The sequence below is a fragment of the Mytilus edulis genome, chromosome 9 (assembly GCF_963676685.1).
Source record: "Mytilus edulis chromosome 9, xbMytEdul2.2, whole genome shotgun sequence".
NCBI classification, from domain to species: Eukaryota; Metazoa; Mollusca; class Bivalvia; order Mytilida; family Mytilidae; genus Mytilus; species Mytilus edulis.
Genome location: NC_092352.1, coordinates 49,262,541 through 49,334,629, shown reverse-complemented (window position 1 = coordinate 49,334,629; position 72,089 = coordinate 49,262,541). Strand labels below are relative to the sequence as shown.

The 72,089-nt window shown below is 31.1% G+C and overlaps 1 protein-coding gene across 1 annotated transcript; it reads right to left on the bottom strand.

The window, feature by feature from the left end:
* Positions 1–16,588: 16,588 nt before the first annotated feature.
* Positions 16,589–58,445, bottom strand: LOC139490347 (neuropeptide SIFamide receptor-like). The gene is made up of 3 exons (XM_071277164.1): positions 58,017–58,445; positions 20,356–20,455; positions 16,589–17,514 (listed from the first exon to the last, which is right to left on the bottom strand). Exons 1-3 carry the CDS (start codon positions 58,360–58,362, stop codon positions 16,710–16,712), a joined length of 1,251 nt encoding a protein of 416 aa, XP_071133265.1. The 5' UTR covers positions 58,363–58,445; the 3' UTR covers positions 16,589–16,709.
* Positions 58,446–72,089: the final 13,644 nt, after the last annotated feature.

Sequence of the window (72,089 nt, the reverse complement as noted above, 5' to 3'; positions counted from 1 at the left end):
GACGGTTTCCGTCTAAAATGAAAGTGGCCGCATTCGTGTTCATTCATAATATTGAAATGTAAGTTGTATTTGATGATAATACAAAACATATATAAAGGCTGAGGATGAACACGGATGCGGTCACTTTCATTTTTGACTAAAATCATCTGAAATGTGACGTTTTATGGCATATTTATTAGATTTTTCATATTTAAGCTTTAATCAGAGCGTTTTTAATGACTAAATCAGCTAAAATCTTAAACATAAACTAATCGAATCAATTGAAATAGACACTTGAGTGTTTAAAAAGTGTCCAAATACTTTCGTTAGATGAACCTGAAATTTGAGGCCAAAATAGGCCCTTACCGGACCTACTCCTTTGAAAAGTGTTTAAGAATCTAAATCAAAACTACAACTCGATGAATCATAGTTGACCTTAAGCTGTATGACTGTTCTGTTTTGGCACTTTTGCGGTATACATTCAAAACTCGCATTGAATTCAGTTACTTATCTATCAACCTCTGAGGGTGTAACACATGCTGCCTGTTCTGAAAATACAAGCCACTGGACGCTGAAATCGATTTCCAAAAAATACTTTACAATTGTATATAATAAAATCATTAATATTGCCCATTAGGGAATATCCTTCCATGTACATGTGTGTATACCAGGACATTTTGGTTGTTATGTTAAAACCATGATAGTGAAAATAGAATCTACAATCTACAAACTCAATTGAAAAACGGAAATAAAACAAACTAAACACTCTTATCTTAATGAAAAGAACGACAATTATACTTTACGTCTTTAGTTAAAACTTGATACCATTTAAATCACCGTTTAGACTAATTGTACGAAGATATATTTCTATAGAACAAAAGCTTTCCACACCAGTGTATTTTGGCAAACTGTTATAATGTATTATGCAAACAACTGTCTGACTTATATTTGACAAATGAATAATTTGAAAGTCTTTTATCGACAAATATAATGTCATTATCAGGGTCAACTTGTTTACCTTCTAATGTAGCATGAAAGCGTATCAAATCTAGTGGATAACTTGGCCTTTACTTATTAGATTTCCGTCGCAACCTATATTTTAGAGAAATTTTTATTGTTGTTTTATGGGTTTTCTGAATTCAATTTCAGTGAAAGTATTATCTTAATCAAATGAATTCTCTTATTGCGTTCCAGATGAAAAAGGGGGAAATGTATTTGGAGATTAGTCTATTGTGAATTTAATTTGATTTTCCGTTTATTTAAATTTCGTCTTTGTCGCTACGGTGGAGCATTTCTGAATGAAATAACAACTAAATAAAGAATGAATTATAAAACCTTTTCCAACTGTCGGAATCTTGCATAACAGAAAAAATGAAATGACGTGTCGTTCATTGTGGTGTCAATACAACTGTTGACGCTAAGAGTTGTCTTGAACTATGGTTTATTTTAATTTAAATAAGTAGACAAGGTTTTAAAGTTTAAATATGCTATCACAATGAAATGTATTAATAATTTTCAAAGCATAACGCCATATTTTTTTGATTTTTCGAAGAAATAAAAACTGTCCAAATATATCAGAGTGTTTTCAATAACAGGTCGTATGTAAATATAGAAATTCATTTTATATTTGTCGTATTCTTTGTTGTAGATAGAACTATTTGAAGTAGATTTTACACATAAAATAGAACAATCAACATCTATTTTAGATTGACACAGATTGCAAAAAAAGAAAAACTCAGTCATCTTAGGAAATTAAGATGCTCACTTTTTGTCTAAAAAGCGATAATCCAATACAACGAGCTTCCTGTAACCAAATCTATGTAATAACCATATCTCAAACATGAAGTCTTGCGTCAAGATTCCCGTTATGGATACTTTTAATGAAGACAGTGTTCATTTAATGATTGAAAAAAAAACGGATTAAGAATTGTAAATGATTAGAACATTTCTCAGTTATCACTGTCAATCCCCACTATGTACACAATCAAGTAAGTAGTAATTCCTTTTGCATACAACTTTAATTTTATTTGTGTCAAAATTTCAATCGTTTATTTTTTGGATGTAATTTTACTTCTCGTCGTTTATTTTGAATCCATGTCACCTCGTATGACAACAATAACGCAAGATAGAGATTGATATGAATTCAGATAGGTTCATTTCAGTTCGAACGATTATATTTTTTTGAGAGAAAACAATTTGAGTTCAGACGCTTATTTGATTCAGTTTATAACACTTCAACATTATACTATAATCAATTTCGAAGTATTTTTTTTCCACTTCGTAACATAATTACAGTGTTAAAGATGTTAAGTGGAATGGCTTACAGATTCCTTTCACATCCCAATTACGCCGTTGATAGAATTTATCAACAGTTTTGACCGGTCATTACAAATTAAATATCAGCTACACTATTTTTTTATCACTTGTTTTGTATTTCAAGGCCTTTCATATTCATCGAGACAGTCAAAAGTTCATCCTATAACTACACTTTGTCTCATTTCACTGGAAAAGGTTGTCTAGATCATTTCTACTAAACATTATTTTAAATTTTATATGATTAGCATTTCGAATTCAAATAACTGCGTTATAATCATTCTGGTATTATTTAAAAGCAACTGCGCGGAATCCAGTATCTCGTAAGCTATTGGTGTAATCTCTGTAGAAGTCACAAATTGATTTCTTATAACTCCATTGATCACTAAAATACTAAAATAAAACATTTCCACATTTTTTCGGACGCTATTGTTGGATCCTGATGAAGCATGATGTATAAATGCAAATGTCCACTTATCAGTAAGATATGGTAAACTGAAAAATGTGTTTTCATAATTTGGATTGTGACATTATATCTTAATCATGAGAATGCTTCTGCAATCATGAGAATGCTTCTGCAATCATGAGAATGCTTCTGCAATCATGAGAATGCTTCTGCAATCATGAAAATGCTTCTGCTTATAGATTTATAATGTTCTATAAATGTTTAGCAAAGTAATAGATGTGTTAAAAACTTTTACCACAAAATGTATCATAAGATCTGAATTACAAAATACAACATCATACTTTTACTCATAAAATAAGGAGAACAAAATTTTCTAACTTTTTCGGTGTATACTTTCTGTACAGTTGATCAAAGTCAAGCTTCTTCCCTAATTCGTAAAATTCCATGAAGGTTTGGCATAGTTATTGATGTCCGAAAAAAGTTTAAAAACAAATTAAACCTTAATATTTCAGACAAGGACGACATACTCATGATTGTTTTGCTTTCCTTATGTGACAAATATTACAGGCTCGTAAAAAACACCTCAAATGGATTCGAATGAACTACAAACGTAGCAAGTACTATTGCGACGAAACAGATATCGTTTTCTATACACTAGTACTATATACATTTCTCACCAATGATGCGAATCCAAATTCAAATGTGAAATTAGTTAAATGAAAACTCAATACATAATTCGTACATTCAGGTCTATTTACATTTAATGTTGTTGATGCAATTAGAAAACCTTTACGGCTTAATTCGTCTTAAATAAACCAAGCAGAAAACAATGTTAAATAGTCTTAACTATCAAAAACGTTAAGCTTCGAATAAAAGGATTACATAAAAAAAGAAACATTGCCAAGCCTTGATTACATGTAGTACTTGTAGCGTCAGAAGAGAGAATTTTCTTTTTTTTGTTTTAAACAAATCTAGAATCAAATTCATATTCATTTGGTTAACTAGTGTTTATGCACTATGGTATTTCGAAGCATATGCAATAATCTGTTTTCTATTTTCAAGGTATTCTAGTCAATTTGCTTTGTGAGCTGAATTTCGAAAAACTTTTCATACATTAGTTTCACATAAACTCTTCAATGTTTTACGCTTCGCTTATTTGATTTGAGCTTCACTAGCGAGTCTTAAGAAGACGACGTGCGAATCTGGCGTACACAATTTTAACCCTGTATATGTCTTTGGTGAGTTGGCTTTTTTTAATCTAAAATATGTTCCTATCCTTCAATTTGTAAACGCTTTGGTTTAAATAAATGACCGCACAAGTTAATTTATTTCTGAGCTTTTCAAAGTGGAATATAGGATTATAAATTAGTCTTAACTTTACCATATCATATTGAAGATCGGAATATCAATAACTCTAATTTATCTGGACGTTGGAAATCCTTGCAAACAATAATTTTAATCAATGTTAAAAATTAAAATGGTTAAACGTGGATTGAAGGAAATTTTATATAATTGCTATTGAAGAAAACATTATGAAGTAGACATAACATTTCAAAGACTAAAGAAATACTCTTGTTAAAATATGTAATTTCAAAAGCCAGCAACAAATTGAATATCATTTAGGGAATATATTACCGCAAGACACTAGTAAATTTGTTTTATAAAGGCAGCTCATCAATATTCATTACACGTGACAGAAATCCATGAATCATTCACACAAGCTCATGGTAAGCGCAGCATAACAGAGGCCACTAGAACATGTAGCAGATTTTTTGTGAAAAGAAAAAAACAATTGGATACTACCTTCTTCACGACTTCTATATGTATCAACAAATCATTAAATGTGTTGTGACCAAATATTGTGCTAAACATCACATCAAATATGTTTCGATCTAAAAAATAAATGGCATGTATCTTTAACCGATCTGAAATGACTCTTTTGGGAGCTTGATCAGCTACTTCTTGTTATCAATGACTAGAAACGCTATTTAAAGATTGGTCTAAAAGATATTTTAATCCATGAATATATAGACTATCATAGACGATCGATTATATTGCTCTTAACCACAGGTCATGGTTATATATTCAAACACTGGTTACAGGAATAAATGCATCAGTACAATTTACTGGAGAACAACTCTATATCAAAGACATTAGAATAGGAAATCCAAGTCTTTGAGTATCATATTTACGAAAACATTCACTATTGCACACAATACAGGCAACAGTAGTATGCCACTGATTAATAATCATCAATCAATTTACTGAAAAAAGTACGGATCAAATACAAAATCAAAGGAAACAAAATTGAATTCATCAACCAAACATCACTGTCTTGGTCCAGGTGTTAGTCATCTAAGGTATCACATATGTTATCAATGAAAATAAAAATCTTGATGAAGGCCGTTCAGAAACTTTGAGAATTCATTAAACACAGCATGATTTTGCCCCGTCATAAAATTTGCATTTATTTGAGACTAAATTTGGAATTGCTTTTTAAACGAAAATTGAATATCAGAAGGTTGACCACTAGTTTGAATTTTGACGAATCAGATTTGTTTTAAACTTTTGCAAGGAAAATATATGTTATATTGTGTTTATTGATTATTTGGAATGTAAAGAGAAAACATCGCATTTGATTTTGTTTGCGTATTTGAGGTAATATGGCCAGCGTCGTCAAGTATAATTTGCTGTGATTCGTTCATTTGATTTTTACTATTTCATTATCATCTTTATTCTAATCACCGATATGTGTTACAATATAAAAACATCTTGCGAGAAGACGCTTTACTTAACTTGAAAGTAGGTCACAATATAGGAAGAGGTCTACGTCATTACATTACGTGATACATGAGTTATGCTATCAAACCAAACATTAACAAAGCCTTATAATTTCAATCCTATGAATTATTTTGAACGAAATTATCCAAAAAGCATCATAATAAGGACATGTCGATTTTAGAAACGACAGATGTACTTACAAGGATTCTCTTAAATATTCATAAAAGTTTAATTTGTCGTTCAAGGGAATCAGTTCGAATTTATCTCTTAATTTACAATTTTAACAATAATTAAATTGCATTTAGATTAATGTCAATATTAGATGTTATTGTACATTGGCAAATCAATATTCAATCTTAAACATAAACTTGCCATCGTAATCCTTGACTTAAATTTATACAATTGTAAATCTTCATCTAGCATAATTAGATTTAAAAGTGCATGAAACTAAGTCACACCATGTTTACTGTAATTCTAGGTTTGGACATTAGGTTAAAGGGTGCTGCTCAGATTTTATAAAATATACAAGAATGCGGTTATAAATAATAGGGAGCTCGAATGTATTAATCAATCACTCTTTATTCATTCATTCTATGTAATGCAAGTTTACGCAGTTTTTGGTGGAGTTTTATGCAGTATGAAACGGCCTTAAAATTATGTCGGACTATCGATGAAGCTGGATGTGGAAAGCCCGTACCTTTTTTGTGAAATTAACTGATTCACTTTTAAACCAATATCCTTCATACTTCATACATCATGACATTGTCAATTTGTGTTCGATCTATGAGTTTTACGGTCCCTCTGGTATCTTTCGTCCCTCTTTCATAGACAAACGAAAAAAGATCGAAAAAATAATCCCTTGAATTTGACGGATGTATAAAATCAATCCTATATTTCATTGCAGTAAAAAAAAAAATGCGGGTCATAAATATACATCTTGCTTTTATAGAATATTTTGGAAACTTGAAGTTACATGGTTACAAAAGCTATAGTTCTTGCCTTAATTGATTGTTATTTTCTAAAATTCAATGAAATTATTTGAGAGATTTTCTTTAAAGTACTGGACTTGATAAAACGTATTTCATACAAACATTTTCTTTAATTGAAACAAAGGTACATTCTTAACCACTGTTTGAAAAGTACAAATTAAACAAAGACTATTAGGGGAAAATCAATTTTGGTATTACACCAAATATTAGTGGCTGCACATGCATCTTTGACCTTGTTAGTGCTCTCATCATTACTCTCATAAGAACGTTCATGCTGATTAAGTGAAATATTGCATATTAAATAAATTGTATTGTGTGAAATAAGACTCTACCATGAATATAAATGAGTGTTTTGGGGAGCTTTTTCTGACTTTTTCTCCTTATTGCATATATTAGAAAACTTTTGCCTGAGTAATACTTAAATGTATAATTATAAATTATATGGGGACGAAGTCTCCTATTACAGTAGAAAATTCAAAAAAAAAAAAAAAAAATCGGGAAAATTTCCCGAATTTTTCATTGTACTAATGAACTCAAAATCGTTCAATTTTTTTTGTCGTGTTTTTTAATTTCCGGATCTGCGCAGAACACATAACTCTACTTCCTTCTTCCGGTCTTGTTGTCATGAGACTTTGATAAGTCTAGTAAAATATAAGAACTCAAGGAACACAATACCAATATTTAATTTTTAATCATTCATTGTCTTTGGTATGAATAAACGTTAGGCCTACCTGATGCATTGCATTTCTTTGTTTACATTGAACATGACGTCATAACTTAAATAACGTCACAAGTGAAATCCCTAACAACAGAACCAAAATCGGAAACGTTACGGTAATTCCGTATCTTTTTTTTAACAAATATTTAAAATACAAAAAAAATAATTTAAACAAACTTCGTACCCCATTCACAGGTAATGCCTGCCTCATATTAAATAAAACATCTTTAAATGCATGTATCAACAAATTATTCACTAAATGGGAAGCTTTTTTTTATGTCTGTCTCTTGAACGCGTCGTAAATGTCTTCGTAAGGACTTATTGAAACCTCCTTTGAGTCAGTATACCTTTATATTGATTTATCATACAGCTTGAATTCTTCAATTACTTATTTGTTATATTATTTTTTGTCAAGATTCTTTACCAATTTTATGATATTCTCAAACGGTCGGGACTCAACTTACAATTTGTTTTTTTTTTGTGTTGTCGTCTGGATCATTTTCTATTTTCCATATCTGACACGTGATTTGTTTAGTTTTTAGGAAAACCAATGTTAATTACTGACAAAAGTATCTTTTTCACTTCCTGTTCTCAAATTATAACAAATCATTACAGCAAAAGCGCTGATTGTGAACAATCAATTTTTTTAAAGCAACATTCCAACAGCGCCTCAATAAAAAGTATAAATTTCGTATTTAAAACATTATAGATATTGCAGAGGATTATCCTATCATGATTCTCGCCATTAAAGGGGCACTAGATGTCAAATTAATGGTCACCAATTTGACTCAAATTCTCATATTTGATTTATAACAATATAAAACATTTATCCAAACTATCAAAAGTCTTAAATAAACAGTTTACAAAGCATGGGGTAGATAATATATAGGTTCGTTTCGTGTGTATTTTAGTCCAGAAGTTTTAGAACAAAAAAAATCAAACTTTACAATTTTTATATATCTCATAGCAAGTGTCCCTTTAAGAGTTGAAGTGTACAACGAAACTGTTGGTGCAAAGTTACAAAAACATGAAGATTGTAAACCAGGTGCTCCCCGTCGTGAATTAAAAGTAATTAAAAAATTACAGATGCCATAACTAGTTGGTTTTCCGGAAAAAGTAAAATAAAAAAAAAAGTACTGAACTCCGAGAAAAATTCAAAACGGAAAGTCCCTAATCAAATGGCAAAATCAAATGACAAAACACATCAAACGAATGGACAAAAACTATAATATTTCTGACTTGGGCGGCTATATGTTTTTGTAATAGTAACACTGAACGCTTTCGCAAAGCACCGCACATATGTTACAGTAGATGATTTGGCTATTTGTTTAGGTCCATTTTGGTTATACAAGGGGGATCGGAGGGGTCCTGATCCCAAAATCCCGGGCTAACACACATGAAATCCCGAGGTCCCGAAATTAAAAAAAATTTAAATCCCGTCATCCAGAAATTCGTTAAAAGAAATACCGAATCCCGAAAAGATCTATTTCGAAATCCCGAGCTTAAAAACCACCCGATCCCGACGTCCGGTAAAAGGTCGTGTCCACCTTATATAGATCTTCAACAGTTAATGTTATTATACATCCTTGGCTTTCAAATATACGGCTCCGAGCGTTGCTGTTGAAGATAACGAAGAAAAAAGCTTCGGACTTGTTGTTCATTAGAGTAATGTCATTGAAAACTCTGGCATACAGGAGGATGGTTCACTTATGCATAAACAAGTAAAACAGTAAAAACATTTTACTCCGTGTCTATTTCGGCTTCCACCACCAAAACAAACTGCCCGCCATGGTATAGCCAAGATGATAGTAACATTAAATAGTAAACTAAATAAACAGCTTTTCTCGCTTTGAAACAACGTTTAAATGTAATATGATGGACAGATCTTACTGTAATCAATCATTTAATGTATAGAAAACAGATAGATCTTAAGAAAAAATGTTAATGTTCTTATGCTGCAATGTCTTTTGATATGAACTATAGTTTTTGTTGCGCCAAATTAAAAAAAATCACCTTTATCGTGAAACTGAATAAGCCAAAGTTGATTTCCTTTACAGGGCTTAACTTTTCATAAATGTTGACGCATGCGTAGATTTTATACATTTGAATGTTGTACACAATCTGTATCAATAAAACCATTAAAATTTTTCGAAATTCAGTGTTTATTGCAGATATTCGATTGTTTAATTTAAAAACTAATGAGAAGTTATTGAATTATGAAGAATATGGTATATTTTGTTCAGATGGACGGCTAACAAAACGAGACTATCTGCAAACAGTAATTTAACTTCTGTACATCTGGTCGACATAATAACTCAATTATTAACATAAATAGCACCTATTCTAAGTCAGGGATCTGATGTTCAGTTGTTGATGTGGTTTATAAGTTTTTCTTGTTTCTCGTTTTTATAGATAAGACCGTTGCTTTTCCTGTTTGGATGGTTTAACACTAGTCATATTCGGAGCCCTTCATAGCTTGTTGTTCCGTGTGATACAACACTCCGTGTTGTAGGCCTTTAATGGTTTACTTTTTAAAATTGATATTTGGACTTCTTATATCGACATCCATAGGAGCGATTGACAAGTAAAACAATGTTTAGTATTTCCTTCTTTGGATGGGAAAAATAGAAGATTAAAGATGTTCAATTCCCATAAATCAGTTGAGAATATAGACTCAAGGATAAAGATGAGTCTATTTTTTCTAAATCAAACATTAAAATACTTTTATTCCTGTTAACTGTAGGATACACATCAAAAGTAAAACTGTTAATTTTATCAATGCATTGTCCTATTACCATTTAAAAACTGATGAGTCTTTGATAAACTAAACATAATTTTAAACCAACTGGTAATTTTTGATGACTTCATTTACATCTTTGTGTTTCGGTTTAAAATTAAAAGTGTTTTCACTGCCAATAAAATATTTACATTATGGGAACAAGATGGCACGTGTCACATCATTAAATTTTTCATAAAATTTACACACCACTAGACGGGAGACTTCGACCTAGACACCGAATCAATGTCAAATGTTGCGGTTTGGATTCCCATTTTCACTTACCAGCAGTTACATATTTTATACTCTACCAAAGATTATATGTTGACTATCTCGATTGAATCGTTATGCGCTTTTTTGTGCACGTGCGTCACTCATTACTGAAGAATAATTGTGAGTAAGGACTGAAATATACATTACCCATGCTATACGTTCCCTTGTATGAATTGTTTCAACGAGTTCGTTGATTTGAGTGCACTAAAACCACTTCTTTTTGTTGTTTAAGGTCATATATTTACATATTAAGTAATATTGCATGTAAATGATTTGTCTTTATACCAGGCTTTACATTGTGTACATCAAACGCGTGTTTCCTCTACAAAAGAACAACCTTATGATCAATGGGTGTACTTAAACGAGCATAATTTAAAAATATGAGATTCCAGATTCCTTGGAATACTATTTAGCATATATTTACATCGGATGCAACACTCTCTTGTTGCATTACTATTGTTAATAATAAGAAATGCACTATATCATACACCATACAGTGAGTTATTACAAAACATGACGTATACACGGTGATAAATATAAGTTTAATATATGACTGTAGAATATGACCGGAACAAGTCATAGTTAATTATGACTGTTATCAATTGTTTTGTACTAAACATTTAGCAAAGACAGAAAAAATGATGTTGTTGTACACAAATGTCATATTAATGATTCATATCAATATTGTTCAATGATTTATTATTTAAACTAATGCATTCTGTGCCATGTAAGTGTACTTTTATTTCCTCTTACATAACAATTATGGTGGTAAATTATTCTGCTGAATGTCTGATAGACAAATAAGAATCAAAGAAAATCGTTGTCTGTTATATAATCAAATATAAACAGATAAATAAATGAGATTTGTAATCAGGGTAGACTGTTCTTTATATTTATGCACTACGATGCTCAGAGGTGAACGATTCTTACACAGTTTAAAAAGACTTGTTTCAATTGTTAAGTAGAGCTAGTTTTAAACCTCTTTAAATCAATGCGTTCTAATGTATTTGAATGGTGTTAATGTTTTGTTTAAGATATTGAATTGAATTTAGTAAATGTAATTTATTCCAAACAAAATAATACAATCAGTGTGCCCGACATGTACTATGGAATGTGAATGTGTTTATAAAATGAATTTATAATTTCTTTGAACCAATTTATAGCCTTAAAAACGAATCAAATACATTTTTTTTATATGCTGGCTAGAAACACAATGACATTCGATCGGTGTCATATAACTGACTCTAAAAAAAGTCACCCTACAAACATATATCATATATATTGTAATAATATGTATTTCTTGGGTATATACGTGTTACAATATAATCAACCATTTATTCATTCATAAAATTGAGAATGGAATAGAATACAAAACTATTTATATCTAAGATTACAAATCTGTGTACGAACTAACCTTACTATTACCAGGCTATGAAGTAAATATATTGAGCTTGCTTCTTCACTCACTGTGAATTTGTTTTATGCTGTATAATATTGGTCGTGATTTTCTTCTTAATTTGTAATTGTGTTATACAGTAATTATGTCGTTATTTGTTTGTTCATTAATAGAAGAGAGCAAGGATGTGTCCATAGATCACGAATGCCCCACTCCCACGACAATTTTCTATGTTCAATGGACCATGAAATAGGGTTGAAAACTCTACTTTGGCATTCAAATTAGAAAGCACATATCATAGGTAACATGTGTACCAAGTGTTAAGTTGACTGGACTTCAACTACATCACAAACTACCTTGACCAAGCACATTAACACGACGGAGACACACAGACGAGAAGACATACGGACAGACGCAGAAACTTAATGACCATAAATGGGACTTAGAAAAGCATGAGTAAATAAAGATCGCAATGAACTAAATATTAATGTTACTCAACCACGTAGCCATTTTCAAGTAACCTCCAAGAAGCCTCGGCAGGGGCCATATTACGTTATTTTTTCATTGAGTTTTGTTTTCTCATTTTGGGATTGGTGTTTGTGGCAGTTTTTAATTTTTTTTTACCTTCTTTCTAAATTCGGGATGTTTTGTTAATTTACATGTACACACAACAGCCTTTTTAAGAATTCGTGAGGTTTATTTTTCAAGTGCACTAACACAACTTTTGTTATTTCTAAAAGAAAGAAGGTTTTAAACTACAAATGTATTCTCCATATGTACACTAACTATAAAACCAAGTTTTATCAATAATTGTATTCACAAGGAGATGACTGTACCAAGTCTGGAATATAACAGTTGTTATCAAATCGTTTGGTGTGTTTGAGCTTTTTATTTTGCCATTTATTAGGGATTTTCGTTTTTGAATTTTCCTCGGAGTTCAGTATTTTTGTAGATTTTACTTATTTTTTCCACACCACATCGGTGACACTGGTTCCATTTTATTGTTATGAGATTGGCATATATATCACGTCAATCAAGCATCTCTAAGTCTACAGAAGGTATATGTGCATCTTGAAGTCCTCTAAATGTATGGAATAGTAGGTATAAAAAGTTTAAATATAGGAAAATGTTCTGAGGGTTGACATTCATTTGTAAAATATACCTAATGATTATTGTGGTATCAAAAGGACCAATGGTGGTACAAATTCAGAAAAACAACCAAGAAACGATACGTCACAGCTGGTTTGTTATATTTTGCTTTCTCGAGTATAATTAATAAAGGCAATAGTAGTATACCGATGTTCAAAACTCATAAATCGATAGAAAAAAAACAAATCCGGGTCACAAACCAAAAACCGAGGGAAAAGCATTAAATATAATGAAGGGATTGACGACACAACATTAAAATGTAACATACACAGAAAAGAACTAAGGATTAGACAAAAATCAGATGAGAATAACAAATATGACATCAAAACAAAATACATGAATTTGGGATAGAAAATATTCCTGACTTGGTACATGACATTTTTTAAAGAAAAACAATGATGGGTTAAACCTGGTTTTGTGGCATGTCAAACCTCCCTCTTTAACGGTCATGTTAAATAAAGATATTTAGATAAAATAAAATAAAATAAAATAAAATAAGATAAAAGTTTATTATTATTTGACTCCTTTGAGGTTTGAATAAGTCCGTACGCTAAACTTAAATTTCCACCGCGTTCAAGAAACGGACATAGCAAGAATCTTCCCGCTTAGTGATTTTTTTTTAGTTACATGCATTTAAAAATTTTTTCATTTATTTATAATTATAAATTTAACATGTTTAAGTATTACTCAAGGAAATTTTTTCTGATATACGAAATAAGGAGATTTTCAATGAAGTTTGAGGGATCTTGTCATAAAATTGAATCTGATTCAGGTGAACACAAAAAAAAGTCCGGGCTTTCCAGCTTCTTTTATAGTCCGACATAACTTTGAGGCCGTTTCAAACTGTATACAACCCGACCAAAATCTGCGTAGACCTGTATAACATAGAATGTATGAAAATAGAGTGATCGCTTGACACACCCGAGCTCACTAATAACAGTCACCACACTCCTGTATATTTCATCAGATTTGAGCAGCACCCTTTAACTTTATGTCAAAACCTAGAATTACAATAAACAGGGTGTGACTGTGACAACAAACGCGAGTAATCTCTTTTTGAAAAGATGTTAAAGTCTTTAGAATAGCTTTTATACCGAACTCAGAATTGGTTCATTTGCAGCATTATTAGCTCTGTAGTTGACTTATTTGATTTGTCAGGAGTGTTTACAATTGTTTGATTATAATCATATCTTGTTTCAGTTGAGATTCTACATTTCCTGAGATTCGTGCACTTTTAAATCTAATAATGCTAGATAAAGATGTACAATTGTATTCATTAAAATCATGGATTACAATTGCAAGTTCATGTTTAAGATTGAATATGCATTTGCCATTATATAATAACATATTATCTTGACATTTATCTAACTGGAATTTCATTATTGGTAAAATTGTAAATTAAGGGATGAATTCGTACTGATTCTTTGACATTACATTTTATGAATATTTAAGTAAATCCTTGTAAGTACATCTGTCGTTTCCTTAATTGACATGTCCATATAATAATGATTTTTGCATAATTTCTTTCAAAATAATTCGTACAATTGAAATTTAAAGACTTTGTAAATGTTTGGCTTGATAGCATAACTTACTTGTCATGTAACTAAATATCGTAGACCGCTTCCTTTATTGTGACCTACTTTCAAGTTACGTAAAGGGTCTTATCACACGATGTTTTCATACGAATATCGGTGATTAGAACAAAAATTATAATGACATAGAAAATATAAAACTGAATCACATCAAATTACACTTAACGTCATAGACTGCATTACTTCGAATATGGAACTAATATTAAATGTGATGTTTTCTCATTATATTCAGTAAAATTTCTTTTTTGCTCACAAAAGTGTGAAACAAATCAGATGCGTCTTAATTCTAGTGGTCCACTTTCGGACATTATATTTTGGGTTAAAATGCAAGGCCAAATTTAGTCTCATATAAAAACAGAGAGTACACATGTACATACTACCGATAATGGAAATGAATTCTGTACCCATATTTTGACTATTTTATTTATTCTGTCTGTTAAGTTCACGCATCATTGTAAATAAAACGAAATTTAATGAGACTGCCAACAAAGTGAGAGGTTTATCGCTATAAAACCAGGTTTAACTTACCATTTTTTACGTATGAAAATGCCTGTACCAAGTCAGGAATATGACAGTTCTTGTCCATTCGTTTTTGATGTGTTTTGTCATTTGATTTTGCCATGTGATATGGGACTTTCCGAATTGATTTTCCTCTGAGTTCAGTATTTTTGTGATTTCACTTTTTATGAAGGGGGAAAATCATACTGTGTAACATGAATTTTTGAGACGTTTCTGAACGGCCTTCATCAAATATTTTATTTTTATTGATAAAATATGTGCTTCCTTAGATGAACTTGTTCTGCTTGATACATATTAAACAATTATTATATAATTCAAAGTTTGACGTTTATGCTGATCGATTTATTCCATCAACCATGAGATAAAGAATATCAATACTAAATCAATTGTAATATTAGCTTCATATCTTGACTTACACCTGGACCAAGGTAGATTGAGAAAATGAAATAGTTAAAATGATGAAAAGTTAAAGTAAACACTACATACATTTAAATAAGTTATTTATGTTGCAGATTATCTTAAACATAATTTTAATGTGGTTTAAAAAAAAAAGAGTGACCAAGGGGTCAATGAAATCTCATTAGTTGAATAAACAAACAAAACCATAGCAAAAAAATATCGACGACATACAAACATCGTTACCTTCAAAGCCCAAACAACACAAACAATTTACTGTGTTAGTATGTCTTTATGGATTATAAGTCCAATATTTATTGAAAAAAACAAATAATTTAATTTAGATTTAAATTTTTCAATACAACTATTCATTTTTTCCCTTTACTATAAACAAGTTACTATTACCGACATGTATATTACAACTTATAGAGAGAACCTTAAGAAGGATAAGAATAAATTTGAGTTTCCAAATACAATTATCAATTTTTATCGATAAATTCAAACAATGTACGCTTCATTAAATTCCCATCACTAAATGTTCATCTATGCTATTTGTTTAATTTATCAGATATAGAACGTTTGTGGAAAAGAAAATTCCTGATTGTCAGGAATAATCTAATTTTGATGTTTATTGCATTTAAATCTTTGGAAAATATATTAGACAAATAGGCAAAGAAAGTTGGTGATTTCAAATAATTTCCATCTTGTTGATATTCCGTTTATTCTACAACAGTATTTTTTCTAAGTGTATACCATTTGCCTAGTTGCCTAGAGAAAGAAAAAAATACTAACTGTAATATTCTTTTTAGCAGGTAATTAATATTAGAAAAAAATAAACTAATAAATTCCAAGGTGAGCGATACATCGTGTATATCGTCCTTCAGCCTGAAATTGATTGTGTGTTCTTTTTTTTCTTTATTGTTGTTGTAACTACTGCATATTTTGTCATTTCATTCGATTTTTGTCGTTTTCCCGTTCATTATCCGATTAAGAGGGGCTAGTTGTAAGACAGTGCATATTTAGATTTCTTTAAAAAAAATTAACTGTGCTAATTACAGAACAACTGGACAACTCGCAAAAATAAGACACTATAGTCGTAGACCTCAAGTGTACAAGAACAGTAAAGAACTATCGCAACGGTTTTCCTTTGTAATATACAAAAATTTCACAACACACATGTTTGAGTTTATAATCTAATTAATTACAAAACAATAAAAAATTCCATAAGGCATTACAAACTGAAAACATATTCATATACACAATATTTTAACTAAACAATATATACATATGGCATAAACATGAAACACATTAATCAGTCTTAATAGTAGGTAAGGTGTTATTACATACTACATCATTTTTAGAATGATCTATGTTCCGAATAATTACACCGATATGACAGGAAAGTAGAAGATAATCTTCCGTCTAGAAAGAAGAAAATGTATCTTCTCTTTCATCTTTCCTGAATGTAAGTGTCATTTGTCCATTTTCAAACTGCACAGACATAAATCTTGCGGGATTATATTGTCTCCTTGGTCGTTTTGAATCTCCATGTGATGTTGTTGACATATTCGTCAAACATCGTGAGGTTACAGTGTGGTGTTTTATACTACGGAGAGAGTTGTTATCACGACAATTGCGGCATTGTACCAATGTTTTAAAACCATGTCTGTACTTTCTACTGAAAAAGCAGTATATGATTGGATTGACACAACAGTTTGACAAACCTAACCATTGGCAAACAGGTATGATATATAAAGATATAAAGTTGATATATTCTACGTCTGTAGGAGGATGGAAGTACAGCTGAAAATATACTGCATACAATGGAAGACGTGAAAATGCAAACAGACTAACAATGATCGCAAACATTTTGATAACTTTCACTTTCGACTTATTGATTGTCGCAAAATTGTTTGCTATTCCTGGCGCACGTCGTGTCCACACTTTGTATACGATTGAAAAATAGCATACTATAATAAACGAAAGCGGAAGAGCATAACACATAATAAAAAGTCCGATTACGTAATAACTTCGCTGGAGGTCATAATCTGGCCAAATCTGATGACACATTGGTATTGTTTGTTGATCAAATTCTTCGTCAAACTTTTCATAGAAGAAAACAATAGGTAATGCGAGTACAACAGCCATCAACCATATAAACGATATCATGGCACGTGAAGTACAAGTGTTGATTTTAGATCTCCATGTATTGCAAATTGCAGAGTACCTAAAATACATAATTTAAAACTAGATATCCACAAAATATAATAACATTGCATGTACGGTTCCTTATATTACGTCATTTTGATTGGCTAAGAGCAATCTCTTGTCCTTTTGAAATTGATATTCGTTACACCATGAAATTTATCATTCATGATGACACGAGGTCAAACAATAAAGTGCACAGGTAAATTAGATAAAAACTTGATAGAAATCGTGTTTTCATGATCATAGCTAAAATATGTAATTATAAGTATTGAATGCTTCTTTTTGTAATTTCATAAAGTTTAACCGCGCTTCATACAAAATGTACCTCGGTCAACGCTTTGACACAACAATGAATTTACAAAAGAAACATTCAATTCTTAAACAAAGATCACTTATTCACGGTTTGAAAAATCTTAAACCTGACGACTATCCCGTTTAAAGAAGAGTCACTGGAGAATCAAAACCACTGTTTGGTTGAGTTATTCGGTTTAATCTTTTTATTCTCTCTATATATCATATTTATTATTGTTGTCGTATGTCCCTTTTTATGCCACGGCTTTGTCAGTTTTTTTGTTTCAGTGTTTTAATGTTACTTGCAATTGAGTACATTTCACCTTGTTCTTAAGTCAGCCATATTTCATTATTGCTTATTGTTGTCTATGTCAAAACAAATCTACTCTACCATGACAGTGATCTTTGTTAGTTTATAAATGGAAAAATACTTTTTAAGTTTTCCTTTACAATTAAAAATATCAAACTACATATAAGTTTTATCGACAAGTTGATTTTTTTCACTTGATGACCGTGCTGATATATGTCACGTTTTCAAGTTCATGTTATTAAAATAAAAATATGCATTGCAAGTTTTTATGATACTTTTATGTTCCCTTGTACAAATGAAGATATTAGTTTTATTGCAAGAAATATTTTATTCAGGTTTTTTTATTGCAATACAATAGATTTAATTATATTCAGACAAATATAGTTTTACTCAAACATAAAAATCAATCCCAAGACATTACATTCTTTAATTAAGATGATTTAGTTGCATACTAATTGTATCATTATTTTATTTCAGTTGTCGGAGAATCATACCACCTAAAGAATAGAAAATCTATGGAGTTAACAATACATATATTCATAAAAGCGTATTGGAGTCTATTATTTATCGCATTCATGAAAAGTATCAATCTCGTGTTAAAGCTGCTTGCAAATAGTGAATGAAAGATGTTTTACATTATAATTGATGTACTGTGGTTGTTTAATACGAGGAAATAAATGTACCAAAAAAGCGTGGGTAAATTCTTGGAAGTATAGGACCAAGGGCAAAGGACAAAAGTTAAAAATCTAGACAAACCTATAGCTATAACGTAATGATTCCAAATGGTTTTTAAAGGTTTTATTAATTAGAAAAAATAAATCACACCAACGAAAGACAACGATGCATATACTAATTAACAAATCATTCAATAGGAAATGGAACATAATCTGAAAACAACAACCGTAGAATTATTTATGGCTTTGATAATGTGCATATACGTGATTATGTAGCGAGTATATGTAGCAGCCAGTTGTAAAAGAGGGACGAAAGATACCAGAGAAACAATCAAACTCATTAAACTGACACCGGTATGGCTAAAAAGGAAAAAGACAAATAGACAAATGTACTCAAGAAACAACATAGAAAACTAAAGACTAAGCAACAAGAACCACACTTAAAAATGGGGGTGATCTTAGGTCCTCCGGAAGGGATTTATTACTTTTATACCGTTACATTTGATTATTAGTCGGACAACTGATTAAAAGACTAAAACATTACTTGATAGAAAATTATAAACTAGCCGTAGTTGAATAAATACATACAAAACGTAGTATTGTTCAGAGTTTTGGCTTGTATGAATTCAGTAACATTTTCAGCAGCTTTTCAGACATTTGGTGTTTTGTTAAGTTCCAAAAAATGAACTAAATATTCCACACGATCATGTTTCAGCAGGAGACACTAACTTAGTTAAGGCAACCGATTTTGCTAGTTTTGGAGTTCATGCGATTCCCGAAGTATTTTCTATTAATCTTGATTTGTTACTCGAATTGACTTATGCAAACAAACGATATTTATTGATGTTGGAAAATTTCTTACATTTACAACCACCAATCATTACAAGAATAACTGTTTGTGTAAAGCACACAGTGCAAAGTATCGAAAACAAAATGTATTTGTCCAACTGACTCTGTTCTATCGGACATGAAAAATGTGGGTCGAAAAGTGTACTTACGAAAAAAGTAAAATAACAAAAATACGAACTACGAAGAAAATTTAAAACGGAGAGTCCGTTTTCAAATAGTAAAATCAAAAGCTCAAACACATCAAACAAATGGATAACTACTGTCCTATTCTTCAAACATGAAAGCAAAGAAAAACAGGGTGTAGTGACTTACTAAGCCTAAAAGTTACCATACGCTTATTATTATTACTGTAAATATGCCGATTAAGTTTACATGTACCTCATTAACTCCTAGGAAAAGTTTGATGAAATAATGTATTGGACGAACGAACGGAAAGGATGAATGCACTACATGTTCTAATCCCATTGTTGGTGCAGTACAACTACTACGGTTGCAACTTTTTCATGCAAAATTTACCTTGTTTTTTTTCAATTTGTTTTCATTTTATTTCCCTATTTTTTGTAATACAAATTTCAATGACTAAACATGTTTAACTTTTAATGAAGGCTACTTTCAAATTTACATCACAAGCAATTGAGGAAGTAACTTCAGAACAGTTTTCTTTCGATATCCAATGCATTTATAATCAAATTTTCATTGAACCATAGAACAATATTTAAACCAATCAACAACTAACCTGTCAATTGCAATTGCTGCTAGGGTGTTGACCGAAGCACACACAGAAACATGATGAATATATGGCGTCGTTTTACAGGTAAAAGCTCCAAATCGCCAACCTAAAATATAACAATGAGTAAAAAGTTAGTGTACATGTTGCATCCAAACATACTTTAAACTAATAAAAATAAAAAATGTAAACCAGACCAATCCTTATTAATATATAAAGACCGCAAAGACTATAACACCTTTTTTAATAAGCGTTTCTTTCGATTTTTATTCCGTAGGTTGTCATCAATCTATCACGTTTAATAACAAGCTAAGGATGTTTAAATATAAATACTTGAAAAGCTGTAAACATATAAAAAAAATGTGTAATGATTGTCAATGAGACAACTCTCCACAAGACACCAAACTGACACAGAAATTAACAACTATAGGTCACCGTACGGCCTTCAACAATGAGCAAAGCCCAGATCTCATAGTCAGCTTTAAAAGGCCCCGAAATGACAATGCTAAACAATTGAAACGAGAAAACTAACGGCCTAATTTATGTACATGTTATCAAAAAGAACATTAAAGTAAAAAACATTCAAGGGAAACGTTTTAATTGATTAAGTAGAAATATATAAAAGCAAGCTTGTTTATTCATTGTAATAACGACTATAGACCCTGTAGTTTGAATCATGAAGGGGAACATAACAAGATTTTTATTGAGATCTAAAAGTAGATGAAAAACTTCTTGCGAAATTAGTTTGAAGGAAATAAACCAATTTCGACAATTGCTGGCACATTTAAATAATATTTCCCTGTTCACATTTACGAAAAGAACGCAATATCATTCCATGTCTAATTCTATCTGACAGCGTTTGCTATATACAGCGTCAAATTAAATAATTCCATTAACTTTGTTTTCGAAAATAGAAAGCATCGTATGACATTTGAATATATAATTTAAATATATGAAATGGCTCAAACAGTAAGTATGAGCAATGTTATCAACAATTTACTGGATTTTGTATTTATTTTTCATTCATTTTGAAAATTGATCAGAATTTTTGACTTACCAACAGCTATGGTTGGGATGCCAGATTTGTTTAGCCAACTTGAGTGAAATAAAATCTTTAGGGGTTGTAAATGTGCTATTTAATCAAAGTATTGAAACGTTTGTTTATTCAGTGAACATATTTGATTACAAGTTTTACTAGTGGGGTAATGTTTTGAACACAGCTGGACTCATCGACCATATTAAAAAAAATACTATAAAATTGAGAATTGAAATAATAAAAATTAAGTACAAAATTCGATCTTTCACTTTTTTATTGCAAATTCGTTCAATAATCTATTATTTATTTAAATGATTATTTCTCAAATGTTCGATATTTATAAAACAAGATGGTCATGTGTATATTTTATTGTGCTCATCGATCAGCCATTGAGAGAATATCAATGCATGATTCGTAATAAGTTAGGTACAAAGGTACAAATGTAGCAGTCGGTCCTGAACAATACAATTCACATTTTCTTAATTTGTGTATTACGTATCCCAATAGTAAATAAATAAAACCGTAGTAGTATACCGCTGTTTGAAATTCATAAATCCCACTGCTACGTCCGTGCTTGTTAATAAATTTGAAGCAATCAATAGGTTTATTCAAAGTTGATTTCATTAGTTTATCATCAAATTATTTCTTATGAGTTTCAAAACAAATAAGTATCATGGATACTTCAGTTCTGTCAATATAGTACTTTTAGTAGCTTTCAGACAATTGTTTTGTTCGTACAGGTAAATAATAAATCCTGAAATGTCTGAACATATTCAAAACAGATCTTAATTGGCTGAAAACGAATTGTCTGAAAAAATTGTAAACACAGGGAAATTAATAATCATTTCATGATGAAGCGTGCTTTTGTCGTGCATATGTCGTACGATAAATATACCGTTTAGTTATGCTTCCTCCATAGTTGTTCCCTATTTAGTATTTTTTCTAGATGGAATAAATGCGTAGAAAATCTCGCCCCGGATTTACTGATCAAGTATTTGTAAAAATCTATTTTTCATTACGTTCTATTTCCTCAAGATACTGAAGTAAAGGGACTTCAATATCGTGATCACATGATCATCAATTGACTTATGGTATATAAAAAAAAACTATGACAAGGATTGACATGACGTCCACATAATAATTTTTTTTCTAAAATGGCTAGCATATTTTACTGTGTTGATTTCTTTTTGTTCAAAAATACCCCCACCCCTATAAATATCATTGCCATTTGTATGTTAATGTAAATGATCCATTATACCATCACAACGATAAATGATGTACTTGAACAATCTGCAAGATATTATGTTGTAGAATAATTGTAGGACTTTAAACCTTTCAATGCTGTTTGTCCAAACATTTCGATGATTATTTTTAATTTATAGGGTTCTTGGATTGGTTTTGTTTATAATTTAAAAATATGAGAAGATGTGGTATGATTGCCAATGAGGCAACTCTTCACCATGGAGTTAATGACAAAGACGTTAAAAACTATAGTTCAACATTGTATTGAGTAAAAACCATACCGAGTTGTAAAAGGCATCGAAGTAATAACATGAACAAATGTTAAACATTTCAAACGGCTTGATTCATGTGGAAAAAAACATTGATCGAAATACAAATGAGTTTTTTTTCAAATAAGAAAGTAGAGACTTTAAGATATATGTGTAATTATCTTCATCTCTCACCAAGAGACTGAACGCAGAAAAGTGTCTAGTCTATGTCCAATACGTTGTATTATTTCTCTTAGATTCCAATCCCTTTATATGGTAAACATCGACTATTAGTTCAGAAAGATGATCGGAGTAGGTTTAGCATAGCCATAAAACATTAATAATTTGATACTGTTATGTCTTAGAACATGAGATGTTTTATACTGAAGACACACCTGAATTCTTAGAAGACCAAATTACAATATAATGAATACAAAATAATTGACAATCCAAACATATTTTGTCTATATGAAGATGCTCTTTGATAGTTCCGAGTGATCAAATTCCATATCTCTTGTACAGGAAACCCATTACGTGTTAAACGTGGTTTATTTGATGTGATTGAAAAATAAATAGATCTGGAAATGGCAATGATTATATGTTAACCGATTAATAGTCGACCAGTTTGATAATGGAACACTGTCAATTATTAGGTAATGCATCAACTTATCTTCACAAACAAATATATAGTTTTATCTTTTAGAGCACGACTCTGATCGTTTTAGATTATCAACAAAGAAAATATCAATGATGTCAATCTTTGGTAACCGATTTGTTTTTCTTTTATACATTTGCTTGCTGCTTTATTATTCTGAAACGCCGACAAAAAGACATGGCAAATTGAAGAATTCATCTAAACACTATCCTCAACTTGGGAAATGTTGATGTATTTTCAATGTTATTCTCTTTATAAGACCAATCTTGAAATGGATAGAGCATAGAAAAATAATATGTACATATATCATGTATATACAGATTATAAAGAAAATCAAATACAGCTACCTGTTCATTTTTAACAAACCGTATTAAGAAGTTTTGTCGTATATGATTTTAAGTATATGTATAAGTTAATAACTATTATGTTATGTCGTCATTTATATCTGTATTCAATGAAAATATTTAATATCTAAATTGAAAAAAGCATACGTAAATTCGGGTACTGAAGTCTCTAGGTGGTTATGCTGTTCTACTTTAAATTCCTGAACCCGTCAATAAGTAAATAAACATTTTAATTTAATGAAATTGTTATGGACAGATGGTACAATGATTTTTTCATAAATAAAGAACACGTGCCAATTTTCTTAAAAATACTGACAATTAATTCATGGATTGAAATTCAATTAGGCCTTTCATTTATGATTAGAAATGTCAAGTTGTTGCTATTTTCGGGAGGTAAATTATCTTTCTAATAATAAGAAATTTCTAAATTTTATAACAATATGAATTAATGCCACCTTTTGTCGATGTCTTAAATGGTTTCATTGTCTCAACTATTGCTTTAGTTTTAAGTCGGTTCATAACATATTTTGTGCAACTGCATGATAAATTCTCGTTAATTAATCATATATTTCAACTTTCAAAGTCAATAAATTTAGAAGAATAATAGATCGATTGTCTGCTTTTTCAGTAATACATAAATTACTTTTGGAGTGTCAAGAACTCGTTGGAAGTACTTGATAAATTGCATGCTTATATTGGTGATTTTCAATCTGTTCAAAGTTTAGATTTTCTACCCTGTATACCGCATTGCCTCACATTCTCATTAAGAAAAAATTCACACACCTAATTAAATGGTCATTTAAAAAGTCAGAATGTGAGTATATATGTTCAAACTCTTTTAGGTCATTTTTTAGTAGCGATAAACAAAAAAACTATGTCAATTGGACATGCTTTAATACTATATATGCCCTTGAATTTTTACTAAATAACATTTTTGTTCGCTTTGGGGATTCGGTATATCGTCAGATTATCGGGATTCCGATGGGGACTAACTGTGCACCACTTATTGCGGACCTGTTTTTGTATTGCTATGAGTTACAATTTATGACAAAAATAAGCAACGCCCCATCGAAACAACATCTGATAAACAAATTTAATAACCCTTTTAGATATTTGGATGATATTTTGGCTCTCAATAATGACGACTTCAGTATGTATATTGAAGAAATTTATCCTGTTGAACTTACTTTAAATAAAGCTAATATTAACAATGACCACTGCCCTTTCCTCGATCTTGATATCTATATCACTAATGGAAAGCTGAATACTAAAATTTATGATAAAAGAGATGATTTTTCATTTCCTATCGTTAATTATCCATTTTTAGATGGTGACGTTCCCTTGTCACCATCTTACGGTGTTTACATATCTCAACTTGTACGATTCGCTCGTGTATGTAACAATGTTTTAGATTTTAACGAGAGAAATTTATGTATTACTGAAAAATTATTACACCAGGGTTTTCGATATCACAAACTAGTCAAAACATTTACTAAATTTTATCATCGGTATAAGGACTTCATTCGTAAATATAGCTCAACATGCAGACTTCTTATACGTTCAGGTATTTCATATCCAATTTGTTATGGAAATATTCTTTATAAAGCACAAAGGTGTCAGTATTCACCTCAAAAACTAACAAAACCTTTGAATAGACTTATTAAGAAGGGATATAGTTACGATACTGTTGTCAGGTCATTAAAGATTGCATATTTTGGCGTTAATATTGATTCACTTATAGGGTCTTTGCATCGGAACTAAACACACTTATTCAAAAACCAGTTGTTGGCATGACACGGGTTATGTTCTTTTCATATATGTTATGATGGTATGATACTAAACCCCTAACGGGAAGGATTGTGCCTGATGTTCATATGATGAAATCATAATCTTTCAGTCAGTTTAATTGAAGTCTGGAGCTGGCATGTCAGTTAACTGCTAGTAGTCTGTTGTTATTTATGTATTATTGTCATTTTGTTTATTTTCTTTGGTTACATCTTCTGACATCAGACTCGGACTTCTCTTGAACTGAATGTTAATGTGCGTATTGTTATGCGTTTACTTTTATACATTGGCTAGAGGTATAGGGGGGAGTTGAGATCTCACATGTTTAACCCCGCTGCATTTTTGCGCCTGTCCCAAGTCAGGAGCCTCTTGCCTTTGTTAGTCTTGCATTATTTTAATTTTAGTTTCTTGTGTACAATTTGGAAATTAGTATGGCGTTCATTATCACTGAACTAGTATATATTTGTTTAGGGGCCAGTTGAATGACGCCTCCGGATGCGGGAATTTCTCGCTACATTGAAGACCTGTTGGTGACCTTCTGCTGTTGTTTTTTTCTATGGTCGGGTTGTTGTCTCTTTGGCACATTCCCCATTTCCATTCTCAATTGTATTTAAAGACATGATAAACGTTAATGCTGAAGACAATTAACCGTATTACTTTAAAAAATGATTTTTCAACATACATAATAGCACGAGTACAATGTACCTGTGTATTTTAAAGCTGTATCCCGATAGAGTCAGCTGAAGGTATTAATGTCTTGTTTTGTTTTGTCGTTTGAATAAAAATAGGTATCACATGAGCTACACACATACACTATGAACTGACTTTGAATTTATAAGGAATAAAAAAAAAAATACTGTTATTCTTTTGCATATTCTAATTGTAGGTCAATGTATTGTACTTAATCCTTGGTTTATTTCATAATTTAACACAAGTGATTATAATTATTACTGGTCTTTCTCGTACTTCAAGGTATCTTTTGAAAGGCATAACAGTAACTCTCAAAGTGTTTATTTGTGAATGCTTTTATATGCACTTCAGATTACAACATGCAACCAAACAGTAGAATATCCTGATATCCAGCGACATCACAAATGTCCATTCTGGAACTTATTATTAAGAATGAAAATATACTGAGCAAGATGAAGAGAAATTAACACGAAGCAATAAAAAAACATAAATTTGAAGAAAAAAAAAACAATATATAACAAATCTAAAATTGAAAAACGACAAAAACACAAACATATTAAAATGTATACAAAAACTTAAGATAATCGGAAGTGAAAAAGAGTGCAGCAGAAGGATAAGAAAGCAATTCCTTATCGAAGGAGACGTTCATCAATAACTAAATATATATTTTATATACTGTAAATTCAGAAATTATTGCGTGCATTTATTATTGCGATTTTGTCATTTTACACTTGAATGCGATTTTAATTTTTACGATTTTGAGAAAAAGTCATGCTTAATTCAGTTAAAATATTACAAAATGCGAGTTTTAATTATTGCGTTTACAACTCAGTCGCATTATTCGCAATAATAAAAACCTCGCAATAATTTCTGAATTTACAGTAATAAATATCCTTTTCGTTGAGATGAATATTAGTTATGCTCATGGATTACCGAACACACTCAACATGCTCAAATTATTAATCAAAACCTGGCAAATGTTTGATGGGTTAAAAAGCATTTGAGCTATATACTTCATCATACGCATGTCAATTTGTTTTCTGTCTTTTGAAGATTAATGGACTTCTAAATGAAAGGGAAATGTTAAAATGTTATTACAACTATGATTTTATTAATGATTTTTTAAATGGTTAAAATTATCATCTTCCGTTATTGGCAGAAAACTCAAGTGTAATAAAGTGTTTCCGATAGAGATGCTTTATTGTCAATAAACTATTCACTCAGTTTTGTACGCCAGTTTATAACATATTGTTGTTTAGAAATCTTTCTATCGAGTGCAAATTTATAAACTGTGCGAGGTCAAATGTTCAATTATTTACTTTTACTACACGACACGTACGTGTCACCATAGTGTATCCAAAATTATAATTTAAATTTTTATTTGTGATCATACGATCTTCGCTGAAGATATATTCCGATAAAGTCATCAGAAGATATTGAATTACATGTTTCGTTCAATTGTCCAAATAATAACAAAAATCAACAGTTATTTACGATGTTTACACTCATGAATACACAAACCACGAGACAATAATCCAGAAATGGCACGAATTACATAGTTCATATATCAATCGGCTTTAAAAGTCAAAAGGAAAAGAAAAAATGTAAAACCCTGTTGATATTTTCTATGCTAAAATTCAACTTAACGTAAGTCAGAGGTTTCGTTTGTCGAGTGGTTCTTAGTAGTCGACTAAGTGTATCACTTGCCTGTCTAGTACTCGATTTGTTGTGCGAGAGTATTCGGAAACAAGTTGCAATCCTTGCTTTCAACATGTTCAACGTGATTATTCGAAAACGCATTACTATTGCAATAATGTATCAAAATACAACACAGAAAAAATAAGATTGTGCATATCAAAGCCCACCCAATCTTATTCTAAAAGGACTGCTTCATACCTTAATTGTCCCCGAAAAATTGATACAGATGGACGACTTCATACTTAAATCTATTATAAACAGGACGTTTTCAACTTTTGAATTATCTATTTTCCACTTCCCGGCAGTAATATACTCCCTGCCTCATCGTATAGTTTTTACAAATCTCAGTTAATACGTAATGTCCATTTGGGTTCACACTAAATATACTTCATATACAGGATTTTTGCTTGTTATGCAGAAAGTGCTCTAGTAGAGTAATGCTTAGGAAAGATTAAAATGACGAATTGGTTGATCTATACGATGTGCATGTGTCAAAATAAACTAACGACATGTACACCGCGTCGTTGATTTGTGGTTTACCATCGTCTGTTTTGCTAAGTAGCAACCGTTACCGATTCCGGGCTTTGACCGTTTTGCAGATTATAAATTCTCATTACTTTAAACATATTTTATTTTAAAATCATGTACATGACATTTACATATAAATACAGTAATACATACATACATTTGTACAAAGGGATTCGGAAACATTGCTATTAGACGTGTCTCGGTATTTATATAAACAGGATTTATGTGTTTAGTCTTGTTTTGGTATGATTAGATATTGTGATATGTCTTACCGTTTTTAGTTGGTGTGATATCTATATTTTTTATATAAATATAGGGTTACAGATAATTCATCAGCTAGATCATTTATATCAACTATATACACTAGATTAAATTGTTTTTACAGAGTGCTTTTCAATAAAAGCGGACACGGTTAGAAAAATACAAACAATTACACCCTAAAAACACAATTCTATATTGATATTCTTGTAATGGTTAGGAAATATTCAATCCCAGTATCATGATATAGTTTTTTTTTAATTAACCTGTGATAAAATATACGTCACACAAAATAAAATACAGGAATGGTGTTGATACATTCGTGTGACGCATACATGTAGTTCACAATTCTATTGTGGTCTACGGGTGTACAGTCGTAGATTCATTGAAGGTTCCCTTTGTTATTCTGTGGTTTACATGTTGTAATGTTTTATTATACAATTCCTGTCACGTAATGTTGTCATTGTAGCGGTATTTTTACCATGGCAATATAAAATGGAGGTTTTGCTTGCGCAAAACCAGGACCAGCCCGCATTTTTTCTTAGAATGTGCTGTTTTAAGTCAAGATTATACCAGTTGTTATCAAAAAGTCTGTTTTTTATTTTATTGGCGTTCGTTTTGTTGCAATTCGGTGTTTCTGTTATTCTGTTGGTTTTCTCCTGATAAGTGTCGCTCAGTTATGGTTGGTGGCTCGGATTTGTTTTTCGCTGAATAAAAGCGATAAATAACAGTTGCCTTTATTTAGAATGATATCATTGCAAATCTTATACAATCACATAACCTATTATTGTATCATAGCTTTTGAAGGAAAAACGATACCAATGTTAAATGTATGAAAGTTCAAGAGATGATCCTTTCCCTACAAATTAAATGTGCATTTTTCTCTAAAACAAACACGCGGATCCAAGATGTTGTTATTTGTTCCTTTATTTATGAACATATTACTTGTTAACATAAACTTTAGAACTGAAAGGCCGAATTTGTTAAGGAGACAAAAAAGAGTCTTTTAACATGCTTTTTTTGTAACAGAAAAGCGAACATCCTTGACGATAATATATGATGGAACTGGTATTATGTCGGTTCACATGCACTTGTGAAAATGTAGACCTTAGTTTATGTCTTTATGCATTTCATACATTTGTAAGTTTCCAAAGTGTAGAGATTCTCGTGATTTGGAACGCGTGCTTATCAATTAACAATTGATATTCTTATGGAACCTAACTGTGCTCCTTCTCTTACCGACTTGTAAATATATTCATATGAGATAGATTGTCATGCAATTTTTTTCTCAACATCGAGGTTAAAACTTTGATAACAACTGCAGTCTTTGTGAAAATGACTTTGGTCTTTCTATATCAAATATGTTCTTATCTGTGTAACACTCTAGTTTAAATAACATTTACCGGATTTTAAATGAAAATAAGGCAAAAATAATGAAAAATAGCAAATGTCTAACCAACATCTCCTTTTATTCATATAAAAGAAATAAGACTGTTTTACAATGAAAAGGATCACGAATAATTACTAAAGAACATCATTGTATCTCTTAGTTTTCCGGAAGCTGCTTAATTTCAATGCTATACGAGAAAGCTAATTTCTCAGAAAGATGGTGTCAATTCCTTAGGGCTGTGGCAGAGACAAAAACTGATGAGCTAATTAACCTTTATCAGAAAATGGGGCAATCAGATGGTGTGTTTTTTAAAAGAATTCCTTAGTTATTAGTTTTTTTTCAAATTAAAACTGCATGCAGAGAGGTCCTACACAAGGAAGTAATTTGAGAAATTATATAAACGCTACAAATGGAAATGAATTGGACTTCTAGATTTTTTTATATCACGTAATATTGAAATAATGTCATGCTGTTTTATGCAGATGTTCTCACACGTTTCCTTTTTCGCATTTTGTCAGCAGTTTTATCAATAACTTTTTCTATTTCTTTGAATTAACAGTAGTCTGGTAGTCTTAAACATTAAAGTAACATTGCCGACATTTAACCCATCGATATTTGCGTTTTGAATAGAATTGTCATAAAGAAAAGTCATCTTGACTAAATTGTAAATCTATCTGTTAGGAAAATCAACTTATTACCTAGATTTATGTATAGAGACAATGAATATAAAGTAAGAAAGAGGTTTATTGTTTTCATTTGTGTAACCCTAAGTGATAAAAATCACTGACCAGAAGAAAACAATCTTAGCAGTAAGTATTTTCCAATAACATTGAATAATGTTGCCGTCTGTATTGTCTATCATTTAAATAAAATTATATTATACCATCTATAAAATTCAATGAATTCAATTGGTTCTTTGATATCTCCCCGACCACGTTCTGACCAACTGTATTTAACACACGGCGCTTACATGAGTTATCGTCCTGGACATAACTGATAGTTGGTATGATATGACAATTAATCCGGTCGTCAGTTACTTTCCTGGTATATATGTGGTCAGTAAACTCAGCTACCCCCTCTCCTCTTGTAGAATTCCCTGACCGCTTGAATTCCAAAATGTAATTTACTGACCGCCTCAGTTACAATTTGTAATGTACTGACATCCTCCACAAAGTTCTCTTGTTGTAACAAAGCATCAATATACGTAGTTATTAAAGCTACCAGGCTTATAATTTGATACACCAGACGCGCGTTACGTCTACAAAAGACTCATCAGTGATGCTCAGATCAAAATAATTAGAAGTCCTCACAAGTAAAAAATTGAAGAGCAAATAATCGATAACAATGTCCTAGTTTCATAGTTTAAAAAGGATAACTGTTTATGCAGGTGTTCATTTATCACGGAATGAAACTTTTAAGGGCACCTTCAAGATTATGACTTTTTATTTATTACCACATGCACCATTTAAAAAAATGTTTACAACTGTGCGGTGTCAATTTATCATCATTTTACCGGAAATTGAATAATAGTGCTATCAGACAGAAAACTATTAAGAATATACAGTAACTGTTAAAATATCGTGACAACTAATGTACAAGAAACAAGAAAATTATAAATGTCATGAAGGATGTCACCAGATAGTAATAAAACTAAATTTTAGCAACGGTCTTGACCAATCTTACAGTATATTCGACATAAACTATTCTAAGAAAGACAGCTTTATACTTAAGACAGCTGTTTTTTTTAACATTTTTACCTATTACCGACCAAGAAATGTCTAAAGAGAACAAATCGTCATCCGAAATTCAGATTTTATTATCAAGAAATATAATCCACATTACAATGTACTGAATATTGCATTTTCGGTCAACAAGTTATGAGTCATGCAAGCAATGTTGTCTGTGTGACTAAACACGCAACTGCGTACGGTTCCAACGAGAACTTAAAACGTGTTCAAATATCGTATGTGTACAGACACAATGCTTTATGTATATTAAGATCTTACTTTTCAAGATTTGTAATTGGTCTATTGGATAGCCATATTTTTGTTCTTTATTAAATTCCTGTTTCATTGATATCACTGCAAATCCAAATCGAAAAACTGCGAAATAATGAAAATAAGAAATAAAAATAAAACTGTGTAAGTCTTTTTGAATTTTGTTCTGCCTTTTTATTTAAACAAATGTTAACATTCAAATTTAGATACTATTTTGAACATTTGATTCAAAACTTTTAAAATGTCTATTCAGATTAGTTGTGACGGAACGTCAGATATTGCTACCATTAAGTGTAATAGAAAAATGACGTTAAATTGGAAATGGGCTTTGTCTAATTCTTCCTACTTTCCTTTTTGGGTAAATGCAAAGTATAACACACAGGTATAAATGCCATGATAATCCAATCCAATATGATTTTATAATTAGCATAGGATATTCAATTTTACTGCTGGTAATTATGTGTTTTTGGAGGAATGTTGCTTTATTATATATTCAACCAATGTAGGATTTTATTCAAGCAGTGATATACAATAGCTTATACTTATGATACTGAAGTTTTCTTACTTTTTGATCGTCTTATAGATGTGTATTTTTGTAATGTGTGACTCATTTCGTTTTGTTGAAAGCAGGACATTTATATTTAGTGGAGGAAGGAACACGCGAATGCAGTTCATGCCGTCCCTAGCATATTACGCTTACGCTTGTGGCGACGTCAAATTATGATAACGGACAAACTTGCAAGACATTTCCATTAATCCGTATTTTTATAGATAAAACTGTAATCTTAATGCTATTTGGTGTACCAACTTCAACTTAAAAAGTACTTTCCATTGGTGTAGTCATCAAAGCCGAAAAATAATCTTCACGAAATCAAATCTATGTTTTTTGGGCCGTAAAAGTTTTGTGAAGGCATGAAAGTTTAACTCGGACATTTCTGCAAGACATTGCAAATCTATTGTTTTGAATTGAATATGTAGCTCAATTTATTTTTCAATTCGAATTGTGGAAGCTAACACTTAGTACAAAACGATGATCGTGCTTACAATTTAATGAATTATGTGTCAAAATTTTATTTTTGAACTGAAATGTTTCAAGTTTTTAAATTAAATTTCCGATGGGACGTTTCCGTACATCATATTCTTTTGAAAATATGTATGCATATTTTAAATGGAGACAGCCATTTTAACCAAAACTGAAATATATCACGTCATAGAATGTTCATGCTAAGTTTCGAAGAGTTGCGTGAACATTTCGCGAATTGTTCGAGTTTTATGTTTTAAGTTTGTTACATGGGACAATGCTAAGTAAACGTTTTTCGGATAATCTGTGTCTTCCTAAGCCTATGAATATTATATTTTTTTTCTTTCTCTATCATAATGTGAAAAATTAAGAATCAATCTTTATGTTCATGTATAGTTTGAAATATTTATTTCAGCATTTCTATAAAAAATTTTCCCGTCAAATATTTACTTAACGCTATTTTTTGTTGTAGTAGCAATATCTAACGTTGCGTCTGTATCATTAAATACTCTTCCATTTTTCATACACCCCTTAGATGGTGTAAACTTCCCAAAAACGGTATGGTGTAATGGTGTATGGTGAATGTAGTAATGGTGTTAGTGGGGAGTTTACACTCCAAAAACTGTATCTGTATTGCCCAATATAATACTTTTATTGATCGAACATTCAAAATAGGTAAGTAATATACAATCTTACACGTATTACACACATAAGTGTGTGGTAATTCAAAGGCGATTAATTTCAAGAAAATTGTGAATCTTAAAAAATATAAACTTATAAATCCGTATCAAGCATTTTGATTTTATATTTCATAAACGTTTTGGCCATTATATTGACATGTTTATTTGACAATTTTTTTCCGGAGTCATCATGTTTTTATTTTTCATCTTTGACATATAAACGCTCTGAGACCTGTTTTTGTTTTCTTTTTAAAGCCTGATCTTCTACCAGTAAAACCATAAGAAAATAAAAGTAAACACATTTGCATTGAAGGTGCTATAATCATGCGGTTATCTACGAATGTTAATTAAAATTTGGATGATAAGAAAATGTGAATGCCAAAGCATTTATTTGTTGTCTACTTTTGAAAATAAGGGAATGTATCAAATGCTGCAGTGTGTCGTTTTGCTACGGTATATCAATCTCGTTTATCTTTAATTGTGCACATTTGCACGCGATAATGTTAGAATTGAGCAATTTGATAAATAACTTTACAGTTTAGATAATACAAAGTCGAAATCAGATATTCGGTGTGACGTCTTTGTAGTTCTTAATTTAACATTGATTTTACCAGGTTGCACCAATGGTTTTAAATCAAAGATTTTTAATTGAACAGTTACGTCCTAAATCAGTACTTAATTAACTATCTGTAGAGTGATTTTGTAAAAAGAGGTGCAATTGGATTCTAAAGTCTCAATTAAATAAGTTTACATTTTTGTACAATGATATAACACTCACGATTTGATTCCTTTAAAAAAATAAGAATCCAGAAATTAATGTGACTTCTGCAAGAAATAAATGTCAGACCACGAAACAAATGTCAGACCACGAAAGGAATAAAGTTTCCCTTTTATTCATGTGATTTCTACACATCTTACTTACAGGAAGCTTACTGTACCATAAAAATATAAATTCACGCAAAATAATGACCAACACTGATGCATTGCTTGTTGTTCAATTTAATATCAGGTGATAAACCTTCGGATCAAGTATAGAATACGTGGTTGTAGTACCATCGGACTTATATTTAAGTCAAATGAAGTAAATCGGTTCCTATACAAATTACATAATTGTAGTACCATAGGACTTATATTTAAGTCAAATGAAGTAAATCGGTTTTTATACAAGTTAAATTATTTTCCAGGTTTATTATTTGAAGATTGTAGTTATGTTTAATCGCCATATTAAGTTGGGATCGTCAGTTCGACAGGCCGACAGGTCGACAGGTTGACAGGTTGACAGGCCGAAAGGTCGACAGGTCGATAGGTCGATAGGTCGACAGCGACATGTCAACAATTAGCTTGATTGACAGTCCGACATGTCGAAAATGTAGCTATTTCTTTTTTTATAATTGTTAAAAGTTTAGGCAAACGGTTCTACAGATAAAAAAAACATAAGCATCAACACATCCAATAACAGTATAAGCTATTTATAGTTTTTCATCTAATATATAAAAGAAGTGATTGTATATTTTGTTTGAGAGGAAAAATTAAATTTCAACAAAGCAAAACTCGTCAATTACTTTTTCTTTAAGTTTACAGTGGCGCTTTTTAATCCATTTTAGTTCACCTTTTATTGGCCGTTTCACTTTTTTTCATTAAAGATTGCAATGTCCTTTAAAAATTTATGGAAAACGTCTCCATTTGAAAACCCGTATCTGTATCTGTAGCAAAATTCATTTAATATGTCACCGATTCTTTCATGTCTCACTCCTTTCATTGATTTGACTTCCCCCTACACAACATCATGACTTAATTACAAATAATCTATGGATAACATGAAACATCTGCTGACCTGTCGACCTGTCGTCCTGCTGACCTGTCGACCTGTCGACTTGCTGACCTGTCGACCTGCTGACATGTCGACCTGTTGACCTGCTGATCTGTCGACCTGCTGACCTGTCGACCTGCTGACCTGTCGACCTGTAGACCTGCTGACCTGTCGACCCGTCGACCTGCTGACCTGTCGCCCTGCTAACCTGTCGACCTGTCGACCTGCTGACCTGTCAACCTGCTGACCTGTCGACTTGCTGACTATTTAACTGAGTACCAAACCTTTCCTCTACACAACATCCTGACTTAATGACTAATAATCTTTGGATAACATGAAACATCTTCTGACCTGTTGTCCTGCTGACCTGTAGACCTGCTGACCTGTCGACTTGCTGACCTGTCGACCTGCAGACCTATCGACCTGCTGACCTGTTGACCTGCTGACCTGTAAACTTGCTGACTATTTAATTGAGTATCCAACCTCATGCTAGTCTCTATCCACATTGACATATTAACAGCTGTTATGTTAACCCCCAAAAACACCGACCCACAAGAACATATTTAATGTTTCAGCGAATGAATATTTCGATTGTTGCCGGAACTAGGCCTTCAGATTGTTGCGCGCCTAAACATATTTAAAGTATTGGCGTATGGATATTTCGAATATTGCCGGAACTACTTAAACGTATTCTATACTTGGGCCAAACCTTCTGCATCCAATGCCACTGGTAATTAAGTTAATTACGTGCCGTAATGCTTTCTCGATTAAATTTTGATACTACCCGATTCTGTTTAACAGTAAACCATTTGATCATTTAAATTTGTGCAATCTTATGCAGTTGCATTATTAAAGGGAGCACAGACAACTAATATTGGACATGGTTAACACAGGAATTAAAACTAAATACACATTTTTTTCCATATTCCATTCAACAATAATTTCGAGATCAATACAAAGGGATACTAAAGGGTAACTTTTCATAATGTCAAGACTGCTAGCATTTTAAAGAATCAAAATTAACATGAATGTGATAAAAAGAAGATAAGACCAATGATGAAGACGACTACATTCATAAAAAAAGAAATAAGTAATGCGGATATGAGAATTCAAACAATTGTTAAAGTCTGTAAAACAAATCAAAGTTGTTGTAAAACTTTAAATATAACATATAGATTTTATTACATGTCACTTTCGAATATGTAAGGAGTATTTTACATTAGTCTGTACTAAAATACAAATGTGTTTGACCTTTCAACATGTTCAACTTTTTATATGTTGGATCATTACAACACAGTTTATTTGTGGTGATCATGGAAGATACACCGAACCTCGTCGTCTTTTTAATCGCCATTTCAACTGCAATTGAATTTTTTCAAATTCCATTTATGGATTCCGGATTTTGCGTTGTTGAAAACAACAGTTATGTCAAGACCTGAGTTCCGTACAGTTACATTGCATTGGATGACTCTGTATGTATTGTCACTGATTGAAAAGTTTAAGATATTTAAAAATATTATCAATTCCTTTTTTCAACGTAGTTCTAATGCTATGGTATTCAAATCTTAAGACATCTATTATATAATGGCCGGTTTTTGTGTCAAAATCAGACCCAAACGTTCTATAAAATTGATCTCTTATCGAAATCAATCAGTTTTATATATAAAGGACGTATGAATTATTCCCCTTTTTCTAATCTAGATTAAATCCAGCATGTAAGACTTGAATGATTATACCAACACAAGTATCATCATTTATAGTGGGTAGGTCAGGGTAGTCAGGAAATATGTCGTCTTTAAAACGTTAAATGAAAACCAAATATTGACATGGTCGTATCTTAAAACGGTTGTTGAAATCAAAAACAGAAAGAAATATGAAAGTCAATACAATAGATAAAAGAAGATGTGGTGTGAGTGCCAATAAGACAACTCTCCATCCAAATAACAATTTATAAAAGTAAACTATTATAGGTTAATGTACGGCCTTCAACATGGAGCCTTGGCTCACGCCGAACAACAATACTTTTTTATCTTTTAAAGTGACATTTTGCGTTCTGTTTGTTTATTATGGCCTCTTATTATTTATAAGTCGTATGCGTAGGTGCTGCATACATTGAAATATTTTTTTAATAAAATAGAATGAAAATCTATTCTAGAAGTTTTCATTTTTATCTCTTTCATTTGAATCTCCAAAACCGTTAGAATAACATTTAATCAAATAACAAAACTCTGACAAGATTAGGTAATATTTAATTATCAAACTCAATCAATAGAACAAGAATGATTTTTGTGAACTCTTATCGGCCAGAAAAGAGCATTATTCATTACAAATAGATACCTTAATATTAAGCCCAAGTGCTATTAAGACTGAAATAATGGACACACCTGCAATCCATATGACCAGAAGAAAAGATTTGTAGATATCTAAACTTATACAATTACAAACTATCATAAACCAAAGAGATGAAGAAGAATAAATTTAAAGGAATTACAACAAAGAGATGTCTTCTAAAATGAATATAAACAAACCTACTTGGAATCCGAAGTGTCCTTATGCGACTTTAATTTTATACCATTTAATTTTGATGCTGAAAGTTATACTATGCACGTAGCACTGGAATATAAATGTCACAGCAGCCCCGTTTGAATTGGAAGAAGTAGTATTATCTAAATTACAAATATTATTACACGGATTTAAAAAAATACGTAAAATAAGTTGTAGAAAGTATGCCATACAGTTTCGTTGCATTTAATTATTTTCTATTTATTGTCATTGATTCTTTTTTTCAAATTTCTACCGCTGTTGAATTGCTACATCGTAAGACATCTGTAAATTATAGCCAGTTTCCGTTCCAAAATACCACCCCAACGTTCTTTTAAAATTTGTGCTCTGTTTCAAATCAATTAGTTTTATTTCAAATGACGTCTGAATTATTCCGATTTTCTTAGTTTGAATCCAACATGTAAGGCTTGATTGATTATACAAACACAAGTATCGTCATTTCTGATGAGTAGGTCATGATAATCTGGAAATATTTTGTCTCTAAAACTTTATATGGTACCCAAATATTGACATAAACGTATCCTTAAACGGTTGTTTTAATTAAAAAGAGAATTAAGCCTCAAAATCAAATACCAATTATATGTAACATTTTGGGTCTGTTTTTTTCTCATTATGGCCTCTTATTCTTTATAAGTCGTATGCGTTGATGCTGCATACATTGAAATTTATATTTTTATAAAAGCAAATGAAAATCTATTCCAGGAATGTTCATCTATATCTCTTTGATTTCGTCCTTTGAATCTCCAAAACCGTTAGAATAACCTGTAGTCAAATAACAAAAATGGAAAATATTGAACTATCTTACTTAATCATTAACACAAGACTATTTTTTGTTAAGTTTTATTGTCCATTAAGGAGCATACTTTTTTACAAATAAATACCTTATTATCAAGACCAATATGCTATCATGACTGAAATAATGGACACAACTATATGACCAGAAGCATCAATAAAACTATAAATGTCAAAACTTATAACTATCAAGCATAAACCAAAAAGATGACGGAGAACACCATCAACAGAGACATTCCCCATTTCCATTAACAATTTTTAATACTAGAAATCTGCAGATCTTTTATGCCATTTTATATGTTTTAATTTAAAACCAATTAATTTTGATGCTGAAAGTTATGCTCTGTACGTAACAGTAGAATATAAACGACACAGCATACAACTTTTGAATTAAAAGAACTAGTATTATCTAAATCTAAGATAGTATTACACAGAATTTAAAAAAAATACTTTCAATAGGTCTTTCCGAATGGATTAAGGCAGTGAGGTCGTTGATACAAATCAGAATTAAGAAACTGAATGGGTCCATCAATGCCCATGCTACGTCAATCTTTAAAGACCCAAATGTTGCAAAGCACCTATCCGACCTCCATGACAAATATGTTGTTGTCCCCGCAGATAAAGCCCCAAATAACATCGTTTTTGTGTGTAAAAGTCACTACATCAACTGCTTGATAAACGAATTAGGTATTGACAATTCACTTGGAAACTCAACATATACCCTCACGACACTTACCAAAGAGGAAATCCTGGATAATCATAGGTCTGTTCTATGTTCCTTTGGAATTTCAACCAAAGATGAAGAACTGGATCTTCCATCACTGTATTGGATACCTAAACTACATAAGTGTCCTTACAAACAACGGTATATTGCTGGGTCTTCCAAGTGCTCCACGAAACCTCTTTCTAAATTATTAACATCTATTTTATCAGCAATCAAAGACGGGCTTCAAAGTTATTGTGAAACTGCCTATTCTAGAGGTGGTGTAAATCAGATGTGGATACTTAAAAATTCAAAAGATCTTTTAGAGTACATACAATCTAACTCTCTTTCATCTTGTAACAGTATTAAAACATTTGACTTTTCTACTCTGTACACAAGTATTCCACATTCCAAACTAAAAGACAAATTGAAATGAGTTGGTATTACTTTGTTTCATAAAAAAGAATGGCCAAGTTGAACGTAGATACAAGTATCTTGTCTTAGGGAGGGATAAATCCTACTTTGTAAAGAATCACTCTGATTCAAACAAAAAATTCTCTGAAACTGATATTATCAAGATGCTTGATTTCTTGATTGACAACATATTTGTTACGTTCGGAGGACGTGTTTTTCAACAGACTGTCGGCATTCCAATGGGAACAAACTGTGCCCCTCTACTCGCCGACTTGTTTCTTTATTATTATGAGGCTGACTTCATGCAGGAACTTCTTAGGAAGAAAGATAAGAAGTTAGCAATATCCTTTAACTCTACTTTCCGCTATATAGATGATGTTCTTTCACTAAACAATTCAAAATTTGGTGACTATGTGGAACGCATCTATCCAATCGAACTAGAGATAAAGGATACTACAGATACAGTTAAGTCGGCCTCATATCTTCACTTACATCTAGAAATTGACAATGAGGGTCGGTTGAAAACAAAACTTTACGACAAAAGAGATGATTTCAGCTTTCCAATTGTGAACTTTCCATTTCTAAGTAGCAACATTCCAGCAGCACCTGCATACGGGGTATATATCTCCCAATTGATACGATATTCCCGTGCTTGCATTTCCTATCATGATTTTCTTGATAGAGGTTTGCTGCTAACAAGGAAGCTATTACACCAAGAGTTCCAAATGGTGAAGTTGAAATCATCCCTTCGTAAATTTTACGGACGCCATCACGAGTTGGTTGACCGTTATGGAATAACCGTTTCACAAATGATATCGGATATGTTCCTTACGTCGTAACTACAATCCCCTTCCCTTTCATGAATATGACCTACCGAATTAGACAATTTACCGGATTTGTAATTACATAAGCAACACGACGGGTGCCACATGTGGAGCAGGATCTGCTTACCCTTCCGGAGCACCTGAGATCACCCCTAGTTTTTGGTGGGGTTCGTGTTGTTTATTCTTTAGTTTTCTATGTTGTGTCGTGTGTACTATTGTTTTTCTGTTTGTCTTTTTCATTTTTAGCCATGGCGTTGTCAGTTTGTTTTGGATTTATGAGTTTGACTGTCCCTTTGGTATCTTTCGTCCCTCTTTTGTAGAAAGTATGCCATCATCTTACAACGTACATAACTCATATAAGAGGTTTTTGGTAAAATCTTTCGCAATTTTGGTGTGTCAATGTTCTCCAGCTGCTTTAAACTTTATTTTGTATTTTTTATTCGTAGATCACTTATGATTCTTAATTAGACGACATTTGCATGTGGAGTACAGAAGAAAAGCCTGGTATCTTTGATTTTATTTTATTCACAATTTATATATAGGATCGGATTATTAGATGCAAACATTCAATCAAAACGTACTGTTTATTTTCATAACAGCTTTGACATTTCTTATCCTGATATTTTCAACGATATTTGAGATGAGAGGTGATGACACGCTGGTTCAATTCATATTTCTTTTTCTCAAACTGCTCAACACTTTAAGGATGCCGATGTATTAAAGTGATATAAACAATGTAGTTCCAGACGCAATGTTTTAAAGTATATATATGTATAAACGACGTAATCATTGTTTAATGGGAAAGGAACGTGTGATTGTTTTGTTTCGATTTTTTTAGATAGTTAGAGATTAAAGATATTTGAAACATTTGTCTTGTCTGTAGTTTTCGTCATGTGGATTTTGATTTCTCCGTTTATTTCATCCTAAATATATATTGTACTTGTCTGTAACACTAACAACGTTAAAACAAGTACACTTAAAAGTGAATGTATACTTGAAACCATTGATTTGATTACATATGCCTATTATATAGGAATGATATAAGTCCTAGGTGGAATTCATTTGGGAAATGAAGACTGGGAAACCATAAAAACAGTTTGGAGTATCTTGACTTCACATGTCCAATTGCAATTTTGTAATAAAAGAAAACAGGTACATTTGTTACAATTACCATGATTATATCACCGAAATTAAAAAATGAAATTTCAATTTTTATTATTTTACTTTTTAATTGCTTATATTTAAAACAGAATCAATCATACGTTAAATAATATTGAAGACCATATTATGTAATCGTCATTCGAAGTGAGAATCTGCTGATGTGCTTCCAATAAACTTTCTTTGCTGTCGAATTACTGTTAATAAAAAACGCACGCTATAATTAATCGTAGTTAATTTTTCTAAATTGTGATTATATTTCACTTTAATTAGAATTGAACGCAGTCTAAAAATGCAGTTACATTAATTTGCAGGATAACTTTCTAACAAACGAAAGCGATTACTATCAATTTTGGTTAATGTACAGTAAACAAGCGAAGTATTTTGATGGACAACATCCAATAGTTTTACGTAATCACGTCCGATTCCATTTGTTTTTATTTATTGTTTTGATCTATTGGTCTGGCCTTTTGTTTTTCGGCGACAAATTTTTAATGAAGATTGTAAGAAAAAAACTATTGGCACTGTTAATTACACCTTGTGTGAAATATAAATATAAACAAAACATTTTCAGCAATTATAATCTCTGATTTCAAACCATGTGTTTAGAGATGCTGAACATGTTGTTGTTGCATATGTCCTGATTTCAAGACTAAAATTATAAAGTAAATATATACGTATGAATAATTATTATGGTGAATAATCAAAATATCATATAAATCCAAAAGTAATAAGAAAGACAAATAAATTTTCGTTTCTGAACCAATGGATAGCACTGTTATAATATTTTATAGATGAGACAGAAATTATCCGTTACAACTATAATAGTCTCATTTGTACACAGAATGTGGTATAAACGTACCATTACCTACGTTAAATAGATATTTTTTAGATTAATTGATATTATAATTATTCCTTTTAATGTTTGTGTTTCTATTCCCTTTTATAAAAAAAATTCTAAGAGCTCTCAGGTACATTTTATACATATTGAATTTATATAACTTCTGAATATTCGGCTCTCCCTTGACACGTTTTGCTAATTCGGCTTTGAGGAAACGAAGATAGTCCATCGGAAGGGGGCAATAAATGACTAACCCGTGTTAAGAGAGAGCCATATCTCTTGCATGTAAAAGACACCCTTGTAGATTTCGAAAAAAACCAGGCTAATGCCGCTACAGGGCAGCACTCGCACCCGCAAGGTGGAAAGGGTTTAATATAAGTTGCAATAACTTGTTTACCAATCCACTATAAAAAAAATATGCTTAAAACAAAATAAAAGGATAGTTTTTAATCATATGTATTTGATATCAAACGTATTTCATACATTGTGTGTATTAGTTTAAGTGATGAAGCTTTGATTTTCGAGGGTTCCTGATACATCTTATATTTTTGTACGACTTAAACGTATTTTAACGTTTAAAACTGGCCGTAACAAGTGAATTAATCAGAAACTTTGTGGCACTTTCACAATGCAAATACAGGTATTAAAATCAGAAATAAATGAATGTATAATATTTTATTTAGTTTTTCATATTTAACAACGTAGAAGTATTATTTTGCGCAATTTGCTGAGTAACAACGAACAGTCATTTTATAATGTCATAAACAGGCATGCAACATAAGCACAAATTATATAGTTTTCATATTAACCCACTAAGCATCATTTTGGAAAATATGAAATGGATGTTGTACATGTACGTATTGATATTTGATAACAAGGACTTGATATCAAGCAGTTTCCAATTCTTGCGTATTGTTAAGTTTTATTTTGCTATTGGGAAAATATCTTTGTATGGACTGTTTTGAACGCGTCATAAGCCAAGAAAAATAATCTAGTTCGATTATTAAAGCAAATTAAACTAAACGGGCTCCTTAGTTTTCTATATTTCGATATCCGAGTACATGATGATGCACTGATGTAGATAGTATAGCGTAAACCGGAGGTGTAAACTGATTATAAATGTATGATATTTGCATTTTGTAACCCTAGCGTATAGACGCAACTAATTAGGATCTTTATTTGTTTTTATGTTGGATATAAAGATAACATCCGATATATTGATGCGAAAATAAGTAAGCAAGATGTAAAATTAGTAGAGAAGCCAAAATCAATTTCCATCAGAAAGGCTATAAATGAATAGTCATGTAATTTCGAAAAATCAAGAGTGCAATACGATCATTGATAAAGGGTCGACGTAAACTATGTTAATACAAAAAAACTCGGTTTCTTCAAGTCAAATGTAAACATATTTTTCACCGTTGTGATACAACTATAGCTAAAATTGAATTTTCATTAATATATGATATTATTGAAGTGCATTAAACATCCAGTAATATTAAACGCCTATCATATAAAAAAAGAATGGACAGAAGTCGACGCGTACTTTAGTATTAACGTTCTTTTTGTACACTTTGTGACGCACATTTGTGCCTATTTACCTTACCTTAAACACATGAGCTATGTTTATTACCTACGAGTCAATTCTGAGATATTAAATAATCAGAATTCTAATTGTCACTACATTAACATCCCTTTTTTCAAATTTATTACAAAGGAACATGTTATATAATTGCATTTAATTGATTATATTGCGAATTAAATAACCCAGTTAAGAACCAAGAAGAAACTAAAGATGAACAGTCATGCATAATCATATAGTCGTAAGATTACAATGAGACAAAAGAGATAGTTCCAAATTATTAATATTGCAGCTAGAAACAGCTAGTGGGAAATTTCTTCAAATCTACAGGCTACAATGCGGATTTCGTGGTCAATCCTTTTGATGGCATTTAATTAAAAAAAGCGCGAACATAAAAATACTTTACATGTTGTTTTTCTATTATACAGCATTGTGTCGATAACTATGCTGATGGTCTTTCAGTCATCATATGTATCATCAGCTGAGTACTCGGACTGAAATTATCTTTCTAGGATTGTCCGTTTTTTTAAATTTGAAATAATAAAGAAATAAGGTTCAAACCTCCAGTTTTTCTTAAAATGTACTACACCAAATCAGGTGTGGCAGTTGTTATCAAATAGCGCATTTCTATGTATGTGTGTGTTTGTTTTTGATACAGTTGAGTGTTTCTGTTGTTCATTTATTTTCCTCTGATAGTTGGTAAGTTTCCCTCGGTTTTTATCAATAACCTGGATTCGTTTTCTATTAATCGATTTTTCACGTTTGAACAGCGGTATACTACTGTTGCCTGTATTTATTCAATACCATCAGCAAAGTGTACCTTAAAAGACTTTGGCTATTTGTTAGGCATTTTCTTTCATTTATATTTAGCTCTTCAACTCTTTTTGGACACTTTTGGCATTCAAAGATTCGGCTTGGAGCGTTCCTGATAAAGGTAAATCCAGAAAAGCGCTTCGGAAGAATGAAATTACCTTAAGTGTTGTTTTGATTTTTTTTTATAGTGGGTAAATACACCGGAAGTAAAAAGGGAAACGACATACATATGATGACAGATCAATACAGAGTAGAATAATTCAAGATATAATTACTCATGAAATTGGATGAACTTATCAGCTAATCATGCTAATGAAGCGTAAATAGTTCTTGCTTCGCTAGCGGAACACGTTGCTTCTTTAAATAAGTATTTCATAAGGTGTTATAAAATAAATATAATATAGAAGTTAGCAGAAATATTATTTCTAAATGATAATTGACATATCAGTTATAGCGGAAATTGTTTTATATAGATCAATGGACAACTAATAATAGGATGAAGATGTAATGATGAAACTAGTTTAGCATCTGTCTGGTATGTCACATTTTTTCAATACCTTGTCCATTATATGTGTCCATCTGAAGTAGGTTAATAGAAAACTCTATTTTATGGTAACAAATACAGCTGGAAAATAATGTACACAATGTTTTTTGCTCTTGCACGATTTACAGGAAATAGTCCAATTTTACATAATTTGATTTTCTACTTCCTTGATAGAAAACCTAATGTATTTCATTAAGGCAGAGCATTCGACATTTTATCACTTCTAAAAGAGTTTATTATGTTCAAACTGTTACAATCAGTTCTATGTAGCAACATTCTAGCAGCGCCTGCATACGGATTACATATCTCCCAATTGATACATTATTTCCGGGCTTGTATTTCCTATCATTGTTTCCTTGAAAGAGGGTTGCTGCTCACAAAAAAGCTATTAAACCAAGAGTTCTAAATGGTGAAGTTGAAATCATCCCTTCGTTAATTTTACGGACGCCATTACGAGTTGGTTGACTGTTATGGAATAATCATTTCACAGATGATATCGGATATGCTTTTTTTGTCGTTACTACAATCCCCTTCCCTTTTCACGAATGTGACCTACCGAGTTAGACCATTTACCGAATTTGTAATTACATGAACAACACAACGGTAGCCACATATGGAGGAGGATCTGCCTACCCTTCCAGAGCATATGAAGCCCCCCCCCCCCCCCCCCCCCGTTTGGTGAGGTTCGTTTTGCTAAGTCTTTAGTTTTTTATGTAGTTTCCTGTGTATGTCTGTTTGTCTTTTTCCTTTTTAGCCATGGATCTGTCAGTTTATTTTCGATATATGAGTTTGATTGTCCCTCTGTTATCGTTCGCCCCCCCCTTTTTACATCAATGTAATAATGGTACTTATACATTTATCAATCAGTGTCTGTGCAACATATCCAATTAGAACTGTAGTAACACACAATTAGCATTTTTGTACATATTGGTGTGGATACATCTATTAACAATTAATTAATTTATTTTTTAATTTAATTTGTTATATAACGCCACTTGAAGCACACATGATTCTATACATGTCGCCAATTTATTTTGGCTGATGAAGCTGGGTTGCCAGGAAAGAACCCCTTAACTTCGGCGGAAAACAAGTAATTCTAATCAATTACAATTGAAGTCGAACGCACCTTGCCATGAGCGGAATTCGTACTTACAACCTCGGTGTTGACAGGTTAGTGATCAATGCAAATGTACTAGTCAGACCTGTCAGCTACCGAGTGGCGGATATCATAGAATACTCCTCCGTTCAACAATTTCCGCTTCTATTATTGACGTCTTATTTACTAAGGTTCAACCATAATTATCCGACTAAAGGGCTACACTTTGATTTCTGTAACAGCATTTTAATTGGTCGTTTATGTTACTGTGACCAGAATGACAATTTACTACATTAATGAGCATTTTGAACAGCCATTCTGTTGCAGACCTTTTTTTAGTCCAATTAAAGAATACGCGACAGTAATTATTACCATTTCGATTGCAATTTACTTGAAGAATGATGGAATGCCATCTAATGATAAATGACATACATTCCTAAGTAATCTCCTGTCTCTGAAGTATAATTTGACCGTAATGATTTTCAAAATTAAGGGGAATCTCATCGGAATTGTTTCTTAAAGCTCATTTTCCTGACAAATTTAAACAGAGTCAGGTATGAGGAGTAAGAGGTAAGGGTTGTACTAAATATTCATATTTACTCGCTTATAAAGAAATGCATTCTGCACTTTAAAACAAAAAATAGCTACGTTACTTGCTGTTGTCTTTTAAAATATCAGAAGCACGCTTGAATTAAAAGAATGTAAATGCATTTGACAGTTTTCCAATACAATTTATGCTAATTTAATATTCAACTTTTCATTTGCCCCGACAAATGCCCAAGGCGTTTACAAAATAATTGGCTAGGGTTTTGTGTTAAAATATTACCCAGCACTGTTAAATGTAGTAGAAATTTATTGCATAGTTTATTCATTTCTATTCGATTTAAATTTATCTTTCGGAATTGTTTTTTCTGCTTCACAAAGTACAATTCACCAGGAAACAACCAATAAGTCGATTTCCATATAAAGATTAAGCATTTCCCAAAACCAAATAAAACCGTCAATTAGGAATTTATTCTGTCTATAGAGCAAGTTCAGTAGATTCACTCATTTCCGAAGCAAATTGACTCATTTAGAAAAATATTAGGACAAAATATCGACTGATAAAATATAAAACATATTTGTATAAATGCACACATTTTTTTTTAAATTTTGTTGATTTTCTACATATGCATTTTCTTTGTATGAAATAACTTTTTTTATAAAATAAATTGATTGTGAGTGGTATCAATCGTAACATAACAGCATCTGTAGGATACGTATTTTTACAATGAACGAAGCGATCATATGCCATTTATAATAAAATGTATACAGCTTAAGTCGACTCTAGGGATCAGTTGAACGTGCTGTATTAATACATGTATATCATCTGTTCCGTTGATTGTCAAAGTACTATCGACAAATATATAGATATACAACTTTACTTAGATATCGTCGTCACTTTATTTTCGACTTATTGGTATGAAAGTACCTTGATATCTTTCGCTTCTCTTATTTGAATAGAGATAAAGCAAAAAAGTCCCGAGCTGTACGTCGTATTACAATCATTTGCGAGGAACAATATTCCTCAATATTTGTACATGCAATAACCTCGTATGATATATTCCTCGTTTGCTTGCGTACAGATATCATTTTACTCGGAACCTCTCTAGTGAGTACCAATCTTTAAGGGGAAAGTATAAAAATCTATACCGTTCAAGAGGCCAAATCTTTTACTATTGGTTGTGCATTGGGGGGGGGGGGGGGGGGGGGTAAATTGAAATAATGATATCTTGTCAGTTATTTGTTACAACTTACAATAAAAGGAAGAAGCAACAAAAACAAAGGGTCTGGTTTGCAACGTTTAAGGGTCAATAAAGGCAATTCTTACACCAATCGTAACTACTCGGTCATTCTAATTACGCCTACAATAACTAAACATGTTTAGCTTAGCAAGAATGACCGAGTGGTTTCAATTGATCTTAATCTTTAACAAAGAAACGCTAAAATTAAGTACATCGAAGGAATGTATATGCTGATTACATTTTTTGAAATAGACTTTATGTATTTGTTTATGCACACTTATAACACGACCAAGTGTTGCAACCAAAGAGCGTAACGGAATGTTTATTAAAGTCTATGAACAACCGGCGTTTCTGTATTATCTGTATTTTTGTAAAATTAGTGCATATAGTATTTAGAGCATTTACTCTGATCTCTGGTGCACAGAATAACTATCAGTTATTTATTATACAGGAGAATACTTTTTAATCTTTAATGTATGATCTATAAAGTTCGATTTTTGTTTAAAGGGCTACGATTTCCGTTGATAATATATGCATATCACAATTTTTACTTTTCATTGATCTTTTACAGATGTATAAAAACTAGTTTGAAAATTATCTAACCATTAACTGAAGGTAAGGAATAAATACTAATATAATGCCTTTGAAGATGGACTAATGAAGCTTGTATTTTATATGAAATAGAAATAAAGACATAAATACTCGACTTTCCTAAATTTTAATTACTAAATGCTGTAAAGGTGATGTTCATATCTTAAAATATCCTATTGGCAATTTTGTTGTATTTATGGAATATCATATCACTACAAATGCTATAAATAACGATTTGCCGTAGAATGAAGTGATCATATGCAGGAAAAATGTTTCTCTATTAAAGATATCTTACTGTTTAAATGTGCTCATAAATACCCTCATACATACATACATATACATACAGACGAACACAGTATGTGCACAATAGACTGAAGTTTTAGTGGGGTTTTTTTTTTTTTGGTTTGTCTTAATGTTCATTGTGTGCGAACACAAGATAACAAAGAAAATACATTCGAGATTCGAGATAACGTTTTTCAATAAGAATGTAGCTCTTATCTCATTTGTACATGTTGTACCGAGGGTAGGACATTCGAAATATATAGTTTATGGATTTGTTTCATTAGTATTGTGAAAGAACATGAATCACAGTTTTAAATTATTATTTAAATACAAAATATGTTTTCAATAAAATGGGGACACTCAATGTATATCGGTCAAGTATATGGTGTTGATGGTAATATCAGTAATGATAGAAGTCAGTCTACTTTCTATATATCTACTTCAACTAAGCATCAAGAATCTTTTCTAAGGAATTCCATTTGTTCAATTATCCATTTCGGAAATAGTGATATTGAAACATTAATTCATTAACAGAAAATATACAAATAAGAAGATGTTGTATGATTGGCAGTTAGACTATTCTCAACACGAGAGTAAATAACATAGAATTTAATAACTACAAGTTACAGTAGGGTATTCCAAAATGAAAAAAAAAAACAATTGCAATAATTCAACCAAGTTAATAACGACCTGATTTATATGCAATACAATAAAAACAATTATTCCATATTGGTATTATTTTAGTAGGTTTCTCTATATGAATTGGATTTTGAATAAAAAAGCATATTCACCTGAGAAAGTGTTATTCACCGCGATAAACGTCACGCGCTTTTACATGCAACGTTATGGTAAAATATTTCATGTAAAAAAAAATGCTATATGTTTGTCATTAGATACATTTTCTTCTCTCAGACTATGGAATAAAACATTTCGATGAGCAAACTGATAATGATCATGTAGTGTAAAGTTATAATCTATATTCAAACCATTAAGCGTTTATTTGTGCTTTAAATGGAATATTGGTGTCATATAATATTCATACATATTTTTTCAAGGAATCTTTTTTTTTTATATGGAAAAGAAATCTAAAGTCTCAATAGAATAAAAAATGAGAATAACAATCGGAAGTTAAACAAATAGATATAGAAAGATGTGGTATGAGTGCCAATGAGACTACTCTCGATCCAAAAGACAATTTATAAAAGTAAACAATTATGGGTCAAGGTACGGCCTTCAACACGGAACACGAAATAATAAATGAATAGACCAAAAATAGTTGTTAAGACTAAAGTATACTTGTTATAATATCGGGAATAAAAGAATGCCATGAGGTTTTTGTTGTGTTCATCCACTGTTATTGTATATTGCTTGTCAGGAGTCTGTATTTCAGTGGTCAGATCCATTTCGTGTGAGCGTTGGTCGATAGAAGTCTCATATGCAATCATAATCACATCTTCTTATTTTCAAGATGCAACGGTTTGAAAATGGCTATACATTTGAAATAGAGGACAGAGTATTGCACTTGACAAATCCAACGCAAATAAGTGGGCATTATTGCGGCTTTATCTACTATTTAAAGAATCACCTTCAGCGTGAAGACATAACGTTTAACGCACTGCAATTTCAAGACGGCCGCAAGCAGAATTTTTGACAGGATAATAACTTGGTCTTCAATAACACAGCCTTGAAACACATTTACACGAGACACTGTCGACATGTTTTATAGACAATAACGGGCAAAGAATTTAAACCTTACCAGATTTCTGCAGAATAAACAAAAATAACATCATATATTGCCTAGTATACAGAACCATTTTAACGTCAATAGTGTCTGTTAATTCTTTCATATTTTGTTTGGGCACTGCAGATCAAGACATTGTAAAGACACCAAACTATTGTTAAATACGTTATGGTGGGTTTTGAGTTAACTTCATTTGGTTGTAATGACCTTTGGTTGCCTACTAGTTGACGTATGCACAAGGCTTCTTTTGGTTCCTCTACATTAAGCCAATCGGGAGTGATCAAATCTGTTCAAGCAATAAAACCATGTGTTTGGTAATAAGAAAAATAACTCAAAAGGACAATGCATAACCGGTTTTGTAAGAATACACTTCGAAATAGAAAAGAGCAGTAGCGCAGATAAAATATTAAGTAATTTAAATAGATACGCATACATGTGAAACAAGTTATGTCTATTTTTGTTAACGTTTATTGTAATGATACTTTAATGAGGTTAACCATTACGATGCATTTTTGTTTTCATATTTAATCTAAAAAAACTACAAGTTATTGTTCAAAAAAACAAATAAACTTAAAATAAAGCAGTATCGTGATATTAGACGCACCTCATGTCGGTCGTGCGTTTGATCCACATACGACTCAAACCAAAACTTTTAGACTAGATATAGGAAGATGTGGTATGAGCGCAATGAGACAACTCTCTATTCAAATAACAATTTAAAAAAGTAAACCATTATGGTATCTTGCACTTATAATTTTTTGCAATGTTAAATAGATAAAGACTTATTGCATGTGTCTGCAAACTATGATGGAATGTCTTGTAAACTGCTTATTTTTTTTAAACCGTTTCATTTTATGATTCAGCAAAATACATTTACATTTAATCAACATACTACAAAATGTATAAACCAGAATATATGTATGTTTGTTATCGCTGAGAACCAATCAAATCACATTGATATGACTTAGTCATCATAACTTATGCTTTATGATTTTGACTGTCCCTCTGATATCTTTCGTCCCTCTTTTATAAGTTATATATATGTTATCGTAATGGTTGTCCAATCGCATTATCCGCATTAAGTAGATATATATATACGGAAAAGAAAATTAATTTAAAAAAGAAAACTTGGAAGAATAATCATGATTTCAGTAGTTTGTAAGCTTAATCCACAGACGACTAAAAAAAACAACATTTAAGCAATCTTATTGTTATTCAACTTTGCAAAATTATAACCTGAAAGAGACTGGTCTACGTGGAATGCATACTACAATGGAATGTTTTGAAGGCTGCTTACTTTATAAAAAAAACGTGTCAATTTGATACTTCAGCAAAATATATTTACATATATATCAATATATTATAAACCTGAGTATATGTTTGTAACCACTAAGCACGCACCCATCAAATCATTTAAAAATGAACTATGCAACATGACACAAGATACAAATATATCGTAATGGAAAGAAATCACCAGATTCAATCGTGGATATTTTTAGCTAGTATCTGCATTAGGTTTATTTATATAGATTTTTTTTGGTTTTCCTTCGTTATAAAACATGATCTGAACGTCCAATTATAATAGATAAACTCATCAAAGTTTCCAGTCCTGTATTTGTGTACTCCGAACATGCATTTAGTCAATTAAAGACGCATCAGTGATGCTCGAATACACAAATTGGAAAGTTAAATTTTATTATATCACCAATTCGAAACAAACGTGTCGTCGAACAAGAAAGAAGCCGTACAAATCATCACACGAGGACTGTTCTAGATAAAGAAGCTGTACAAATCATCACACGAGGACTGTTCTAGATAAAGAAGCTGTACAAATCATCACACGAGGACACGATGTGTCAGAGTAAGATCACCTCGATGGCCGGAAACTATTTTTCATCCAAGCTGTTCTAGATAAGATAGAAAACCAATAACACTTCATAAAATCTAGTCAAGAATACTACAAAATCAATATAATATATTTAATATATTTCTTTAAGGAATATCCCAGTTAAGAGCCCCGGACACAATGTTTAATAAACAGAGAATTGGTAACCGGTCGTCCTGGTTATCGACACCACTATGACAGATTACGAAAAAAAAAACAATAACGTTTTATAAATATCAAAATCTATTAGTTTTAAAAACAACTATCAAAGATACATTTTGGCCAAAGAACATAATAGAACTATCATTACAATTATTGTGATATTAAATTTGAATTTAAAATCCAATTTTGTTGATCGCTTATCATAATTTTAATTTCCCTTTTTCGTAGATAACGTGTGTCACCTGGCGTTTTTGTTTCATTATTTCGTTGCAATGTAAGGGTTTGTCATACAGATGTATGTATCAAATTTCGTTCGTACTATCAACACACTTGTAGGTAGATTGTTGTTGGTCAAGAAATAATTATATATACAAAAGGTACATTCAATGCTGAGAGTTATAATTGTAATAAACGGTCCAATATACAAGTATCTCATAATGTTTAAATAGTTTGTAAGTATTACCCGAAACTATAAGATAAAATAAGCAACATAGTGACAAAATGCATTTTACCTATTTGTTTTACTGGTAATAAATTGCAATGGTGTTCTGAATAGTGTTTGCTGTAGTCTTAATATTAAACAGTACACTGTTGTGCACGAATTTAATCAAGTTTTGATCACCCTAGTTGATACTTTTATTGTTTTCTTATGGGTCGTTGTTTTCTATTTATTAATTTTTATTCGTATATAATTGATTTATTTTTACGGTTAGTATTTGTTTCGTATATGGCACTTAGGTTACAGTACGCGTTAACGTTTATGGCTTCAATATCAGGAAATCGGCTAGTAAATGTTCACGTGTTCATCTGTGCAATTGTGTTAATCAGTACGAACTGGATACAAACAAGGATTGACCTGATTTTCTGGCTTCTCCCGCCGATTATTTTTTTTGTTCGAAATGTTTTATTTCTATTCTTTTTGAATTAGATATGCACTTCAAAAGAAAGAGAATCAACATGCGGAATGGAAATTTTGCATTTAATATATAAGTTATATTTTGCTATGACTTAATCTAAACACATTTCATTTGCTTAAATATGCAAAAGGGACATAAGTTAATCAAACATATATGATATAACTCTATAATGATAGGAAGAAATGTTTTGATGTGATCGGACCAATCAAAGAAGGAAAGGGCATTTTCCTCAATTTCATGTCACTTCCGTCTTTAGTAGGCTATGGGAAATAAACAAGTCCTTACGGGTAAACTATATCAAACATATCAAGCACCAGTTAGAGTATTTGAATCTTAGCTTGGAACGGTCTATTAATGGCCGTAACAATTTCACATTGTCTGAAAATATGAAAAATATATATAAGTACTACCAATGTTATTTCAACTGAGCGGGCGGAGTTTATGTTTTAATTTGAATAAGAGCAGTCTGTTTGAAGGTGTGAGTGATTAGGATTATTGCCGTTATAATTGTTATTGAATTCAAATCAACTATCACTGTCACCAAACGCATATACGAAAGAACTGAGTGTATAATATGGGACGAATAACTGGACACTTCTTTGATGAGTTTATCCCAAAACTCCTGTCTATAGAGGGACTGGTCTTAAATAAGCGAACGTCTTAAACCCCGCCCAGTCAAGTGAAATAAATCGAGTAATACTAAATAAGTATGTTGGCCTGTTCCACTGTGGTATATCCAGTACTGTTCAGATTATTCGCACGCTGTCAGTTTATAATATGTTGATGTATACTGAACAGTCTGGACATGACCTGAACCTTTTTTTGTTGACTCTTTATACGATCAACATGATCGTAGCAATTATAATACATTTAAAAGTATATAAAATGAAGGCATCAACTCGTTCTTTGGGTCAAAACCTATATGTAACATAAATAGAATTGAGAATGGAAACGGGGAATGTGTCAAAGAGACAACAATCCGACCATAGAACAGACAACAGCAGAAGGTAACCAATAGGTCTTCAATGCAGCGAGAAATTCCCGCGGCAAAACAAACAAAGGCCAGAGTCTCCCAACTTGGTAATATATACATTTGTAATCTGTTAAGTTTAGATACCAACAAAAAAGACTGAAAATGGGTGCAGGTCATTATGTCATTATAACAAATAAGTAATATTCAAATCTGTAGGTTAGGGTTTTTTCCATCTACTTTGGAAGTTTGAATAGTTGGATGTTAACATTATTGTACTTAGCATTGGAACAAAGTCTATATATACCATCACTCATTAACTAGTTCTAAAAAGACATTATTTCTCCCACAGACATTAACTATCCTTTTCAGATTACGATGATTTTGATTATAAGACTTCTTTTCTATCAATTACAATCAGGAATATATATATACAGAGTGTTAATATAAACGCAGTACATCATATATTAAGCTCCTTATTTACTCCTTTTTATTTACAAAAAACATTCCTCAAAAAGTAAACGACTTGTCACTTTTGATATTTAAGTTTTATATCGACTTTTTGAATTTTAAAATTGCAATTTGTTCTATAGGAAACAAAATTAAAAAAAACTATTATAACATCCTAAAGCGGTCGCATTGGAACAATGCAAAGGAAAATTCATGTTCTGCTTTACTTTTCTTATAACCTTAGATTAGTATAGGTATGAAAAATTCATTTTGTTTGCTTAAGATATTATAGTTAACATTAAATTATGATAATTAATACAAAAATAATTTAGTAAACATTAAGATTTGATAGCTAATACTCGAATATGATAGTAAACACTAAAATCAGATAGTTAACACTCAAATATGATAGTTAACACTTAAATATGATAGTAAACACTAAAATATGATAGTAAATACTAAAATCAGATAGTTAACACTCAAATATGATAGTTAACACTTAAATATGATAGTAAACACTAAAATATGATAGTAAACACTAAAATATGATAGTAAACACTAAAATATTATAATATACACTAAAATATGATAGTAAACACTACAATACTAGTATGATAATAAACATTAAATTATGATAGGTAACACTAAAATAGATAGTCAACACTAAAGTCTAAATATCAAAACGCTCTGACAATTGATGAAATATTCGGAATACCCAGATGTCTTAAGAAATCGAAGAACAGTCGGTCAACATCTAAGGAACATTCGTCGGTTTGATTTTTTTAAGATGAAAACAAAAATTATTTGCTATTACTATGCATATATTGCAAAACGTTACATGTATCTTCTCACTTCTACAAATACATCTCAAATGTAGTTAGTTTATTTCAAATTCAGATGTGAGTTTTAAAACAATGCAAATCTAAATATGTTACATTATCTCTTTAAAAACGCTTCTTAAGCAAACACAGGCTTTTTTTTTAATTTTCATTTCATTTAAAGACCTCGCATTGTGGTCTTTAGATTGTATGCAGTTTATGGAATGTTATTGTTAGCTTTCAATTTATCGGTTACACCTATATACATATGAGCAGGGATTCTTTTAGAAATTAAGAAGTTTCGATCAGACATTTTAAAGAGAAATCAAAGTTTATTTTTCAAATTATTTCAGCATTTGTTGATGCATGTCAGGTTTTCAGAGGAGAAGACTGTTGTGTATATTTGAATATTATGCATATAAAGTCGGATTATGAGTATTAGTTTGCTATATTGACTCTTTAGAGAGCTATCTGGCGTTAGGCTATGCATTATTCACATTCCTCAATCTAAATTTTGTTATATTAGCTCTATAACTCATGTTACATTTGCTGCAACTTAATTTGACATGGAATTGACTTAGCAATTTAAATTTAAAAGAGGTATTCATATACTACGGTTGCTGTTACAATGTTATAAACGACATTCCCAGAAATAAAAAAAAACCGAGATAACAAATTGTTACATTCGTTATCACGAATGTATTTCCTGATAACGAATTATATAGTTAATTGTAACGAGATGTACAATTTGTATAAAGACGTTTAAATCAATGAACTTGGAAATGTATTTATGGCATGCCCAAAATTGGCTGTTTTAGGTTTTCGGCTTTATTTATCCTTTTACTTAAAAATATCGATCTATTACGTTCTTCTTACTTTTATGGATAATATTGAGAATGGAAATGGGGAATATGTCAATGAGACAACCATCCGACCAAGGAGCTGACAACAGCCGAAAGCCACCAATGGGTCTTCAACGCATTGAGAAACTCCTGCAACCGAAGAAGTTCCTCATCTGACCCTAAACAAAATGGTTTACTCGTTCAGTGAAATTGGACGTCACACTAAACTCTAAAACATATAAATGAACTTAAAAGAAAAATACATACAAGACTAAGAACAAAAACAAAGACCAAATGCTCCTAACTTGGGACAGGCGCAAAAATCTTTTGTCAGATCGCAACCCTCTCCTAGTTTAAGCGATGTTTAAATTTAAAAGTTGTACACTGTTGATGCCAGCAGTGGGATTTTTTTTAAGTAATTTTTTTAAATTTGCTTTTCTTCTTATTTATTTTTCTAATACATCCAACATTTATTTGCAAAATTGAGTGGTAGATTACAGATACCAACATGATTACTTACCAGTGTAAATGTTGTCAAGCAGAGTTAACGGAGTACAGAATAAGGTAACCAGTATATCAGCCACAGCCAAGTTCACTATAAAGACGTTAGTAACGTTCCTCATTCCGGGATTCTTACATACTACACAAATTACTAAGCAATTACCAATTAAGGCTGTGACAAATATTAATCCATACACAAAACATAACAATACAATTGTAAATTCTTCATGTTTTATCAATGGCCATTCGTTCGGTTCGTAATAATCATTGCCAAATGTCAAATTAGACTCGTTCAAAGCCATTATAAAACTCCTTGAAGTTGTGTTGGAAACAAAGTTTGAAAATAATTCTGTATGATTTTGCATTGTTATTTCTATCGAATCTTAATTCAAATCAATATAAGGCAATGTCCTGCCAAACTAGAATTATTGTTATAAACATTCGTTAATTGAAGTATATAAAAGTTGTCAACATTGTAATGTTTATTTCTTATCATTTAAACTACAGCTTTGACGATGTCACATCTTTATCAATAAAACTGTAATATTATAACCCACTCCTAGAACTCTATTCAAAGCAACCAATCAATGTGATTCTCTGTAATCTTGGTCGTCTTCTGTACGCCTTGACAGAAAAAGACAACCTCATTTAATAGTGTCATTATACGTCTTGGTGATTTATGCAATTTCACGTAAAATTATTAGGATATCAAATGAATATTATCTTAGTGCTCATTTGAGATAAACTAACAAAGTGATTTCAAAATCGATCTTCTTACAAACACATCAAAGACGTTATTAGCCATGATGTTGTCTTCTGTTTTAATAGATATTTTATTAAACATGTCTTAATGATTGGAAAACAATTATCACTTTGACGACGTTTCGAGTCATGAAAGCAGGACACTTTAGAATCAAGGTATCCATTGTCGGGGTGGTATATTTCTTTGCGTATTATCAAAAAAGATTGTTTATTTAATTTCTATTTTGGCTCTGTATTATCGTTTGATAATTTAAGGGATACATGTAGGTGCAGGGTTGGCGTTTTTCTAGATAAAGCATGAGGTTTGGTTTGCCACAAAACCAGGTTCAACTCACCATTTGTTTTCTCATATTGTCCTGTACCAAGTCAGAAAAAAGTTGTTATCTAATAGTTAGTTTTTATGTATGTTGCATTTTCGTTTAATTTTTGTTGCACTTCAGTGTTCTGTTGTTTCGTTGTTTTCCTATTGTAGTTGATGAGTTTTCCTCGGTTTTAGTTTGTAACCCGAATTTACTTTTTCTCAATCGATTTATGACTTGAACAGCGGTATACTACTGTTGTTTTTATTTGGACATTTTTGGGATATCAAATTTGGGCGTTTGCCCTCTAAGTCCCATCCTGGATCCGCCATTTATGAGACGGTGTTATGATCGTCGAATTTGTCATTTTCAATATGTTAGTCTTCTGCTCCTTATTATTTTTGCTCATTCAACGTGGTAACAATTAGCTTTAAATAAAAACCTGATTTAATATAGTTGTATCATTCCACATTTAGAAATACGGATATCTACTTAAGTTTTAGTATGCAACTTTATCTTTTAATACAAATTTGGATAGTCGTTTTGGCTTATTCCATCGATTTGTTTTATCATAATATGATTCAAGGTAAAGAGTAGCGTCCTTTTTGTTTAACAGTATATATGATTTTGCCTTCATGTGCCATAGGAGTAGCTTTCTGAACGTAAATTTAAGTTTAAAATATATTTTGAAAGAGTCCGTGAATAACCTCATTTCCACAGTAAGTTTAAATATCAAACCATTTATTCTGATTAACAAACTGTGCAGCTTAAAGATCAGAATAACTTTTATGAATAAACGATATTTGTACTTTTTTTCTTATTCTGCATATTGATATAATACTTGCCACTTGGTGTGTATCTAAAACCAATACATTGAGCCAAACAAATGTCTAGGCTTCTGTCTCGTATTTTATGGTGTTTCCGACTAATTATATATATTATATTATATAATATAAGCCTTTTAATAAATATTCTTGATATCTTTTTCTGTATCCGTGTTATTTGCCGTAATGATCCGTATCTTCAAAACAAGTTAATATTTGAAATTTTATACTTCGAACAACATGTAGCATTGCAAGATCCTTGTAAACGAAGCATGGGCTTTTTTCCAAATGATGAAGTTCATAAATTAATCAGACGCCATCACGAATTAGTTGACTGTTATGGAATAACAGTTTCACCAGTGATTTTTCCTTACGTCGTAACTACAATACCCTTCACTTTTCACGAATTTGACCTACCGAATTAGACTATTTACCTAATTTGTAATAACATGAGTAACATGTCGAATGCTACATGTGGATCAGGATCTGCTTACACTTCCGGAGCGCCTGAGATCATCCCCCGTGTTTGGTAGGATTCTTTTTGCTTAGTCTATAGTTTTCTATGTTGTGTATTGTGTACTACTATTTGTCTGTCTGTCTTTTTATTTTTTAGATATGGCGTTGTCAGTTTATTTTCGATGTATGAGTTTGACTGTCCTTCGGGTATCTATCGCCCCTCTTTTACAGATCAAAATAACTTTAATTTATGAATAAACTTTATTTGTACTTTTTTCTTATTCTGCTTATTGATGTAAAACTTGATACTGGGTGTGTATCTAAAAACAATATATATAAGCCGATCAAATGTCGAAGCTCCTGTCTCATATTTCTGACAACGCTCTTCTATAAAATTCTTGATATCTTTTCTGGATCTCGGTATTTGCCGTAATGTTACTCATCTTCAACAAAATTTGATGTTTGAAATTGTATGCTTCGAAGAACACGTAGCATTGCTAAATTATTGCAAAGGAGGGACGAAAGGTACCAGAGGGACAGTCAAACTCATCAATCGAAAATAAACTGACAACGTCATGGCTACAAATGAAAAAGACAAACAATAGTACACATGACACAACATAGAAAACTAAAGAATAAGCAACACGAACCCCACCAAAACACTAGGGGTGATCTCAGGTGCTCAATAAGGGTAAGCAGATTCTGCTCCACATGTGGCACCTGTCGTGTTGCTCATCATGTAGACGAAGCATGGCCTTTACATCGGTGAGAATGCATTTATCTTTTTTTTTTGCACGATTATTAGTATAATAGTATTACTTCCTAAATTAATAAGGCAGCTCTTAATCTTGTACTATTTCTAGGAACTATTGTATAATTTCAATGAATAAAAACATCACTTCTCTCAAATTCGACCAGCTTTGTCAGTAATCGAGTAATTAGAAATACAAACAGAGACTGTATTCTCTTGTGGAATATTCAAAACAGCGTTAATGATAAACATTTAATCAACTTAATTAGGTTAAGCCCCTTGTATCATTATGAAATGAGAAATTTATATATATATAATCAGTTTCTCGGTTAGCTTAAATGTGCTGTTTATGATTTAGAAGTTAAGTTTTCAGTAATTAAGTTTGAATTCGATTTAAACCAAAATTTGACATTTGATCAATGGTTTTTAAAAGTGTCTATTTGCTTTTATGTATTTGAATTTGGATCTACTGGCATGTTGGAAGCACAATAATTTGCACAAAACCCCTCGGTATGAGTGTTTCACGAACTATCGTTTACCTCTGTGCATACCCTTGTTAAATAATGAACAAATTAATTTAAAAATAGTTAATAAATGCAATAAGGATGTCGGAATCTGCATTACTGCTCCTAGAGAAAATGAGTTCACCCTGGATTGTGAAGGAATTCTTTCTACTTATTGAATGTGGTGTCTTACGGGTTGTCGTTTTTTTCGTTTTACGTGTTTTCTTCTATTTTTTTGTTATAAAGATAGCATCCTTAAAATTACTAAATTCACGGCCAATATTTTGTATGGGAGTTTTTGTGAATGCAGCGTGTGCATCAAACACAGCAAAAGGTTTAGGTTTTTTTATATTACAAATGATAATTTTAAGTAGAGGTCGGTTTGTCACTTCACTGACAGAATTTATAACAAACTTTTTTTATTTTTCAGTTAAAAAAAATGTTTAACCCTAAAGAAAGTTCAGGAAACATTGATCTTAGTTTTGTTATCACTATATTCAAATATATAGTCGGGTATTAAAACTTTATCACAAATATCTTGAATAAATATCTTCTTTTTTTTATTTTACTCGCTTTGTACTAATTTATTTACACTGCATTGCGAAGGTTTTAATTTTATTGAATAAAACATAACGATTATTGCCTTTTTTCAAATGTTATGTGAAATGAGTTTTTTAATGATAGATTTGTTTTATACTTGTTAGATTTGATTTTACAATTTCTATATATGGTGCGAACAATTCTCATTCAATAGAATTTATCACTATAAACTGACTTTGTGTTAAATCCGTACTTCTACATTATAAGGGTTGAAAATACAGTTTGCTTTTTTGTTATATATCTGGTATAATTATGTCATAGTGTGGTGGTTTTTTTTTTTTTTTTTTTTTTTTTTTTTTTTTTTTTTTTTTTTTTTTTTATCTTTTTGCAAAGATAATTTTTTAAAGAAAAAAACTGTCCGCTTACATACGTCTCAATGGGTACGCTTGAATTTAAACACTAAACAGGTCAAATCAAGTAAGACGGTAAAGAGCATTGAAGACGCAAAATTCAAAATACAGCTAAGGGATTCTTTTTCAGGGGTAGAACACCCTGCAATACGTGCTTGTCTTTCTTTGGGCAGGAATCTCTAATAAGTAAAATAACAATAAACTCATGATAGATATATGTATTGTATTAGCGCCATATGCAGCAAGTTTTGATTACAAAAGACTCATCAGTGACGATCAAATCAAACAAAGTACGAATTTGAAGAGCATTGAGAATACAAATTCTTAACAGTGTTGCCATAAATAGCTAAGGTAGTATATAACTGATGTAGAAAAGCCTTGATATTTCAAAATTGTAAAGTTTTGTTAACAGTCAATTTATGATTATGACCATATTAATGAGAATTGATGTCAACACAGAACACCGTGGAAATTTGATTATGGAAACTCCTTTCTCAAATCGAAAAAATAAAAAGCCCAAACGCATCAAACGAATGGTATCAACTGTCATATTTTTTACTTAATTCAGGCATTTTCTTGTGTAAAACTAAATAAGTATTAAACATGATTTTAAAGCTAGCTAAATCTCTCATGTGTTTGGCAGTTGGATACAATTTCTGTGGTGTAATTGGTTCTTTTCTACTCAATTTGATTTCTGTCACTACTAATTATAACTACCGATTTTGAATTTTTATGAAAAATTGTTCCTTTTCTTTTTTCATATTCTCTTTAAATTTATGTCAGTTCAGTTATTAATCTGAATCAAAGTTTATATAAAAAACCTAGATAAACATTTGCTTTCATGAAGACATGTCAGTATGACACCATTTATTTGTCATTGATTAATTCTCCATGAGTGTGTCTGATTCCAAACAACAGCTTCTTTTATGTAGACAACTGTCAACTGATACAATCAATTTACTCAAATAATGCGTTTAAACTTGTTAACCTTGTCTTTCTTTTTTTTTTACAGAAACCGAAATAGGATAAATAGAATTGAAGATGTACGCAAGACATGTTATAACTGATTCCCAAGTGATATATTTTAATGATAATTAACTGATTATTGATTTAGAGTTTTTGTCATTCTACAATGTATGTTGTATTAATAGTAAGCTCACTCCTTCTTAACAACCATAATTTATTTAACATACTTATAGAAAGTATTTCTTTATACAATTTCAGCTTTTACATTTGACTATATAAGTCTATATATATATTCTTTTATATGTTATCTCATCCCAAATTTTCAATTTTATGCATTTTTAATGCATTTTTTATTTTTATATATATTATCTTTTTAACTTCTCTGTAACCTACACTGACCTATGTTCTTGCATGGTTTTATGAGAATAAACTATCAATCTTAAAAAAAAAAAAAAAAAAAAAAAAAAAAACAATTGGCGCAGTCTTTAATCAGTTTCATACACACGTGTACAAAAAAAAACTTTCATATTGTTTGGGGATATCGTATATACTTACGCATATGTATATAAGACATTGGTTATAATAAAAAAGAACACATAGCAGCTGATTCCGTAACAGTTGATGTTGATGTTCGTTGTGCAATTAGCCAATACAGTTGTTAGAAAATGAGGAAAACCGACTACTTATCAAATTCAACTCTTTGAAATGCTAATTGTAGCTGTATAGGACGAAAACAATATCTATATTTGATCCGGTAATATCAACTACATTTTAACTCGAAAAAAAGGTAAAAAAGAAAGACTGATCAGTGAACAATGGTCTTGCTATAATGAAAAAAATACCATGAGGTAACGTGAAAGGAAATGGGAAATTTGTCAAAGAGACAACAACCAAATCAAAGATCATAATGTAGACGAAAGCTACCAATGGGTCTTCAATACAGCGAGAACATTTTTCACCCAGAGGCGCGCTTCAGCTGACCCCTAAACAAAAATATGTACTAGTTCATTGATAATAGACGTCATCATACTAAATTCAGAAATATATCAAAAATAAACTAAAATTAAAAATCATACAAGCCTTAAAAAATGTCATAGGGTCCTGGCTTGGGACAGGTGCATAATTTCGGCGGGGTTAAACATGTCTATTTAAGATACTTACCTTCTCCTATACCTCTACCCAATGTAGAAAAACAAATACACAGCTATACGCACAGTAAAACTCCATGCAAAGGGAACCATAGTCCGATGTCAATAAAGTTAACAAAATAAACTAAACTAAATAACAGTGATACATAAATTAACAGAGGACAACTAGTAGTTACTGATATGCCAGCTTCAGATCTCAATAAAAATAAATGATTGAAATATTATATCTTTATTATGTGAATACCAAAATACAATCCCTACCGTTAGGGGTCATGTATCATACCATAGAATATTTGGAACAACATAATTGCATAAAGACAGAAAATATGCGGGTCAATATTTAGATTTTAACGGAGTTAGAGTATAGGCCAGCTAGGGTTGCTGTAAAAGGGGCAACAAATCAAGATTCTAGAAACAAAAGGTTCTTCAATTCTGAGATCAGATGGCGGAAAACACTCTCACATTATGTTCTTACTTTAAGACAATTGCTCACGTGTCATGTCCAAAATTTAAACCAAACTATTTTCATCTTAATGTCCATAAATTAAAACAAAACCGTTATGCAATGTCGTAAAATAGAAATAAAGCAAATGACATTTGTCATTTTTCATGCTCTTCCTGTTTCTAAAACTAACTGGTACTAGTATTATATCATCAGACAATATACTTTGATTTTATGTTATTCAATGATATTGTCATTGTTAACAAAGTATCGTTTGTTCTTTGAATTCAATACTAACGTCTACAATACAGACTTTCTTTTCTTTAGGGATCTCTTTTTGTGTCGGGAACTATGCATACTTATATTACATAATATATAACATTTGATATAAGAGGACATCAATGTTTGCATAAGTCGATATGACTTCTTATATCAGCAAATTACTAGCACATAAAGTACAAATATGACTTCAAGCAGTTCTGATATGGTATCATTTAGTATTATTTTACTAATATCAATGTTTCTGTCGTCTACCACAAGTCCAAATAAGTTATATGATTTTTATGAACTTGTTTTCTATTCATCAATTTATTTTATGAATCTTGATATTCTAATAATCGAAATCAAAATTTTTTATAAAAACAAAATGACTTTTATTTGCCACCTATAATGTTACATCGCAAATTGAGAAAGCTCGTCAGTGAGTGTAATTTGTTTTATACGTTGGTGAAATGGTTTTGAAAGAAAAGAAAAGAGAAATAACATTCACAAAATGCCAGAAAACCGAACAATACTAAACATTGATCAACATCAATTCTCTGTCGATTCCGATATCACCTGAGATTTGAGAATACTATTATGAATACATATTTATGATTTGCCAATAGTAACACTGTAATCATGGAATAGCTTAATTATTTTTTGGAAACGTAAACTGTTTTAAACTTTTGTAAATACATACAAACATTCAAAATGAAAACGACCAACGAAGTTGTTCCTGTCTTTACAAATGTATAATAAAACCATTGTACTACAAAAGGCTTCGTGTTCACTATTTGACCTAACCAGTCTATGAAAGAAGCGATTCGATAAAAACTTTTCTTATATCAACGAGCTATATTGTCTTATATTAACGAGTTGCATTGTGGGAAATTTCAGACGAATGTTAGCATTTGTACGAATGAAGGCAGATTTCTCGGCATAAAGTAATGACTATTTTCTTGAAACAGGGTGACATTTAACACGACATACGTCTAGTGTATGATTTCCATGAATTATTTTATGTAATAACAAGCAAGGTGTATTTAAACGAGAAAATTGAATTGTTGAATAAATAAAACATAATTGCACGATTTATCATTTGTAGATGTACACATTCTATAAATATCATGCGGCAAATTCAGTGGAATGCAATTGTGATGAATTCAATTGTTTGCTAAGCCAAAATCACCTATAAGTCAAAGATACTGCTATATTTTATTATATCAATGCGATATTTGTCTTATATCATAGCGATGATTTTTTTAAAATCAAAAATTTATGAATGCGATACTTTTCTAATATAACTGCTATAGTTTTCTAATATAAAATGAATACGATGACACGTCACAATGCATGTCAAGAAATCTGCAAACATAAATCACAAACTTAGATCATGACCGGTTAAATGTTTTAAGTTCAGTATTTTTACTTTTTTGGAACTTTAGGATGAATATCACTAAAATTTCGTAACTGTAACAAAATTAACGCTTACATGAACGTATCATTTCGAAAATGTTGCTTGACCCTATTCACAGCGTGGGAACGGAACTGTACGGGTTTCTAATAATTTGGTCATTCGGGACACTGTCAAGCGGGCCTCCGACATTTGCAAAAACACAAGTTGCTTGATGGGAACTTTAATGAACTCTTATGTTCCTATATAACGTTTCTGCTTCAAGTTTTGATAGCTAAAACATTCTTTATGTAAATATGAACCAATAAAATAATAAGAAAGATATATGCATCTAAACATTTTCCTTAGAATGGTGGAGCTCCGTGTAAAACGATCAAATTGTCACACAACAGCGATCAAAAATGTCAAATAAACATCGAAAAATCAATGTTTGCTACCTGAATTTTTACATATACCTTCGTCCTCAGTCAATATACTTCTTTCAGGTCAATATATCCTGTATTGGCCTCATTCAAAGGCTATATTTGTTATATTATTAATTTCCGACCATGTTTCTATCAAACTCGTCAATTAGGTTTGTTGGAAATTTTTAGATATTACATTGTCTACTTGACAATAGCAACATATTAGTTGTTATTTCATTTACTTTTTTTTTTGGATATCTTATGTATTTGAAGATTTTTTTTTCGTCAAATAATCGATCACAGATATCATTTGTTTCAAAACGTTACATACAGTACATGACGTCACAAAGTATATCGGTTTTTAGACATTCTAAAAATAACCGTGCAATATGCTTTTTGCCGGTCAATATGCTTTTTGCTATCCGCCGTTTTCTCTCTACCTTCGAAAATATAGTTTAACATGTGACTATCCCTAAACGAATCAAATTTGTTAAAATAAACGAATTAATAATATTAGACAATATCGCTATGTGATATAAGAACAGTTTTTTATCGATACGCTTCTTCCATAGACTGTTAACATTCTCCAAAGTTAACGCCCAGTTAGGTAAAACAAATTAACTGGTTTTATTTTACAGGTAAAACATGTAATAGGATTGATTCAATAAGTCTGTTCAAACAAGTATGACGCTAATTGAAAACAAATAATTACTTACACTGTCTGGGTATTTACTTAAAGTTCAATGTTATTATTGTAATCTTCTTTGCTTTGAAATTAATTATTAGTTCGGAGTTGTATTTTTATTTATATTTTATTCCCATTATTGCCATTATATTCAGATGAGGAAAATTATTCCACCTACGCTATACAAAATTAAGCACCCATATAATTACTACATACTTTTTTTTAAATTCCTTGTTGATAAGATATGAAAAAATCATGATGAAAGTAAAGTAAACCAGTCCTATATTGGGTTACGCTTTTTTAATATTGTTGGTACTATGTATTCATATAACTCCAATTTGTTACGCGTTTCTTATTCGCGTTTCTTATTCTATACTTTTAAGTGTTTAGATTTGTGCTCCGGGTGAAAGTGAATCCTTTAAGGCATTGAGAAAGATCTATAAACTACTATTATTAATCATTTTGTATTATATATTTAAAGATTGGGTGAAGGAATAAATGAAAGAAAAGCGAAAACAATGGAAACAAAATTATATAATTTAATTTCAATTATATTTATATTTGTTTTATTTCTGAAAGAATGTATTTGCATTCTTTGTAGGTAAACATGATTACTTGTTTAATTTGCTTGTGGTGTTCTGTCCAGCGCCACTTTCATAACTTCTGGCCTCGTCGTGGCGGTCAGTTTGTAAATCATTATGGTTGGAAAAAGTGAAATATAGCCATCTAGCCCCGACCTGAAATCTGGTAATTCTAGTCAATAAAGATAAGTGATAAGTATAGATATACTACTCAGGCCACTCGACACCCGATGCTCAACAGATGACAAAAAAGCAATAATATTATGGACTAATTTAAAATACGTATTTTAAATGTAAAATAATACTGGTGCTGTTCTTTATCGTAATAAATATAAAAGGGTTTCAGTTACGAATGCTTCTGTCGACCGTCCATTTTAGTAATATCAAAATAAGCTATGTTTTAACGCAACGTTTCTGACATTTTGAGAAGCGTTTCTTTTACTCTTAACATTTTATTAATTCACAAAAATCATAATCAGATGAAAAACTACAACATGATATTTACTTAGCGCATGGAAGGATCTATGATACATTATAATTTACGTGTAATATACTGGTAACTTTAATATTTGAACATCATAAGTTCCGCTTACACTTTTGTCGGAATCTAACATACACAATATAACTGGATATTTAAACTGTTTATGAAAAGGTAATGCGGAGTAGAATATAACTAATTCTAATAAGGTAATGCTTTTTTTTTCAAGTTGCATGATATTCAAAAGTGAACCTTGATGAAAGGTTGTTTTTCCAGGGTCAGGTGCACATTTAAACCTGTTATCAAACTGGAAATTACATTTTACAATTGCAGCAGTGCTATCATTAAGTGCAATATTCATGAAGTGGAAATAGACATATATACGTATCAGACTAGAAAATATTGTCCTTATTAAACAATTGCTATTTATATTACTTTACAATTTAATGTCGGCATCTAATTGCCAGACTATTAGATTGATGATATGTTTTTCAACCTTTTGTGTAGGATCTGCCGGTAGTTTATTTTAGAAATAAAGCATTCGTTTATTAAATTTGCACTATTAAACATTCCTACACATTTTTATGGTATATAAATGGAACAAAATTACAATCTATCTCAAGTCTTTATGTGTACTTTGTTTATTTAAAGTGCATGCAATATTAAAACGCAATCAAAGCTATAAGAACATGTGGTATGAGTACAAATGAGACAACTCCCTATCAAAGTCACACCAGTAAAAAGTAAAATGAATCTGCTCCGTACAATATACATCTTTTGCATTCAACTCATAGTTTTTCATTTTAATTGGTCAATGCAATAGTTTGAGCAGTAACAATTGTTGATTAGCAAATCTATTGGTGTATGCATTAACATTTAACACATATCAACATTTTTAATAGTTGGCAAATAGCTTCTTTCATCGAATGTTTTAATTGTTTTTGCACTTACAAAATTACTAATTGGTTTTCTATTTGCAGTTTCAGAAATTGAAAATAACATATATATTTTAGTTTCTTGTCAAAAGTTTAATTAAAAAACACCATTGATTGTTTCATTGTTATAGTATGCATAAAAATTGAACTAGAAAGTGCAAAGGTTTTCATTTCTTTTTGAAATTCGTCTAAATTTTTTTCAGTATCTGCTGATTTTTCTTCTGTAATCAATGTATAATGAAATTTTCATTCCATTCAACAGCTTCATCGGTTATCAAATGTCAATAATATCAATAATGGCCTTGAACTTTTCAAAGAAAATGTCTCAAATTATAGCTCACGAATCTTTCATTGATATGTTTTTTTTTACTAGTTATTAAAAGTCAAAACGTTTTATCAATCTGTCAAATATAACTGGTTATTTTCATTCATTGCCTTAAAAAACATTACTTGCTGCTTTAACGATCCAGTCGTGGCATCTAGGATTAACACTCATTGTTAACATCTTAGTAAAAGTATGTTGTTTTGGTAGGCTGGTATGTTTACATGTGGGCTATAGCCTTGTGAAGTAATATATCACAATGGCTCAACATGAAAGACTTGTACAAAGCTTAATACACATCTGTTTAAATAGATTCACCCTTTCACAGAGAATATAATATTTGACATGAGGTGTTAAAGTCATATGAAACCTCAAATTAAAAAAAATCATGCATGTGTTTTATAACTAAATGGATAGTTTTATTTATACAACTTATGTACAAATACTTTGTTCTGAGGAAAATTCTTTAATTTGTCAACATTTAGAAGAAGTTTACTTATTTTTAATTGTTTGCTTCTAGGAAGCAATTCGTTGACATATTTTCCATATGCATAGTGACCTTAGCGTGACCCTCCTCGTAAAAATGCTGTGATCGCAATACAAATGGATCTGTCATTAGAATAAACAATTATATAATTGTACATGTTAAACACGTGCTCAATACCCATACTTTTTATTGATTGTTTACTATAAGGTGACAATCGGTTAACCTCGGCTTCAAAACACGGCATTTAATGAGCAGCCATTTTTGTTAAATCATAACAGACAGAGAGAAAAAAATTGACGATTATATGATATATTTGCGTAAAAAATGATAAAATCGTGCACAGAGGACTAAGTTTGTGATATATACATGCATTGGTTCAAGAATTGGATAAGCATTTTTTTTTCACCAGTCAGTCGTTTCATATGACTTTAAGCATCAACCCATCCAATGACAAGGAAATTTAAACTAACGCTGATTTCAAAAACATCTATGTAAAACATGCATCAGTTTATTTATATTTATCATAATGCTTCATACATTCCATTAGTGCAAACAGTTATTAGGGACCGGAACCTTTTCATTTGGGTGTATAATGTTGTAAGGATGAGTAAGGATTTGTTGTAATGAAATATAACACTTCAACCCTCCTTGTTGTCTTTCAAAACAAATCCATATAGAATTTAGTCTACTGAAAATGTTATGAAAGAAATCTTAAATTTGGTACAGCTAAACTCAATATTTGTTAGATTTTTAAACACATTTCTATACCGTAAACAAACTTATTTTTCGCGGATATTTTATTTCGCGTTTTACCCTGTCTAGTGCACATCGCTGCTATTTAATTAACTTGATGTAGTGTTATAAGAAAAAAATAAGTTTTACATATCCGCGTTATTTTCTACTTACGATTTAAGATTTTAGCAATACATGCTTATTTTCCTTTCCTTTCAGTCACAAATTGGTTTAGTAAATACTTTAGTTTTAGAACATTATGAAAATAAGCACACAAAATATGTTGTGGTACTAAATAGTATCATCTTTATAGCTGGACTAGCCTGCCCTTTTATATAAATCTACTGACACGTTCCATTACTAAAGATTTTTTTCATGTTTAAATTAAGAAAATAAGACAACATGACACACCAAGGACACAGAAGACAACACAATTACCGAGGAAAATTCAACGCGGAAAATCTCTGATCAAATGGCAAAATCAAAAGCTCAATCGCATCAAACGAAAGGACAGCAATGAAATGTGATTATATCAAAATATGTTTTTTGTGAAATCACTGTTAGTATTTAAAGCCAAAACGTTCTGTCTTACACAATCTAGAATAACATAATGAATAAATATCTTAACATACAATATTTTTCGACAATTTGCTTGTACATCCCGTCATTTCTACAATTCATGAAGGTCTAAA

Excerpts from the sequence above, each read along its gene's own strand:
- LOC139490347 (XM_071277164.1), bottom strand. The coding sequence starts at position 58,362 with ATGCAAAATCATACAGAATTATTTTCAAACTTTGTTTCCAACACAACT. Across the intron at positions 20,456-58,016 it reads GCTTGACAACATTTACACTG|GTTGGCGATTTGGAGCTTTT; the intron begins GTAAGTAATCAT and ends GTTATATTTTAG. Across the intron at positions 17,515-20,355 it reads GCAGCAATTGCAATTGACAG|GTACTCTGCAATTTGCAATA; the intron begins GTTAGTTGTTGA and ends TATGTATTTTAG.